This window comes from Lolium rigidum, chromosome 3, assembly GCF_022539505.1.
Source record: "Lolium rigidum isolate FL_2022 chromosome 3, APGP_CSIRO_Lrig_0.1, whole genome shotgun sequence".
NCBI classification, from domain to species: Eukaryota; Viridiplantae; Streptophyta; class Magnoliopsida; order Poales; family Poaceae; genus Lolium; species Lolium rigidum.
The window spans coordinates 277424148-277496236 of record NC_061510.1 but is presented as its reverse complement, the minus strand read 5'-3'; the positions used below and the strand labels follow the sequence as shown (position 1 = coordinate 277496236).

At 44.1% G+C, this 72089-nt stretch overlaps 2 protein-coding genes and 1 pseudogene across 6 annotated transcripts; all 3 read left to right on the top strand.

Moving 5' to 3' along the window:
* Window positions 1–25303: 25303 nt before the first annotated feature.
* LOC124696567 lies at window positions 25304–26248 on the top strand (annotated as a pseudogene).
* Window positions 26249–38129: 11881 nt separating this feature from the next.
* Window positions 38130–43117, top strand: LOC124703459 (splicing factor 3B subunit 1-like). 2 transcript variants are annotated; one of them, XM_047235665.1, is made up of 2 exons: window positions 38130–42002; window positions 42824–43117. In XM_047235665.1, the coding sequence occupies exon 1, from the start codon at window positions 38143–38145 to the stop codon at window positions 41995–41997; it is 3855 nt and encodes a 1284-aa protein (XP_047091621.1). In that variant the 5' UTR covers window positions 38130–38142; the 3' UTR covers window positions 41998–42002; window positions 42824–43117. The 2 variants fall into 2 exon arrangements, with proteins under 2 accessions (XP_047091621.1, XP_047091622.1); XM_047235666.1 differs by lacking the exon at window positions 42824–43117 and adding an exon at window positions 42704–42817.
* An 883-nt stretch (window positions 43118–44000) lies between these two features.
* LOC124703460 (dolichol kinase EVAN-like) lies at window positions 44001–48335 on the top strand. Of its 4 annotated transcripts, none has more exons than XM_047235670.1 (14): window positions 44001–44068; window positions 44892–45004; window positions 45157–45342; window positions 45437–45538; window positions 45838–45908; window positions 45989–46063; window positions 46298–46524; window positions 46692–46881; window positions 46962–47027; window positions 47138–47226; window positions 47317–47431; window positions 47506–47557; window positions 47640–47740; window positions 47833–48335. In XM_047235670.1, the coding sequence occupies exons 2-14, from the start codon at window positions 44944–44946 to the stop codon at window positions 47944–47946; spliced, it is 1449 nt and encodes a 482-aa protein (XP_047091626.1). In that variant the 5' UTR covers window positions 44001–44068; window positions 44892–44943; the 3' UTR covers window positions 47947–48335. The 4 variants fall into 4 exon arrangements, with proteins under 4 accessions (XP_047091626.1, XP_047091627.1, XP_047091623.1 ...); XM_047235669.1 differs by lacking the exon at window positions 44001–44068 and adding an exon at window positions 44349–44796; XM_047235671.1 differs by lacking the exon at window positions 44001–44068 and having other exon boundaries at window positions 44345–45004; window positions 46788–46881.
* The last annotated feature ends 23754 nt before the right edge of the window (window positions 48336–72089 follow it).

Genomic DNA, 72089 nt, shown 5'->3' with positions numbered 1-72089 from the left:
ATGTGATGATCAACTTCAAAGTAAGAACCTCGAGGTTATTGGTATTTGACCAATGGACCTAGAAGTTATTGAAGGTGAAGTGTTTTCTGAGAATGAGGAAAGCTAAAAGAGAAACCACAAAAGATATTTTGGCAAAAAGAAAGAAAAAGACTAGAAAGTCTAGCTCAGGTGTATATAGATGATATACATGTTATGGATGTATTCCTTGTTTGGTCACATAATAAAATTCTTGGGTATTTGTACCAGATTGGTTGGTATGAGATGTCATACAATACAACGCAATACAAGAATACGATGGCCTAAGTGATCGATAAGGAATATGGTAATAATGCACGTCCGGAACATAATAAAGTGTTATTATGTTTGTCGTTGGCATTCTACCTAGCCCTTAGAATTTATAATAAAGAACTTAATAAATTGTTATTTTGCTTCGGTCAAATGAAAACAATGAGTTGTTCAAATTATGACATTGCTCCATGTACGATGGATAAGTTATTATAAATCTTAATGGTGAAACACACATACATAACACTGACGCTAAAATGCCATAAGGCAAATGATTTGAATTCCACTTATTTGTGGAACCGCCATTTAGGTCATGTTAGAAAGGAACGCATGAAGGAACTCCATGCAAATGGATTTTTGGAGTCATTTGATTTTTGAATCGTTTGGCACTTGCAAATCTTTTCTAAAGAGAATGACTGAAATACCGTTCATAGGCCAAGAGTTGAACGGGCAACTAACTTAGTGGAAACATACATAATGATGTATGTGGTTCACTGGACATAGTTGTGTGCGGGAGATTCTTCTACTTCATGAAAACTTCCAACAATGAATTGAGTATATATATGTGGATATATTCGATAAGGAAGAAGTTTGAAACATTTGAATGGATTCAAATAAATTTCAGCATGAAGTGGAAATCATCGTAATAGAAAAGTCAAATATCTATGATTGGATCATGGTGGAAATATTTGAATTACGAGTTTTAGCGAACATCTAAGAGAGTTATGAAATTGTTCTACAACCTCACGTTTCTTGGAGTATCATAGTGATGATGGAGTATCCGAGAGACGTATCCAAACCTTGTTGGATTAATGATGAGATAATATAAAATGACGCCATTATATTTTTGTGGATTATGCTTTAGAGACTACCGCTTTTACACTGAATAGAGCATCATCATGATCCATTGAAATGACACCATACGAGTTATGGCATGGGTATAAACCCTAAATAGTCCTTTCTTAAATTTTGGTATGCATAGCATAAGTAAATGAGTTTACAACCAAAATCGGATGAATGTCTTTGTTGGTTATACCAGAGAATTGATTGGGAATTCTTTCCTCTATGAAGTCAAAGACAAAAGTGTTTGTTAATGTTACTTGCTTATTTCCAAGAAATTGTTTTCTAGCGAAGTTTTTGAGTGGGAGGACAATAGAACTTGATAAGGTTTATGAACCCGAGCATAATGATCGAGTAGCGCAAGCATCGGAAATGGTTCCGGAAGCGGCCACGACGATCATGGCTCCCATGACTACAAAGTGTTTTAGCCATGGAGATCGAAGTACCTATTGAACCTTGTAGGTATGGTTTACTTTGTGATCAAATAAATGATTTGTGGACAAAGGATTGATTTTGAACAATGATAAACCAACTACAAACAAAGAAGTTATGATGGGCCCTGACTCCGTTAAAATGGCTATGCGCCATGAAATCCAAGATAGATGAATACTTTTTGAAAGTAAATGGATCTATAAAATAGATGGACTTGGATGGAATATCCTTAAAGAAGCTTGACTTATCGAAAAGTTGTTTACGACAAAGTTCAAAGAGTTGACTACGATAAGATTAGATCTTCCGTGGCAATGCTTATAGTCTATGTGGATTATTCTAGTAATCGCTACATATTTCTTTTATGAGATATGATAGTAGGATGGCAGAAATACATTCCTTACCAGAAGTGTGTATGAAGGATGTATACTAGATACAACCAAGAGTTTTTGCTAGTCCGTGGAATACTAGATAGGTATACGAACTTCAATTGGATGAAGTGAGTATCGCGGAGTTGGAATCTTCACCGGATGAAATAGTCAAAGAGTTTTTGATTTCATCAGAAACGATGAAGATGCTTGCATTTGCAAGAAATTAAGTGGGAGCGCTGAGACATATTTGTAATACTTTATGTAGATGACATATCGTTGATTATAAATAATGTAATTATATAATTGATTAAAAAGGTTTCATTGAGAATTAACTTCAATGAAAGGATATGGACTGAAACATATTTAGTGTCAAGATCTATGAAGATAGATTGAAACACATAATAAGTTTAAGTCAAAGTACATAGAATGGATATTGAAGTAGTTCAATATAGAAATATTAAGAAGGTGTTCTTTTCATGTGAAGGTTTAACAAGACTTGAGTGTATTTGACACTCGATGAGTAAAAACACATGAGTGATTTTAGATCACGAATAATATGTACAAAATCAGATGTCATGTGCTCTAAAGTGTTACGAGCATATACCAGAATGATTCATGTGATGATCATTGGACAACAGTAAGAATATCCCTGAGTGCTTTAGAAGAACCAAGGATATATATAGTTTTATATGGGGTAATGACAAACAAATCGCTGTAAGGTGTTGCACCGATATTAGTTTGGTCACATATAAAAATAAAATTTCAAATCTCAATTAGGCTAAGTGTTGTTTAAAAAGGTAGCACAATGAGCTAGAATATGTCTATGCTAGATTTAGATGAGTTCTAAATATTGTGACGGATTCTACAAACGAAGGCAGAGTATGTCATTGTTTTGACAATGACTGAGGATGTTAAGTCGAGGAGTTCTTTGAGAACTTGGTGTAGTTCCGATAGTGTCAGAACTTTGAAGCTATATTGTGTATGACAATATTAGTGACTTATTTTCAGACCACGGAATTAAGGTTCCACCGGAGGACTAAGCATATACATTAATGCCGACTCATTTGGAAAATGAGTGATGCGTTGAGACGCAAATGAATTGCAAAATACATACGTTTACGAGCATGTCGGATCCGTTGACTAAAACCTCTCCCGTGAGCAAAACATGATACAGCACCGGAAGGCCAAGGTGTTATATCTTTACAAATGTAAACTAGATTATTGACTCTAGTGCAAGTGGGAGACTCGTTGGAGATATGCCCAAGAGGCAATAATAAATTAGTTATTGTTATATCTTAGTGTTCATGATAAATGTTTACATCCCATGCTATAATTGTATTAACCGAAACATTGGTACATGTGTGTTATGTAAACAACAAGGAGTCCCTAGTAAGCCTCTTGTATAACTAGCTTGTTGATTAATGGATGATCATGGTTTCGTGATCATGAACATTGGATGTTATTAATAACAAGGTTATGTCATTAGGTGAATGATATAATGGACACACACCCAAATGAGCATAGCATAAGATCAAGTCATTAAGTTCAATTTGCTATAAGCTTTCGATACATAGTTGCCTAAGTCCTTCGACCATGAGATCATGTAAATCACTTACACCGGAAGGGTACTTTGATTACATCAAACGCCATTGCGTAAATGGGTGGTTATAAAGATGGGATTAAGTATTTGGAAAGTATGAGTTGAGGCATATGGATCAATAGTGGGATTTGTCCATCCTGATGACGGATAGATATACTCTGGGCCCTCTCGGTGGAATGTCGTCTGATTAGCTTGCAAGCATATGATTGGATCATAAGAGATGACATACCACGGTACGAGTAAAGAGTACTTGTCGGTAACGAGGTTGAACAAGGTATGGAGATACCGATGATTGAACCTCGGACAAGTAAAGTATCGCGTGACAAAGGGAATCGGTATCGTATGTAAATGGTTCAATCGATCACTAAGTTATCGTTGAATATGTGGGAGCCATTATGGATCTCCAGATCCCGCTATTGGTTATTGGTCGGAGATGAGTCTCGACCATGTCTGCATAGTTCACGAACCGTAGGGTGACGCGCTTAAGGTTCGATGTCGCATAAGTAGATTCGGAATATAAGATGGAGACCGAAGTTTGTTTTGTTCGGAGTCTCGGATGGGATCCGGGACATCACGAGGAGGTCCGGAATGGTCCGGAGAATAAGATTCATATATGGGAAGTCATTTTCAGGGTTACCGGAAAAGTTCAGGATTTTTCGGTATTGTACCGGAGGTTCTAGAAGGTTCCGAAGGGTACCATAGTGGGGCCCACCTATCCCGGACGACCAACATGGACCGGAGGGGTCGCATAGGCCCACATGGGCCATGCACACCAGCCCCCCAAGGCCCATGTGGCTGTACCAAGTGGATAAGATCAAATCCCTTGAAAATAGGGACTTAACTTGGGGGGAAGTTCCCCCCTTGTTTTGGCCGACCCAAAGGCTTGGAGGAGGGGCCAAGGCAGCCCCCACGCCTATATAAGAGGGAGGGGAGGGCTGGGGCGCAGCACATCATCCCCCAAGCCCTAGCCGCCCCTCTCTCCCTCCTCCTTCTTCCTGCGCAGGCTTGGCGAAGCCCTGCAGGAATTTCTCCTCCACCTCCACCACCACGCCGTTGTGCTGCTGGGATTCCGAGGGGATCTACCACACCTCCGCTGCCCGCTGGAACGGGGAGAGGACGGGCTTCATCGACACCGTACGCATGACCGAGTACGGAAGTGCTGCCGGATTGCAGCACAGGATGATCGACTACATCAACAACGAGATCTAATCTCGTAGGCTTTGGAAATCTTCGAGGGTTAGTCTCACATGGTCTTCTCGTTGCTTCGATCTTGGTAGATTAGATCTTGGGTGTTCCATAGATTAGATCTTGGATTTATTCGTCTTGCGGTAGGAAAATTTTTGTTTTCTATGCTACGAACCCCATCATTCCTATCATGATCAAGATCATCTATTTGTAATGCTACATGTTGTGTTTGTTGGGATCCGATGAATATTGAATACTATGTCAAGTTGATTATCAATCTATCGTATATGTTTATGTTCTTGCATTCTCTCCGTTGCTAGTAGAGGCTCTGGCCAAGTTGATACTTGTGACTCCAACAGGGAGTATTTATGCTCGATAGTGGGTTCATGCCTCCATTGAATCTGGGATAGTGACAGAAAGTTCTAAGGTTGTGGATGTGCTGTTGCCACTAGGGATAAAAACATCGATGCTTTGTCTAAGGATATTTGTGTTGATTACATTACGCACCATACTTAATGCAATTGTCTGTTGTTTGCAACTTAATACCGGAAGGGGTTAGGATGATAACTTGAAGGTGGACTTTTTAGGCATGCATGCTGGATAGCGGTCTATGTACTTTGTCGTAATGCCCTGATTAAATCTCATAGTACTCATCATGATATATGTATGTGCATTGTTATGCCTTCTTTATTTGTCAATTACCCAATTGTAATTTGTTCACCCAACATCTGTTTATCTTATGGGAGAGACACCACTAGTGAACTGTGGACCCCGGTCCAATTCTTTACATCTGAAATACAATCTACTGCAATTGTTCTTTACTGTTCTTCGCAAACAATCATCTTCCACACAATACGTTTAATCCTTTGTTTACAGCAAGCCGGTGAGATTTACAACCTCACTGTTACGTTGGGGCAAAGTACTTTGATTGTGTTGTGCAGGTTCCACGTTGGCGCCGGAATCCCTGGTGTTGCGCCGCACTACACTCGCCGCCATCAACCTTCAACGTGCTTCTTGGCTCCTACTGGTTCGATAAACCTTGGTTTCTTTCTGAGGGAAAACTTGCTACTGTACGCATCACACCTTCCTCTTGGGTTCCCAACGGACGTGTGTTAACTGCACGCATCATCCCCCGAGATGGGATTGGCGGCGGTGGCGTCACAGTATGTTTTCTCGTATCGTGGCTCTCGGTACTAGGGTTTTCGCGACGGAGAGAATAAATAGGCGAAGGGGCAAAGTCGGGGGATGCTCGAGGGGCCCACCCCATAGGGCGGCGCGCCCAGAGGTGGGGCCGTGCCCCCCTAGGGTGTGGCCGCCTCGTCGCCCCTCTTCGTCTCCTCTTCGGACTTCTAGAAGGCTCCGTGCAAAATAAGACCGTGGGCTTTTGTTTCGTCCAATTCCGAGAATATTTCGTGTAGGATTTCGAAACCAAAAACAGCAGAAAACAGAAGCCGGCGCTTCGGTATCTTGTTAATAGGTTAGTGCCGGAAAATGCATCAAAATGATGTAAAGTGTATATAAAACATGTGAGTATTGTCATATAACTAGCATGGAACATAAGAAATTATAGATACGTTTGAGACATATCAAGCATCCCCAAGCTTAGTTCCTACTCGCCCTCGAGTAGGTAAACGATAACAAGGATAATTTCTGAAGTGACATGCTACCATCATAATCTTGCTCAATACTATTGTAAAGCATATGAGATGAATGAAGTGATTCAAAGCAATGGTAAAGATACTGACTAAACAGCTGAATCATATAGCAAAGACTTTTCATGAATAGTACTTTCAAGACAAGCATCAATAAGTCTTGCATAAGAGTTAACTCATAAAGCAATAGATTCTTAATAGAAGGTTTTGAAGAAACACAAAGGAAGATATAAGTTTCAACAGTTGCTTTCAACTTCAACATGTATATCTCATGGATAATTGTCAACACAAAGTAATATGATGAATGCAAATAAGTAAGTATGTAAGAATCAATGCACACAGTTGACACAAGTGTTTGCTTCTAAGATGGAAAGAAATAGGTAAACTGAATCAACATAAAGTAAAAGAAAGGCCCTTCGCAGAGGGAAACACAATTTTGTCAACGGTAGTAATAATTCATATGTGTTATGCATAAAACATCCTATAAGTTGCAAGCCTCGTGCATCGAATACCAATAGTGCCCGCACCTTGTCCTAGTTAGCTTGGATTTCCATGGATTATCATTGCATTACATATGTTTCAACCAAGTGTCACAAAGGGGTACCTCCATGCCACCTGTACAAAGATCCAAGGAGATAGATCGCATTTGATTTCTCGTTTTTGATAAATCTCAACTTGAGGACATCCATACCGGGACAACATAGAAAACAGATAATGGACTCCTCTTTAATGCTTAAGCATTCAACAACAGATAATATTCTCATAAGAGATTTGAGGATTAATGTCCAAGCTGAAACTTCCACCATGATACATGGCTTTGGTTGGCGGCCCAATGTTGTTCTCTAACAATATGCATACTCAAACCATTTAATCATGACAAATCACCCGTACTTCAGACAAGACGAACATGCATAGCAACTCACATGATATACAACAAAGGTGTAATAGTTCATGGCGTCCCTAGAAACATGGTTACCGCTCAACAAGCAACTTATAAGAAATAAGATAGATAAGCGACATATTCATCACCACAATAGTTTTTAGGTTTAAACTACATGATGCAAGAGCTTAAACATGATCTATTTGAGAGCTCAATACAATTTCCAAGTATCAAATTATTCAAGACCATATACCAATTACCACATGAAGCATTTTCTGTTTCCAACCAAATAGCAATGAACGAAGCGGTTTTCAACCTTCGCCATGAACATTAAAAGTAAAGCTAAGAACACCAGTGTTCGTATGAAATAGCGGAGCGTGTCTTTCTCCCACACAAGGAATGCTAGGATCCGATTTTATTCAAACAAAAACAAAAATAAAAGCATACAGACGCTCCAAGTAAAGCACATAAGATGTGACAGAATAAAAATATAGTTTCACTAGAGGTGACCTGATAAGTAGTCGATGAAGAAGGGGATGCCTTGGGCATCCCCAAGCTTAGATGCTTGAGTCTTCTTGAAATATGCAGGGATGAACCACGGGGGCATCCCCAAGCTTAGACTTTTCACTCTTCTTGATCATATTATATCATCATCCTCTCTTGATCCTTGAAAACTTCCTCCACACCAAACTCAAAACAAACTCATTAGAGGGTTAGTGCATAATCAAAAATCCACATGTTCAGAGAGGTCACAATCATTCCCAACACTTCTGGACATTACCCAAGGCTACTAAAAGTTAATGGAGCAAAGAAATCCACTCAACACAGTAAAAGAGGCAATGTGAAATAAAAGGCAGAATCTATCGAAACAGAACAGTCCGTAAAGACGAATTTTTTAAAGGCACTTAACATGCTCAGATGAAGAATCTCAAATTGAATGAAAGTTACGTACATATCTGAGGATTACTCATGAATTTTCGCAGATTTTTCTGAGTTTCGTACAGAGAGATCTACTCAAATTCGTGACAGCTAGAAATCTGTTTCTGCGCAGAAATCCAAATCTAGTATCAACCTTACTATCAAAGACTTTACTTGGCACAACAATGCAATAAAGTAAAGATAAGGAGAGGTTGCTACAATAATAACAACTTCCAAGACACAAATATAAAACAAAAATTGCAGAAATAAAATAATGGGTTGTCTCCAATAAGCGCTTTTCTTTAACGCCTTTCAGCTAGGCGCAGAAAGTGAAAATCAAGTAACACCAAGAGAAGAAGCATCAACATCATGATTTTCCTTAAAAACACAACTTGTAACAATAGGTATCTTAGATGCTCCATTATCTAAATTTCCCATAGTGGTACTAAGGGCTTTATCAGTTTTAGGCTTATAATAATTCTTTGGCTTAGGCACCTTAGAGACATATGATACGCATGAAGCACACGTCCGTTGGGAACCCCAAGAGGAAGGTGTGATGCGTACAACAGCAAGTTTTCCCTCAGTAAGAAACCAAGGTTATCGAACCAGTAGAAGATGAAGGCCACGTGAAGGTTGTTGGTGAAGGAGTGTAGTGCGACGCAACACCAGGGATTCCGGCGCCAACGTGGAACCTGCACAAAACAATCACAATACTTTGCCCCAACTTAAGAGTGAGGTTGTCAATCTCACCGGCTTGCTGTAAACAAAGGATTAAACGTATGGTGTGGAGAATCATGTTTGTTTGCAAAGAACAGTTGAGAATAGAGATTGCAGTAGATTGTATTTCAGATGTAAAAGAAAGGACCGGGGTCCACAGTTCACTAGTGGTGTCTTTCCAATAAGAAATAGCATGTTGGGTGAACAAATTACAGTTGGGCAATTGATAAATAGAGAGGGCATAACAATGCACATACATATCATGATGACTACTATGAGTTTTACTTAGGGCATTACGACAAAGTACATAGACCGCTATCCAGCATGCATCTATGCCTAAAAAGTCCACCTTCGGGTTAGCATCCGCACCCTTTCCAGTATTAAGTTGCAAACAACAGACAATTGCATTAAGTATGGTGCGTAATGTAATCAACACAAATATCCTTAGACAAAGCATTGATGTTTTATCCCTAGTGGCAACAGCACATCCCCAACCTTAGAACTTTCTGTCACTGTCCCAGATTCAATGGAGGCATGAACCCACTATCGAGCATAAATACCCCCTCTTGGAGTCACAAGTATCAACTTGGCTAGAGCCTCTACTAGCAACGGAGAGCATGCAAGATCATAAGCAACACATATATGATAGATCAATTTATCAACTTGACATAGTATTCCATATTCATCGGATCCCAACAAACACAACATGTAGCATTACAAATAGACAATCTTGATCATAATAGGCAGCTCACAAGATCTAAACATGATAGCACATGAGGAGAAGACAACCATCTAGCTACTGCTATGGACCCATAGTCCAAGGATGAACTACTCACGCATCAATCCGGAGGCGGACATGATGATGTAGAGCCCTCCGGTGATGATTCCCCTCTCCGGCAGGGTGCCGGAGGCGATCTCCAGAATCCCCCGAGATGGGATTGGCGGCGGCGGCGTCTCTGGAACTTTTCTCGTATCGTGGCTCTCTCCCAAAGGGTTTTCGCGACGGAGAGAATAAATAGGCGAAGGGGCAGAGTCGGGAGGCGGCCGAGGGGCCCACCCCACAGGCCGGCGCGCCACCTCCAGGCCGCGCCGCCCTAGGGTGTGGGGCCACCTTGGCCCATCTCCGTCTCTCCTTCGGTGTTCTGGAAAGCTCCGTGGAAAATAAGACCGTGGGCTTTTGTTTCGTCCAATTCCGAGAATATTTCCTGTGTAGGATTTCTGAAACCAAAAACAGCAGAAAACAGGAACTGGCGCTTCGGCATCTTGTTAATAGGTTAGTGCCGTAAAATGCATCAAAATGATATAAAGTGTATATAAAACATGTGAGTATTGTCATATAACTAGCAAGGAACATAAGAAATTATAGATACGTTTGAGACGTATCAACATACATGAACTTTTCCTCCTTACCCACATAAGCTTTCTCCTTAAACTTAAGGGAAGAAAAATTGAACCCAAGGTTCCCATAGCTTCTTCAAGTTCACCAATCCTATGGGTTTGATTATCATGGATAGCACAAGTTTCTAAGACAGCAATTCTTTCATTAATTCCTCCTAGAGATTTATCAAGTTTATCAGTGTTACCAAGTAATATTCCCAATTTAGTCTCAACACTTGGAAGATTTTTCTCTATGGCCTCCATCTTTTTCATGACATCTTCAAGAGAGATTTCAATTTTAGCTTCATTAACAGGTGGTATTCCAACTAGACTATCAATAATGCAACTAGCTTCTAAAGCAGGAGTGCCTAGGAAATTACCTCCCGCAAGTGTATCAAGAACATACCTATTCCAGCTAGAGATACCAACATAAAAGTTCATGTTGACGTCAGAAACCCCCTGGCGGGCAGAGACGGGCAACACCGTAGAGCCGGGAACAACTAGGGTTGCGGCTGGCCCCAGTCCCTCAGAGTGACGGCCCGCAAAGCCTCCTGGTCGCACGCGCCGATGTTTATCACAAGGGCGTGCCACCCGACCTATACCTGGTCGGGAAGGTGTGGATGATGCCTCGCTTAGTTTCCTGCAGGGCACACGGGTAAACATTAAATACGAGCCTCGATCGGCTCTCGGGTTATCTCGTGAATCGGCTCAAAGAGCCGATCCACCCATGATTCGGGCGGGGTGTCCGAATATATGGTGGTCTCGCATGATCAAGGTAAAGCTAATGAGATCTACGACGATTTAGGGTTTTCACCGCATAATCGGATCGTCCTACTCCGAGTTGGGCCTCGCGGCCACGCACGGTGATCGTAAGCCGATCCTAAACAAGGCCTAAAAACCAACACGAGGTTGATCCCGGAACATCCTGCTTAGGGCCAACGAACGACACCCTACGTGCCGCTGGATCCTCCCCCTTTGTAAGGCCTAACTATTGCGAGATATTAAACTAATCCTTGTAGAACAAGGAGCAATCGTAACGGATCAGATCTACTAAACTATGATCAAGCGGGGTGCCGCCCCTACACCTAAGATAGGTGTAAGGGCGGCTAGACATGCAAGGGTTGCACTACGAAAGCATGTAACATGAAGAACAATGCTAACCCTAACATGTCTAAGATAACTACGTTGCTCGCCATCAAAAATGCTTCAGTACGAGCAACGCATGAACAACGTGGGCAGGCTTGTCTTTGCCTAGATCGCAAGATGCGATCTAGGCAACATGGTGCTTACCGGTAGAAACCTTCGAGACGAAGGAGTTGGCGATGCGCCGAGATTTGTTTGTGGTTGAACGTTGGTTGTTGTTTATTCCATAAACCCTAGGTACATATTTATAGTCCAGGGGACTTTCTAATGTGGGCGTGCACTAAACCGTGCACGAGATAAACTCTAACTCTTAATCTAGATACAATCTATTGTAATTAAGGGCAATCTAGCCCAAATTCCCCGAGCAAGGCCGCTTTAGAGATCTTCCACGTGTAATCTTCCAAGCCCATCTTGATCGCGGCCCACCTCCTGATTTAGCCAAAATCTGGTGATAACACATGCCCCCTGGTTTTGGTAATGATAATTTCAAAACCACTCTGTTTCCTCCGAAGGGTCATGTCATGGCGGAAGCGGAACCGTCGCAGTACGCTTCATCATGACGACTTGCCTTCCCAACTTCTCTGCACGATTTGACAGTTTTGGCACCATGTCCTCGAAAACTGCTCGAAAATTAAATCCCCGCCTCCTTTTATTTAACCGCATCGAGCAGTTCTCCTCTTCATCCCCTTCGCATTAGCACTCCCAAAAAACCCTCCTGTGCCACCATGTCTTCTCCTTCCTCTTCGTCCTCTTCGTCTCGCGCGCCGACGCCGGAGCCGAACCCGGCGGAGGTCCACGCGGCCAACATTCGCCGCGCCATTGAGGCCGGGGAGGAGCCTAGCCACGATTTCTCCTTCTGGTCGGAGGACGACAAATCCTCGACGGACGGGGAGAGCGACCTCCGCTTCCTCGCCGACGGGGAAGCGGAGGAGGAGAGCGATGACGACCGCTTCTCCTGGGACGACTTCACCACCTCCGAGGAAATGGAGGAGGAGGAAGAGGAGGATGACGACGACAGCTTCCCCGACGAGCCGCCGGCCAAGCGCCATTGCCCCTGGCCGGGGAATCTGAGCGACTTCGACAGCGACGACGACGACGACGAGGAAGACGAGGACACCGAAGGTCCTGCCGGCGGCCGCTGGAGCAGCGACGACGAGCCAGCCGGGAGCAGCGCCGACAGCGGCGACGGCGACGATGAGGGCAGCAACGGCCCGTAGATAGGGCCCTTAGCATAGGGTTAGTAGCAGTAGACGGGGCAATGTATCCCCTTAGTCCTCCCTTTTGAGAGCAATCAGCTCTTCTATGTAAGAAATCTGGTTTATCAATGAAGAAATTCCCCAATATGATTTTGCCGATTTCCCTTAGGATAATTTAGCCGATTGCCCTTCGTGCTGATTCTGCCGATTGTCGATTTGGTCAAAGCCCAGTGAGCCGACGGCAGCGCATCGGTCCCCCACGATAAATTTCGAGATAGATCCATCCGGACCCAAACTCCTGGTCGGCCAAGCCATAATCGCGCAAATCCTAGGACTTGTACTGCCAATCTCACAGGATAGCATGTTTAAACTTAGCGGCGAACCCCTGAAATAATGTCCAGCCTCCTTATTATTTTTAAATTTCAGACATTCTTCCGCCGCATTATCCCCTCCAAATTTCGCTCGCTCAGCCCCGGCAGTTTCCTTCTGCAATAATTCGCCATCTTTCAAACGAGCCGTGGCGAAGAGTGAGCCGATTTCGACCAAATCGGCTAAACCTCAAGGGCGAGCTGCCCCCCGAGCCTCAGCCAAGGCGAGGGTAAAAAATGGACCAACCTAATGGACCATCACCAGCTTCCCAACTGTGGTGCCGCATCAGCCGATTCCAACAAATCGGTTTCCCAAATCATCAACATATCAGGGCGGGCTCAATCACGTCCCAGAGAGCCATCCTGCAGGGCCACCAGCCGATCACCTTTCTTCCATTGGCAGTCGATACTGTGGATGATTACCCACAGCTCCATGGACAACCTGGCAACTTCGCACACTTGCACTAGGGTCGATGACCGTGCGTCGGCTCTGCATCATGAAACACCTCAAAAGGGACCATTGAACCTGATTATGAATCTGACCAGCCCATCTACCAGGTTGGCAATCTGGCCTCAGGCGGGTGTCCACAACAGAGCCCTGGGCTTGTCACTGAATCAACTGTCCTGCTGAAAAACTGATAACTTTACAATACCAGTAGCATTCTTCAGACAAGTTGTGATGCAGAGTCAGCCGATTCCAACAAAATCGGCTTCCTGTAACAACGGATCCTTCGGGGCAAGCTGCCCCCCGAGCCTCAGTCGGGGCGAGAATAGCAGTGAGCCGACCAAGTCGGTCATCCTCGGTTTCCAACTCGCAGCGCATCAGCCGATTTCAACAGAAATCGGTTCTTTAGAGTGAAGAAACTTCAGGGCGAGCTGCCCCGCCCAACTCACATCTTGCACCTGGCTGATCAGATCGGCTCATCGTCTTTGGCAGGCTGAGGCAACTTCCGATGCCCTCCAAAACTCTGGACGTAACACCCCCTGGAGGCAACAGCTACCAAGTCACCACCTAGAGATATGCTCCCTCCGTTGCTCCATCGATCCTTAAGTCGATGTCTGATGTCTGCTGGCTATGCTCACAAGTTCTGGATTTTTTGAATTTTCGGCCGATTTATGCATCGGCCCCCATGCTTCAATACCCATCACCAAAGGATGAGACACCTCTAATGCATATCCTCGTGTTTTATCCACCTGGGTGCCCCCGAGCCGATTTTGTCAAGAGATTTGATGGTATCGGCTCGTTGGATAACATGTTGAACCCAGGCAGAATGGATGGTGAGGATAATTTTGGCCGATTGCTGGAATCGGCCTCCACATTGCTTGCTCGGTGAAGGTTTTGTGGATGATCCTTCATAAATTTTTTGGGGCCGATCACAAGGATCAGTCTCGCCACGTTTGTTTATTGACATTTGCTTCGTTACACAGTCAGGCCTGTGGATAAAACCAGCCTAACCCCGTTTTTTGTCACATCGATGCGCTCGCAGTCGTCCAGATTGATGCCTGAGAGTGGCTCTTGGCCTGATGTCTCCCAAACGTCCATGCCAGCTGTTGAAACTTCGACTGAATCTTCTGCGTGGACGACTTCTACTTCATCTCCATCCCACTGTATCAGGCATTGGTGCATCGTGGACGGGATGCAACAGTTGGCGTGGATTCAATCCCTCCCTAGTAGGACAGCGTAGGTACTCTTGCTGTCGACGATAAAGAACGTCGTAGGGACAGTCTACCTTCCTACGGTCAGATCCACATTCAGAACACCTTGTGCGTCAGATGCTTGGCCGTTGAAATCGCTCAGTGTTACGTTGGTCTTGATCTGATCCGAGCCGGAGCGTCCCAACCGACGTAGCATGGAGTATGGCATAATGTTGACTGCCGCTCCGGTGTCCACCAACATCTTGTTGACAGGTTGCCCATTGATGTATCCTCGCAAGTACAGGGCCTTCAGATGCCTGTAACTTCTTTCTTTTGGCTTCTCAAAGATGACCGGCCGTGGGCCGCAGTCTAATTGTGCCACAGGTGCTTCATATAATCTCGGAGCGCTAAACTCCGTTGGGAGGATGAAGACCATGTTTGTGCCAGCCGATGTATCATCATCGGCTTTCCTCTGCTTGGGGCGCCACTCTTTTCTTTGTGGCCGACCTTCTTCGTCCAGGGTTCGCCGAATTTTGGCGGCCAGATCGGGCCGTGCCTTCCTTAGCGTGTGCAGGTACAATCTTTCAGCTTCTTCCAACCCACGCAGACGCTGAACCTTTCGCTTTTGTGAACGGCTGAGCCCATCAGGGCACCACCTGGGCCGATGATATTTATCTTCTTCATCATCGTCCACTAGTTCCTCGCGATCTTCCACCCGAGCGGACTCAGCGTGTTTGCTCCGAGGTGGGAGAGGCCCTAGACGCTCGAACACGGACACGTTAGCGGCATCCTTCTTCCTTTGTTTGCATTCTGGGCAGTTCTCGATTGTTGGCAATCGGCTCATTCCTGAGTCCCAGCAATGTTTGAAGAACGGATAGTCCCAGTGCCTATCCATGTTATCCTGCCCCCTTGACCTTCCTTCAGCGCGACGACCGTGCCGTCGTCGCTTCTATCATGTTGACGGTACCTCCTGACCTCTGCATCAGACCGACAATTCCTTTCATCATCTACGTCGTAGTGCCGACGTCGGTCAAGCTGCTGCTCATATTTGTGGAGGAGGTGCTCGGAGAGTGGACGCTGATACCGCACGCGTCTTATTCCCTCCCCTGCCAGGTACCGCCTGTCATCATCTTGGGGCCGGTCGCGTGGATCGGCCTCCTCTTCATCGTTGCCACGGGAGTGGCTGCTTTCTGCTTCGTCTTTGCCGTGGCGGTTTGCAAGCCCTTCCATGTTGACACCAAAGGAGAACTTTGGCTGGCCTATGGAGTGGCTGAGATCCACCATGTTGACGCCGGGCGACGGACTTGATTCTCTATCGAGCTTGATATCGTGCGGCCGGGTCTTCTCAGAGGAGCCGATGAGTTCGGCTTCGAGGGTTGCCTTGATCTCGTCATGTTTCCTTTTGAGCTCCTCGGGCGAGATCCTCGTACTTCAGCGACCTGGTGCGTTCTTCTGACGGGGCGGACAGGTCCACTCCCTCGAGTGCGCCTTCAGGTGTGAAACCCTTCCACCTGACGCCATGGGAGCGGGTTCGGTGGAAGGAGCCGATGAGTTCGGCTTCGAGGACTGCCTTGATTTCGTCGTTTTTCTTCGTGAACTCATCCGGCAGATCCTCGTACTTGACCGGAGTGCTTTCCGCCATCTCGGATGCGGATGGCGATGTTGTCGATGTCGAAGGTTGTCCACCGGGCGTGCCAGAATGTGTTGACGTCAGAAACCCCCTGGCGGGCAGAGACGGGCAACACCGTAGAGCCGGGAACAACTAGGGCTGCGGCTGGCCCTAGTCCCTCTGAGCGACGGCCCGCAAAGCCTCCTGGTCGCACGCGCCGATGTTTATCACAAGGGCGTGCCACCCGACCTATACCTGGTCGGGGAAGGTGTGGATGATGCCTCGCTTAGTTTCTGCCGGGGCACACACGTAAACATTAAATACGAGCCTCGATCGGCTCTCAGGTTATCCTGTGAATCGGCTCAAAGAGCCGATCCACCCATGATTCAGACGGGGTGTCCGAATATATGGTGGTCCTGCTTGATCAAGGTAAAGCTAATGAGATCTACGACGATTTAGGGTTTTCACCGCATAATCGGATCGTCCTACTCCAGGTTGGGCCTCGCGGCCACGCACGGTGATCGTAAGCCGATCCTAAACAAGGCCTAAAAACCAACACGAGGTTGATCCCCGGAACATCCCGCTTAGGGCCAACGAACGACACCCTACGTGCCGCTGGATCCTCCCCCTTTGTAAGGCCTAACTATTGCAGATATTAAACTAATCCTTGTAGAACAAGGAGCAATCGTAACGGATCAGATCTACTAAACTATGATCAAGCGGGGTGCCGCCCCTACACCTAAGATAGGTGTAAGGGCGGCTAGACATGCAAGGGTTGCACTAAGAAAGCATGTAACATGAAGAACAATGCTAACCCTAACATGTCTAAGATAACTACGTTGCTCGCCATCAAAAAGGCTTCAAGTACGAGCAACGCATGAACAACGTGGGCAGGCTTGTGCTGCCTAGATCGCAAGATGCGATCTAGGCAGCATGGTGCTTACCGGTAGAAACCTTCGAGACGAAGGAGTTGGCGATGCGCCGAGATTTGTTTGTGGTTGAACGTTGGTTGTTGTTTATTCCATAAACCCTAGGTACATATTTATAGTCCAGGGGACTTTCTAATGTGGGCGTGCACTAAACCGTGCACGAGATAAACTCTAACTCTTAATCTAGATACAATCTATTGTAATTAAGGGCAATCTAGCCCAAATTCCCCGAGCAAGGCCGCTTTAGAGATCTTCCACGTGTAATCTTCCAAGCCCATCTTGATCGCGGCCCACCTCCTGATTTAGCCAAAATCTGGTGATAACAGTTCCTAAAGAGAATAATAGTGTAGTGTTTCTTAGTGCACCTATGATGAGCATCGCTAATTCTATACCAAGCATCTTTAAAACTCTCTCCCCCTTGTTGCTTAAACGAACGAACTTCAACTTCAGCATTACTCATTTTAGCAATAATAAAAATAAACTAAGCAAAGTAAATTAAATTAAATAAAGTAAAGCAAGTAACTAATTTTTTTGTGTTTTTGATATAAAGAAAGCAAACAAAACAGAAAATAAAGTAAAGTAAAGCAAGACAATAAAAAAAGTAAAGAGATTGGATGTGAGAGACTCCCCTTGCAGCGTGTCTTGATCTCCCCGGCAACGGCGCCAGAAAACAGTCTTGATGGCGCGTGATGCACACGTCCGTTGGGAACCCCATGAGGAAGGTGTGATGCGCACAATAGCAAGTTTTCCCTCAGAAAGAAACCAAGGTTATCGAACCAGTAGGAGATGAAGGCCACGTGAAGGTTGTTGGTGGAGGAGTGTAGTGCGGCGCAACACCAGGGATTCCGGCGCCAACGTGGAACGTGCACAACACAATCAAAATACTTTGCCCCAACTTAACAGTGAGGTTGTCAATCTCACTGGCTTGCTGTAAACAAAGGATTAAACGTATGGTGTGGAGAATGATGTTTGTTTGCAAAGAACAGCAGAGAACAATGATTGCGATAGATTGTATTTCATATGTAAAAGAATGGACCGGGGTCCACAGTTCATTAGTGGTGTCTCTCCAATAAGATAAATAGCATGTTGGGTGAACAAATTACAGTTGGGCAATTGACAAATAGAGAGGGCATAACAATGCACATACATATCATGATGACTAATATGAGATTCACTTAGGGCATTACGACAAAGAATATAGACCGCTATCCAGCATACATCTATGCCTAAAAAGTCCACCTTCGGGTTAGCATCCGCACCCCTTCCAGTATTAAGTTGCAAACAACAGACAATTGCATTAAGTATTGTGCGTAATGTAAACAATACAAATATCCTTAGACAAAGCATTGTTGTTTTATCCCTAGTGGCAACAGCACATCCACAACCTTAGAACTTTCTGTCACTGTCCCAGATTCAATGGAGGCATCAACCCACTATCGAGCATAAATACTCCTTCTTGGAGTCACAAGTATCAACTTGGCCAGAGCCTCTACTAGCAACGGAGAGCATGTAAGATCATAAACAACACATATATGATAGATCAATAATCAACTTGACATAGTATTCCATATTCATCGGATCCCAACAAACACAACATGTAGCATTACAAATAGACGATCTTGATCATGATATGCAGCTCACAAGATCTAAACATGATAGCACAAGAGGAGAAGACAACCATCTAGCTACTGCTATGGACCCATAGTCCAAGGATGAACTACTCACGCATCAATCCGGAGGCGGCATGATGATGTAGAGTCCTCCGGTGATGATTCCCCTCTCCGGCAGGGTGCCGGAGGCGATCTCCTGAATCCCCCGAGATGGGATTGGCGGCGGCGGCGTCACAGTATGTTTTCTCGTATCGTGGCTCTCGGTACTAGGGTTTTCGTGACGGAGAGAATAAATAGGCGAAGGGCCAGAGTCGGGGGACGCTCGAGGGGCCCACCCCATAGGGCGGCGCGCCCAGAGGTGGGGCTGCGCCCCCCTAGGGTGTGGCCGCCTCGTCGCCCCTCTTCGTCTCCTCTTCGGATTTCTGGAAGGCTCCGTGCAAAATAAGACCGTGGGCTTTTGTTTCGTCCAATTTCGAGAATATTTCCTGTGTAGGATTTCTGAAACCAAAAACAGCAGAAAAATGGAACTGGTGCTTCGGCATCTTTTTAATAGGTTAGTGCCGGAAAATGCATCAAAATGATGTAAAGTGTATATAAAACATGTGAGTATTATCATATAACTAGCATGGAACATAAGAAATTATAGATACGTTTGAGACGTATCATAATGTTAATGCTTCACATGTTGCTAAACCTCCTACTATCAATGGTAAAATAATTGGTGTTGGCAATATTTCTACCCCTAATACAAAGCATGTAAAACCGCCTGAAACTGCTGAAACTGTTCGTGATAAAAGTGCTGAAATTTTTCGGAATATTGGGGATAATGATCCCATTGCTTTAGATCATAATGGTTTTGATTTTGATAATTGTCATATCTCTGAAGTTATTAAGTTCTTGCAAAAACTTGCTAGAAGTCCTAATGCTAGCACTATAAACTTGGCCTTTACAAAACATATTTCAAATGCTCTCATTAAAGCTAGAGAAGAGAAATTAAAACTTGAAACTTCTATTCCTAGGAAGTTAGAAGATGGTTGGGAGCCCATCATTAAAATGAAGGTCAATGATTTTGATTGTAATGCTTTATGTGATCTTGGTGCAAGTATTTCTGTTATGCCAAAGAAACTCTATGGTATGCTTGACTTGCCACCATTGAAAAATTGTTATTTGGATGTTAATCTTGCTGATAATTCTATAAAGAAACCTTTGGGGAGGATTGATAATGTTCACATTATGGTTAACAATAACCTTGTCCCCGTTTATTTTGTTGTCTTGGATATTGAATGCAATGCATCTTGTCCTATTATTCTGGGAAGACCCCTTCTTTGAACTGTTGGTGCTATTATTGATATGAAGGAAGGAAATATTAAATATCAATTCCCTCTTAAGAAAGGTATGGAACACTTCCCTAGAAAGAGAATGAAGTTGCCTTTTGATTCTATTATTAGAACAAATTATGATGTTGATACTTCTTCTCTCGATGTTACTTGATTTACACTTCCTGCGCCTAGCTGAAAGGCGTTAAAGAAAAACGCTTATGGGAGACAACCTATTATTTTATTTCTACAATTTTTGTTTTATATTTGAGTCAAGGTGCTTGTTACTACTGTAGCAGTACCTTTGTATCTTTATTTTATTGCATTGTTGTGCCAAGTAAAGTCTTTGATAGTAAGGTTGATACTAGATTTGGATTTCTGCGCAGTAACAGATTTTTAGCTGTCACGAATTTGAGTATATCTCTCTGTAGGAGACTCTAACAATTCTGCCAAAATTCATGCGGGTTCCTCAGATATGTACGCAACTTTCATTCAATTTGAGCTTCTTCATCTGAGCATGTTAAGTGCCTCAAAAAAAATCGTCTTTACGGACTGTTCTGTTTTGACAGATTCTGCCTTTCATTTCACATTGCCTCTTTTACTGTGTTGAGTGGATTTCTTTGCTCCATTAACTTTCAGTAGCCTTGGGTAATGTCCAGAAGTGTTGGGAATGATCGTGTCCTCTCTGAACATGTGAATTTTTGATTATGCACTAACCCTCTAATGAGATTGTTTTGAGTTTGGTGTGGAGGATGTTTTCAAGGGTCAAGAGAGGAGGATGATATAATATGATCAAGAAGAGTGAAAAGTCTAAGCTTGGGGATGCCCCCGTGGTTCATCCCTGCATATTTCAAGAATACTCAAGCATCTAAGCTTGGGGATGCCCAAGGCATCCCCTTCTTCATCAACAACTTATCAGGTCACCTCTAGTGAAACTATATTTTTATTCCGTCACACCTTATGTGCTTTACTTGGAGCGTCTGTGTGTTTTTATTTTTGTTTTTGTTTGAATAAATTCGGATCCTAGCATTCCTTGTGTGGGAGAAAGACACGCTCCGCTTTTTCATATTGAACACTGGTGTTCTTAGTTTTACTTTTAATGTTCATGGTGAAGTTGAAAACCGCTTCATTTATTGCTATTTGGTTGGAAACATAAAATGCTTCATGTGGTAATTGGTATATTGTCTTGAATAATTTGATACTTGGCAATTATTTTGAGCTCTCAAGTAGATCATGTTTAAGCTCTTGCGTCATGTAGTTTAAACCTATTAATAGAGAACTACCGTAGAGCTTGTTGAAATTTGGTTTGCATGATTGGTCTCTCTAAAGTCTAGATATTTTTTCTGGTAAAAGTGTTTGAACAATAAGGAAGACTATGTAGAGTCTTATAATGCTTGCAATATGTTCTTATGTAAGTTTTGCGGTACCGGTTCATACTTTTGTTTGCTTCAAACAACCTTGCTAGCCAGAGCCTTGTACTGAGAGGGAATGCTTCTCGTGCATCCAAAACCTTGAGCCAAAATCTATGCCATTTGTGTCCACCATATCTACCTACTATGTGGTATTTTTCTGCCATTCCAAAGTAAATTGCTTGTGTGCTACCTTTAAATTTTCATTCCTTGTCTTTGCAATACATAGCTCATGGGAAAGTAGCCAAAAAACTATTGTGGTGATGAATATGTCGCTTATGTATCTTATTTCTTATAAGTTGCTTGTTGAGCGGTAACCATGTTTCTGGGGACGCCATCAACCTGTTACACCTTTGTTGAATATCATGTGAGTTGCTATGCATGTTCGTCTTGTCTGAAGTAAGGGAGATTTGCCATGAGTTAAATGGTTTGAGTATGCATATTGTTAGATAAGAACATTGGGCCGCTAACCAAAGCCATGTATCATGGTGGAAGTTTAAGCTTGGACACTAATCCTCAATCTCTTATGAGTATATTATCTGTTGTTGAATGCTTAAGCGTATCTATAATTTCTTACGTTCCATGCTAGTTTTATGACAATACTCACATGTTTTATACACACATTACATCATTATTATGCGTTTTCCGGCACTAACCTATTAACGAGATGCCGAAGCGCCAGTTCCTGTTTTGTGCTGTTTTTGGTTTTAGAAATCCTACATAGGAAATATTCTCGGAATTGGACGAAACAAAAGCCTATGGTCTTATTTTTCACGGAGCCTTCCAGAAGTCCGAAGAGGAGACGAAGAGGGGCGACGAGGTGGTGATGGCGTGTATTTCACACGTTCGTTGGGCAACCCCAAGAGGAAGGTATGATGCGCACAGCAGCAAGTTTTCCCTCAGAAAGAAACCAAGGTTTATTGAACCAGGAGGAGCCAAGAGGCACGTTGAAGGTTGATGGCGGCGGGATGTAGTGCGGCGCAACACCAGGGATTCCGGCGCCAACGTGGAACCTGCACAACACAACCAAAGTACTTTGCCCCAACGAAACGAGTGAGGTTGTCAATCTCACCGGCTTGCTGTAACAAAGGATTAACCGTATTGTGTGGAAGATGATTGTTTGCAGAGAAAACGAGTAAAACAAGTATTGCGAGCAGATTTGTATTTCGAGTATTAAAGAATGGACCGGGGTCCACGAGTTCACTAGAGGTGTCTCTCCCATAAGATAAAAGCATGTTGGGTGAACAAATTACAGTCGGACAATTGACAAATAGAGAGGGCATAACAATGCACATACATGACATGATAAGTATAGTGAGATTTAATTGGGCATTACGACAAAGTAGATAGACCGCCATCCAACTGCATCTATGCCTAAAAAGTCCACCTTCAGATTATCATCCGAACCCCTTCCAGTATTAAGTTGCAAAGCAACAGAAAATTGCATTAAGTATGGTGCGTAATGTAATCAACAACTACATCCTCGGACATAGCGCCAATGTTTTATCCCTAGTGGCAACATCACAACACAACCTTAGAACTTTCTGTCACTATCCCAGGTGTCAATGCAGGCATGAACCCACTATCGAGCATAAATACTCCCTCTTGGAGTTAAAAGCAAAAACTTGGCCAGAGCCTCTACTAGTAACGGAGAGCATGCAAGATCATAAACAACACATATGTAATAACTTGATAATTAACATGACATGGTATTCTCTATCCATCGGATCCCGACAAACACAACATATAGAATTACGGATAGATGATCTTGATCATGTTAGGCAGCTCACAAGATCCGACAATGAAGCACAATGAGGAGAAGACAACCATCTAGCTACTGCTATGGACCCATAGTCCAGGGGTGAACTACTCACTCATCACTCCGGAGGCGACCATGGCGGTGTAGAGTCCTCCGGGAGATGAATCCCCTCTCCGGCGGGGTGCGGGAGGAGATCTCCGGAATCCCCCGAGATGGGATCGGCGGCGGCGTACGAGTAAGGTTTTCCGTATCGTGGTTTTTCGCATCGGGGGTTTCGCGACGGAGGCTTTAAGTAGGCGGAAGGGCGAGTCGGGGGCCCGACGAGGGACCCACACCACGAGGCGGCGCGGGCCCCCTTGGCCGCGCCGCCATGTGGTTTGGCCACCTCGTGGCCCCACTTCGTATGCTCTTCGGTCTTCGGAAGGTTCGTGGCAAAATAGGCCCACGGGTCTTCGTTTCGTCCAATTCGAGAATATTTCGTTACTAGGATTTACGAAACCAAAAACAGCGGAAAACGAGAGCTGGCACTTTGGCATCTTGTTAATAGGTTAGTTCCAGAAAATGCACGAATATGACATAAAGTGTGCATAAAACATGTAGGTATCATCAATAATATGGCATAGAACATAAGAAATTATCGATACGTCGGAGACGTATCAGGTGGCCACACCCTAGGGGGGGCGGCCCCACCCCTGGCCGCGCCGCCCTATGGGGTGGACCCCTCGAGCGTCCCCCGACTCTGCCCCTTCGCCTATATAATCTCTCTGTCGCAAAACCCTATTACCGAGAGCCACGATACAAGAAAAGTTCCAGAGACGCCGCCGCCGCCAATCCCATCTCGGGGGATTCTGGAGATCGCCTCCGGCGCCCTGCCGGAGAGGGGAATCATCACCGGAGGGCTCTACATCACCATGCCCGCCTCCGGACTGATGCGTGAGTAGTTCATCCTTGGACTATGGGTCCATAGCAGTAGCTAGATGGTTGTCTTCTCCTCTTGTGCTATCATGTTTAGATCTTGTGAGCTGCCTATCATGATCAAGATCATCTATTTGTAATGCTACATGTTGTGTTTGTTGGGATCCGATTAATATGGAATACTATGTCAAGTTGATTAATTGATCTATCATATATGTGTTGTTTATGATCTTGCATGCTCTCCGTTGCTAGTAGAGGCTCTGGCCAAGTTGATACTTGTGACTCCAAGAGGGAGTATTTATGCTCGATAGTGGGTTCATGCCTCCATTGAATGCGGGACGGTGACGAGAAAGTTCTAAGGTTGTGGATGTGCTTGTTGCCACTAGGGATAAAACATCAATGCTTTGTCTAAGAATATTTGTATTGTTTACATTACGCACAGTACTTAATGCAATTGTCTGTTGTTTGCAACTTAATACTGGAAGGGGTGCGGATGCTAACCCGAAGGTGGACTTTTTAGGCATAGATGCATGCTGGATAGCGGTCTATCTACTTTGCCGTAATGCCCTAAGTGAAACTCATAGTAGTCATCATGATATGTATGTGCATTGTTATGCCCTCTCTATTTGTCAATTGCCCAACTGTAATTTGTTCACTCAACATGCTATTTATCTTATTGGAGAGACACGACTAGTGAACTGTGGACCCCGGTCCATTCTTTTACATCTGAAATACAACCTACTGCGATCTCTGTTCTCTGTTGTTCTTTGCAAACAAACATCATTCTCCACACCATACGTTTAATCCTTTGTTTACAGCAAGCCGGTGAGATTGACAACCTCACTGTTAAGTTGGAACAAAGTATTTTGATTGTGTTGTGCAGGTTCCACGTTGGCGCCGGAATCCCTGGTGTTGCGCCGCACTACACTCCTTCACCAACAACCTTCACGTGGCCTTCATCTCCTACTGGTTCGATAACCTTGGTTTCTTACTGAGGGAAAACTTGCTGCTGTACGCATCACACTTTCCTCTTGGGGTTCTCAACGGACTTGTGCTTCACTCGTTATCAAGCGCCCGACGCGAAATGCTCCAACCATATTCCGCTCCTCTTCATGGATGCGGGAGCATGCCAAATCGGACGCCAAAGCTCCTCCTCGTGGATGCGAGAGCATGCCAAATTGGAGGCCAAATTAGAAGCAGGTGAGGCCGAATTGGAGCGGACAGGGGCGGCTCGCCCGGGATTCCACGGGTTACCTGCGGCGGACGGGGGAGAAAGGAGGTGGCGGTGGTCGATGAAGTGTCCCCCATCGCCGAGGAGCCCCGATTTGTTCGCCGCGTCGCGCCTGACCTATGCCTCCGCGCCGCGCCCAATCTTCGCCGGATTCCGTCTCCGCACCTCCGCTCCTCTAGTCGCCAGCAAGGTCGAGCGTGTCGAGGGATTCACGCAGACCGAGCGGATGCGCGCGGGGATGGAGGAGGCGCGGCGCCGACACGTCCGGGCGCTGCTGTTAGCATCGGAGCGTGCTGCGGCGGGGCGTCTGCGGGCCGCGGACGCCGCGCTGGAGCTCGCGCGCTGCCACAACGCGACCTTGTCAGAGAGGCTCGCCCAGATCAGCGCGGAGGGGCAGGCGTGGATCGGCGTCACCAAGAGCCACGAGGAGGCCGTGGCCGGACTCCGCGCCACCCTCGACTAGCTCCTGCAATCCCCTTCCGCGGCAGAAGGAGTGGCTGGAGAGGGCGCCGACGCCAAGGACGTGAGGCCCTACTGTTTCGAGACCCCCGCGGGAGACGACGATGCCGTGGATGACGGCGAGGCGGCGTCCAACAAGTCCAGAGAAGCGTGCAAGGCCTGCGGCGAGGGCGAGTCGTGCGTGCTGGCTCTGCCGTGCCGGCACCCGTGTCTCTGTCCCGCCTGCGACGCCGCCGTGGACACAAGCTCCGCCCTACCTCTCCGCCCCTGCCGCGGCCCCTACCTCGCCGCCCCCTGCCCCGGCCTCCCCTACATCGTCATCAATAGGAGCTCGAGGGTCCCCGTGCGCCACCCCTACATCGCCGTCGACAGGATTGGGGTGTTTTTCTTTTTGACTTGGTGTTGGTGGGCGTGATTTAGGGGATAACGACAGCCAGAAAACATATGGACGTCGTTTGGTCGCCGTGAGCCAGGAAGGGAATCTCAACGTTGATCCAACGATAGCTAGACCGTGCTCACGTACCCCCTGATCACAAAATCCACTCTCCAAATCACATATAGGAGGCATATTGTAATCATAATTAATTTTCTCCTCAACAGTAGGTGGACTGAAAATATCATTTTCATAAAAACTAGCTTCCCCAAGTTTAGACTTTTCCATAGCATTAGCAATAATGGTGTTCAAAGAATTTATACTAATAACATTACTATTAACATGCAAATAAAGTTCCATAGGTTTTTAATTTTCTCTTCAAACACATCATGTCCTAACTCAAGATAAATACTATAAAGCTCTCTAATTTTGTTGTTGTTTTCAATTAAGTCAAACTAGCGAAAATAAAAACAAGAATAAAATGATATAATTACAGAATCTAAAGGAAATAACTTCGAGAAATCACCAATAACTAAAAGACTTAGTGATGAGGACATCCCTACCTCACTACTACCTCCGTCATTAACAAATGAAGATGAACCTGCTGTGAAGCTCAAGTCCAATGAAGTTCGGATTGGACCAATTACCAGAGCTCGTGCGAAGCTACTTAATCAACAGGTGAACTTGTTCCTAAACGATATTTTGATTGATGAGAACTTTATACTGCCTAAGTCCTATTACTTATGTATCATCAGGTATCAAGAGGAGACAAGCATCGCACGAGGAGAGGAGCAGCTGGACATGAAGACGGACGTCAAGAAGGCCGTGAAGCTGGACATGGAGCTGGACATGAAGATATCTCATGGACGCGCGAGGGAGGGGCGGGAGGAATGCGCGAGAGGAGAAGAAGAAGTCCAGGCCGGTCCAGAACCCGGTCAGACCGGCCCCCAGACCGGACCGTCCGGTTCCTGGCCCGGTCGACCGGTCGTAAACCGGCCACCAACCGGAGGGAAATTATCGTACCGGGCGAGACCGGAAACTTCGCAGCTTTCCCGGTTTCCGACCGGTTGACCGGACCACCGACCGGACCGCCCGGTCCACAGCCCGGTTGACCGGACCACAAACCGGACAGCCCGGTCCACGGCCCGGTTGACCGGATCCCGGACCGGACCGGTCCGAGTCCGTCTCGACCGGATCTATTGCGGGTCGGTTATTTTTGTATCTTTTCGACCAGAACTCGTCCCGGACACCTATATAAGTGCCCAGGACGCCCCCTAGCTGCTTTAGACCACGTTTAAGATAAACCCTAGTTCTTAGTTGTTTGCTCTGCAAAACTATTGAATTCCCTACACCATATTGCTTGGATATCGTGTAGATCCTGTTTAAGTCTTGTGTGATCTCGTTGTTCCATTGGGAATTAGACGGTTGCAACTTACCGCTTCGTGGTCGGCGGCTACGTGCGCAAGTGTGTGGAGTTGCGAATATCTTGCGGGGTTGAGAGCTGTTGCATTGGCGACGAGGACCAATCGAGAGATCTCGTTGCGTCATACAAGTTATCATCCACTACATCGTCGTGTTTCTCCGCTGCCATCACCCCGTGATCATCATCACCACCGTTGCTTATCGAGAAGATCGGGCCACCCCTTATCATCTTGGTATCAGATTTCCGAGTTTTCCTTGGTAAGCCATCCACAATCCACCCCATAGTTGAGTTGTGAGTGTTTTCCTATCCGAGAAAAGCCATAAAAAGTTAGGGTTAGGGTTTGCCATAGCCTTAGATTGCACTAATTTCGAGTTTTAGTTGCTTTTCGTAGTTGTTTTTGCGTATCTTTCTCTTTCTTCTCGTAGAATTGTTAGGGTTTGCGTTTACCCTATCATCTTGTGTCTAGTTTCTCATAGTGTGTTAGTTTTTGTTACTCCGAGTCCACATAGCGTACAGTGTGCTTGTTCCCAACCATAGACACAGCCTATCGATATAAAGTGACTAGGAACTTCCCCAGAAGAGACTAGTTTTACCGCTCGACAGGCTGCTCGTTAGGGTTTTGGTGCTTTGCAATTTCTGTTGGCCGTGTTATCAAGGAGTTGAGTCAAAAAAAAAGCAAAAAGAGCTACATAGCTGCGTGTGTTATACAAAAAGAAAAATACAAAAAGAAAAGTGTTGTGCTAGTTGAATCAAGTGAAGGCCTAAGTTTACTTTACTGCACCCGTAGTTGAGCAATCTTGTGCCTGTTTCGTTGAGCTTTGCTAGCGTCTCTCTAGTGCATTGCAACCTTTTTCTTCCATATAGTTGCATTGCCCCATTATATCGCCCTGTGTGAGTATCTTTGGTTGTCTACGGTCAGCGCTAGAGCTTGTTATTGGTGCAAATAGGTAGCCTACCTACAGCCCCACATATATCCTGCTTTGTCGTGTGATTGTTCTTATACCCTTGATATTCGCTTCGCTACATCCGTGCACTAGTTGTTCCTACAAGTGGTAAGCAACACTAATTTACTTTGGAACGGTAAGATTTCCTTTTCTTATCAGTTTTGAGTGAGTTGTGAGAGTACCACCATATATTTTGATTTAGTGCACTAACCTACTAATCATGTCTGCTAGTGATAATAAGATTGTTAACCAGGAAAACAAGAATTCGGCAGATATCGTCACATGGAGGGAGTATGAAGCTCTTCGTAACGAGATGCGACGTGAATTCCGCACTAAGGATGATGAGCTTAAGGATACGGTTGACGAGATCAAACGGACGCTGGATGCTACTAATATCACCGTCAACTGGATTGGCTGATCAAATGACCGATATACGGCGCACTCTTGCCGATATGCGCCTTACTATTGAGAATTTGACTACACAACAACAACAAGACGATGATGAAGATCCTGAGCTTGAAGATGACGCACACAATGCTCGTGGTGCGCCTCATGGTCATCGTCCGCGTGGTCGGGCTCCACTTGGCCGTAATGGTCGTGGGCAAGATGAAGAAGATGGATTGGGTAAGCCCAAGTTTTCCATACCCAAGTTTGAAGGGGGAGCTGATGTTGAAGAATATCTCACTTGGGAGCTCAAGATTGAAAAGTTATGGAGCTTACATCCCAACTACTCTGAAGATAAGAAGATCAAGCTTGCTTCTTCTGAATTTGATGGTTATGCATTACGTTGGTGGGATTCTTTGATTCGTAACCGCGACGAAGATGGTGCACAGCCTATCCGTACATGGCGTGCTATGAAGGAGGTTATGACTTCTCGTTTTGTGCCTACAAATTACATGCGGAATATATTTGATAAGCTAACACTATTGAGGCAAGGTGTGAAGACTGTTGATGAGTACTACATGGAGATGGAGATGCTTATGCGGCGTGGTCGTGTCCGTGAGTCTCTAGAGATGACAATGCAGCGTTTTCTCAATGGATTGAAGTATGATGTTAAAGGCATTGTTCGTCATTACACCTACACCGATATGAATCAATTGTTACATCATGCAAGAGAAGCTGAATCACGGTTGGTTGAAGAAGCAAAGGTTAAAGGACGTGCTACGGGAGCTGGGCGTTTATACCCCGCGCGCCCTCTACGGCGCCGGCACCGTCGACGCGCTCCGTTCCTTACTCTACTCCGCCTAGCAAACCGGTCTCCAATGTATCTAATGCAAAGAAGTCCGAATCTGCGGCAAGTACGAGTGGTTCCGGTGTGTCTACAACGCGCAACCGCGATATGCTTTGCCATACATGTGGTGGCAAGGGTCACTTCAAGAGAGATTGTCCTAACCGCAAAGTCATGTTTATCAATGAGGACAATGAGTATGAGACTGGAGATGATGTTGATCTAAATGCTCCAGAAGATGATGAATATGACACCGATGGTGAAGATGCATATCCTTCGATGCTCGTACCATTGTTGTGTCGCGACGTGCTCTTAATGTGTTGCCTAGCGCATCTACTCGGCGCTGCAATTTGTTCCAAACCAAAGCTTTGGTTGGTCCTGACAAGGCTTGCAAGGTCATTATTGATGGCGGGAGTTGCCGCAATTTAGCAAGCAAGGAGTTATGTACCAAGCTGAAGTTGAAGTACCTACCGCACCCGCATCCATATTATATTCGGTGGTTGAGCGACAATGGTGAGATGAAGGTAAACCATATGGTGCGTGTTGAGTTTGAGATTGGACCGTATAAGGATTGCATTGATTTTGATGTGGTTCCTATGACGGTTTGTCACCTCTTATTGGGTCGGCCTTGGCTCTATGACCGTTACTGTGCAACACAATGGCCGCGCCAATACATATCACTTGGAGTACAAGGGCAAGAAAATTAACTTACGGACCTATGTCACCACAACAGATTGTCAATGAGTCTCGTCAGAAGATTGAAGTGAATTTGGAGGATGCATCTCTAGATAGGCGAGAGAATTGTAATGTCGTGAGTGATATAACGAAAAGTGAGAGAGTGAATTCCTTAGTTTCATTAGCCACCAAAGAAGACATGAGAGAATTTAGTGAGGATCCTACGGCCATGCCTCTTGTGCTTTTGTACGAGGGTACGGTTTTGGTTTCTAACGACATGACCCCTCTTCCTATTGGTGTTTCTAGTGTTTTGCGGGAATTCGGCGACGTGTTTCCGGAGGAGGTACCCGCGAGGATTACCACCATTGCGAGGTATTGAGCATCAAATTGACTTGATTCCCGGAGCATCGCTGCCCAATAGGGCGCCATATCGCACTAATCCCGAAGAGACGAAGGAGATACGAAGCAAGTACAAGCGCTACTCGACAAAGGTTATATCCGCATAAGCCTTAGTCCTTGTGCTTGTTCCTGTTATTCTAGTTCCTAAGAAAGATGGTACTTGGCGTATGTGCGTAGATTGTAGAGCTATAAACAACATTACTATTCGATATCGTCATCCTATTCCCCGTTTAGAGGATATGCTAGATGAATTGAGTGGTGCTGCTTGTGTTCTCTAAAATTGATTTGCGTAGTGGTTATCATCAAATTAGGATGAAAGAAGGGGATGAGTGGAAAACCGCCTTTAAAACAAAATTTGGTTTATATGAGTGGTTAGTAATGCCTTTTGGGTTAACTAATGCACCTAGCACTTTCATGAGACTAATGAACCATGTTTTGCGTGAATTTATTGGCAAATTTGTGGTTGTATACTTTGATGACATATTAATCTACAGCCGCAATGAATCCGATCATACTATACATATTCGACATGTTTTGCAAGTGTTGCGTGATAATCAACTCTATGGTAATCTTGAGAAGTGCACATTTTGCAAAGATAGGGTCATATTTACGGGTTATGTTGTCTCTAAGCATGGAGTAGAAGTAGATGTGTCTAAAATTGAAGCTATTCAAAATTGGCCTACTCCCATGAATGTGAGTCAAGTTAGAAGTTTTCATGGTCTAGGCTGGGTTTTATCGCCGTTTTGTGCCCAATTTTTCTACTATTGCTTGCACCTTTGAATGAATTGACTAAAAAGGGTGTTGTCTTTGAGTGGGGCGTTGCCCAAGATCATGCTTTTGATGAACTGAAACGATTGTTAACTTCGCACCGTTGCTTGCACTTCCTGATTTCAATAAGCAATTTGAGATTGAATGTGATGCTAGTGGTATTGGAATTGGTGGTGTGTTGATGCAAGAGGGTCGCCCAATTGCATATTTCTCGAGAAACTATCCGGTGCTAAGTTGAACTATCCTATATATGATAAAGAATTGTATGCTTTAATTAGAGTTCTTGAGGTTTGGCAACATTATTCGTGGCCAAAAGAATTTATCATACATTCGATCATGAAGCTTTAAAATACTCGAAAGCCCAATCTACTTTGCATAAGCGTCTAGCTAAGTGGGTTGAGTTCATTGAGTCTTTTCCATACATCATTAAACATAAGAAGGGAAAAGATAATATTGTTGCTGATGCTCTATCTAGGAAGAATATGCTATTAACTCAACTTGATGTTAAAATTCCTGGTTTAGAGATACTATGTGATTTGTATGCTACTGATCATGATTTTGCTGAACCATATCGCTTATGTGCTCTTGGTAAAGCATGGGAAAAATATCACATACATGATGGGTTCTTGTTTAGAGCTAACAAATTATGTGTTCCAGAATCGTCTGTGCGTTTGCTCTTATTGCAGGAATCACATGCTGGAGGTTTGATGGCTTACTTTGGGCGTGAGAAGACGCTACTCATGCTCGCTGATCATTTTTATTGGCCAAAGATGAGGAGGGACGTGGACAGGTATGTGAAGAGGTGCATTACTTGCAACAAGTCCAAGTCCAAGCTGAAGCCTCACGGTTTGTATACTCCGTTACCGGCACCTACTACACCTTGGGAAGATATTAGTATGGATTTTGTGTTAGGTTTGCCGCGTACTAAAAGGGGCCATGATTCTATATTTGTGGTAGTGGACAGATTTTCTAAAATGTCACACTTTATTGCCTGCCACAAAAGCGACGATGCGTCGCATATTGCTAACCTGTTTTTCAGGGAGATTGTTCGACTACATGGAGTCCCGAAGACTATTGTTTCGATCGTGATGTGAAGTTCATGAGCTACTTCGGAAGACACTTTGGGGAAAGCTCGGGACAAAGCTACTGTTCAGTACTACTTGTCATCCTCAAACCGATGGTCAAACTGAGGTGGTGAATCGAACCTTGTCACAACCGTTGAGATCCATGATCAAGAAGAACCTCGAAGGAGTGGGAAGAGTGTTTGCCGCATGTGGAGTTTGCTTACAACAGGGCGGTACATTCTACCACGGAGTTGTGTCCTTTTGAGGTGGTGTATGGTTTCAAACCCATTACTCCACTTGACTTGTTGCCTTTGCCCATACATGAGAGAGTTAATATGGAGGCATCCAAGATGGCAGATTTTGTGCGTAAGATCCATGTGAAGACTAAAGAGTTAATCGAGAAGAAAGGCAAGAGCAATGCTGCAAGGATGAACAAGAAGCGCAAAGAGATGTTGTTCAAGCACTGGTGATTTGGTCCGGGTACATTTTCGCAAGGATAGGTTCCCGAAGCCGCGGAAGTCTAAGTTGAAGCCGCGTGGTGCTCGGTCCTTACAAAGTGCTTGCCAAGATCAATGATAATGCATACTCGATAGATCTTCCGAGTTGATGAGTTTGGTGTCGATAATTCTTTCAATGTTGCTGATTTGACACCATATGACGGAGAAGACCTTGGAGCGTCGGGGTCGACGCCTTTTGAAGGGGGGGGGGAGATGATGAGGACATCCCTACCTCACTACTACCTCTGTCATTAACAAATGAAGATGAACCTGCTGTGAAGCTCAAGTCCAATGAAGTTCGGATTGGACCAATTACCAGAGCTCGTGCGAAGCTACTTAATCAACGAGTGAACTTGTTCCTAAACGATATTTTGATTGATGAGAACTTTATACTGCCTAAGTCCTATTACTTATGTATCATCAGGTATCAAGAGGAGACAAGCATCGCACGAGGAGAGGAGCAGCTGGACATGAAGACGGACGTCAAGAAGGCCGTGAAGCTGGACATGGAGCTGGACATGAAGATATCTCATGGACGCGCGAGGGAGGAGCGGGAGGAATGCGCGAGAGGAGAAGAAGAAGTCCAGGCCGGTCCAAAACCCGGTCAGACCGGCCCCCAGACCGGACCGTCCGGTTCCTGGCCCGGTCGACCGGTCGTAAACCGGCCACCAACCGGAGGGAAATTATCGTACCGGGGCGAGACCGGAAACTCGCAGCTTTTCCCGGTTTCCGACCGGTTGACCGGACCACCGACCGGACCGCCCGGTCCACAGCCCGGTTGACCGGACCACAAACCGGACAGCCCGGTCCACAGCCCGGTTGACCGGATCCCGCAGCCGGACCAGTCCGAGTCTGTCTCGACCGCGATCTATTCCGGGTCGGTTATTTTTGTATCTTTTCGACCGGAACTCGTCCCGGACACCTATATAAGTGCCCAGGACGCCCCCTAGCTGCTTTAGACCACGTTTAAGATAAACCCTAGTTCTTAGTTGTTTGCTTCGCAAAACTATTGAATTCCCTACACCATATTGCTTGGATATCGTGTAGATCCCGTTTTAAGTCTTGTGTGATCTCGCTGTTCCATTGGGAATTAGACGGTTGCAACTTACCGCTTCGTGGTCGGCGGCTACGTGCGCAAGTGTGTGGAGTTGCGAATATCTTGCGGGGTTGAGAGCTGTTGCATTGGAGACGAGGGACCAATCGAGAGATCTCGTTGCGTCATACAAGTTATCATCCACTACATCGTCGTGTTTCTCCGCTGCCATCACCCCGTGATCATCATCACCACCGTTGCTTACTGAGAAGATCGGGCCACCCCTTATCACTTAGTAACTAGAGGATGTGAGTACCTTTTATCTTACCTCCTGGCAACGACACCAGAAAATATCTTGATGTCTACGCACGCTTCTATTCTTGTAAACAGTGTTGGGCCTCCAAGTGCAGAAATTTTCTAGCACAACAACAAGTTTTCCTTAAGTGTATCACCCAAGGTTTATCGAGCTCATGGAGGTAGAGGTCAAAGATATCCCTATCAGGCAACCCTGAAATTACGATACAAGAAGTCTCTTGTGTCCCCAACACACCCAATACACTTGTCAGGTGTATAGCTGCACTAGTTCGGTGAAGAGATAGTGAAATACAAGTAATATGGATGATTGTAAGTGGTAATTGCAATCTAAAATAAAAATGGCAGCAATTAAACATGTAGCAGAATTGGCTGTAAACGGTGTTTCAATGCTTGAAAATAAGGCCTAGGGATCATACTTTCACTAGTGGACACTCTGAACAATGATATCATAATTGAATACATAGATATTATCGCTTCACTATGCTACTGTGAACCACTCTTCGGTTGGTTAACAAACACAAATTCACTGTGTATGTCTGCGTAAGCACTCCTTAAAGTTCGTATTCCCAATCTATGGAAGCCCCAAGCTATCACTTTGAGCATACACAGATGGTACTAACTAGACACGACAATTCATAAGTATTTCTGTAAATTAAGCTTAAGAAACAAACACGGTGTGCACACCTTCACTTTGTGGGACAAGGTGTCCCCGGAGATCACATAATAAAACCACTTGAGTAGCACAATAGTTGAAGAATAACATCTACTTGTTCAACTAGATTACAAAGCTCATGATCACAAAAAGATCACACATGGAGAGATAGATAGACCACACAGCTACCGGTAAAGCCCTCATCCTCGGGGGAGAACTACTCACTCCTCATCATGGGAGTCAGCAACGGCGATGAAGATGGCGATAGAGTTGATGGAGATGGCTCCTGGGGCAATTCCCTGTCCCGGCAGGGAGCTAGAACAGAGACTTCTGTCCTCCGAAACTTGTCTACGATGGCGGCGGAGCTACGGAACTTTTCGTGGATGGAGGCTGGATGATTTAGGGTTTTCACGTCGGGAGGCTTCTTATATGCGGAAGGGAGAGGTCGGTGGATGCCAGGGGGGCCACACTAGGTCCTGGCGCAGCCAGGGCCTGGGCTGCGCCAAGGCATGGTGTGGCCCCTCTCTGACCCTCCTTCGTCTCTGCTCTGGACTCCGTCTTTGTGCCGAGAAAAATAGAAAATTTGGTTTTGTTTCGTCCAATTCTGAGAATATTTCCTATACAACTTTTCTGAAATACAAAATAACAGAAAACATGAAACTGGCACTGTGGCATCTTGTCAGTAGGTTAGTGCCGAAAAATGTATAAAGTGCAACGAAGTCTCTCCGGGCATAATTCCCAAATCCTGGATCCTGAACCTGAAATTCCCGATCCCGAACCCGAAAAACCTGAGCACTTATTCAGGAGTGTGTTTCGATTTCCCGACATTAATTTAGGAAACTCGGGTGTGTAGTCCTGGCACCTAAATCTCCCAAAACTCCCGAAGAGCCCATCAACAACTATACAAAGGCTAGATTTCATCCAGCCCAGCCTAGCCCAGGTGGCCCGAGAGTAAACCCTAGACTACTAGTATAGCTCTTCCACCACTCGATGTATGCAGCCTCTGCCCTCTCCTTACTCCCCGACGGCCAGACCCCCCACACCCCACCCCGCCGCCGCCACAACCTCCCCAGAGCCGCCGCTCGCCACGGCCTACCGCCTCCTCGTCGACACCTCCCCGTCGCAGCGCCGCTCGCCACGACCCACTGCTGACTGCCATCGCTTGCTAGTCGCCACGGTGCGCAGTCACCGCTCTCCACGACCCATCGCCTCCTCGTCGATACCTCCCCATCGTCCTCCGTCCTCCATCCTCCTCGACTCCTCATCGTGGAGACCGGCAAGCTGCTCTCCGGTGCGTCATGGAGACATGTAGAAACAATGATGAAAGCCTGAACCGCCCTTTCTTGTTTTGTTCAGTATATAAATCGGGATGTTCAGGATTTCCCAATCCCGAACCCGAAGTCGAACTATCGGGTACCCAAATTGTCGGGAGACAAAAAAAATTGATGAATTTTCGGGTGTCATTTTTCAGGTCCCGATTTTTTTATCCTGAATTTCCTGTCCCGAATTTTTGGGATTTCCCGAACGCCCAGAGTGACAACGAAGTGTAAGCAAAACATATATAAATTTATGTAAAATAAGCATGGAACATCAAAAATTATAGATACATTCGCAACGTATCAGTGGCCGTTGGCGTCAGCAAGTGTAGAAAATTCTAAGGTTCGTTCTGTATTTTCCTATCCTTTAGAGTTTTGCCTGCAAAGTTTTCAGGACAACTATTTTTCTCCTAGTACTTTTTTTTAGTTTTTAAGTTGGTATGTCCATATAACTTGATTTTCATTTAATACTAGTTTATTTAAAATTCTACTCATAGATCACTTCTCCACTCCTCCCGATGCGGAGGTGGAGGCGGCAATTTTTTTTTTGACAATCAATATCATTATATTTATAGTAACAAATATTACATAGTAGAGATACATGAGCTGTCTCCACCGATTATAAAAATAAAGTCTAAAAGATAGTAGCAAATCTTCGAGGTATTCAAACCCTTTCTTCTTCCAAAACATAATCTTGTACATTTCTGAAGATATATAATAAATACCAAAAAAGGTTCTCCTATAATTGTAATTCGAGCCGCAATGCCAATGCTGAGTGCACGCGCGCAACCATTAAATTAGTCAATCAGCATCAGCAAGAGTATCAACACCAGTATGTCAGAGAATAACAACCGACCAGCCTTGTTGATGTCGTTGGAGAGATGAGAGTACGAATCGTCATTGTCGAGGAAGTAGTAGCCGAGACAAGAACTCCGAGGATAATCCTCCTCCCGGCAACCATGAGAAAAGATCCAAAATCGATCTGGCGAAGCAAAATCTGAAGGCCCATACCTAGAGAATTATAACCTTTCAACATCACCATTGACATTGAGAAGGAGATCTCTTCGTCGAACGGAAGGTCGAATATCACTTATTGCAGATAATGCCATCTCCATTAAAGGGAAACCGACAAAAAAATAGCTAACAAACCCTAACATAATCTATCAAAAACACTAATTTTATTGAAAACTTCACGCATAGATTGGGTTCTCCACTCCTGGTGATGCCAGCAAAGCAGGTCCGAGGAGGGAAACCGATCCATCGAAAAGGCTAAGGTGGAGGCGGCGGCTGTTGGAAATGGTAGAGTTACAAGGCGGTGTATTTATTTTTCTGCAGCCGGCGCCTATCTTTGAGAGGAAACCGGGCAAATCACCGACTTTGGCGTTTGATTTAACTCTTGATCCGTCCGTGAAAAAAGGTGGCTCCTGATTTTGTCCCAAGGGAGCCCCGTTCAGATGATTCCCTGACCGAACCAACGGCCACGATATTTCGTAAAGAAACTTTTTCCTTGGCCTCATCATATCATAAATGCTAGCTAGGTGTGGTTCGCCCGATCCGAAGTCCAAACCCTTCTTCCTCCCCACCCAAATCTCGCTCGCGACGCCCTACCCCGCGCCGCCGCCATGGACGGGATCGACGCGGAGCTCGCGCATGCACAGGACGAGCGCCGGAAGCTGGAGGAGGCCCTGGCGGCCGGCGCGCCCATGGCCGTCTCCTCCGTCACCTTCGACAAGGACCTCTACGGCGGGGGCAGCTCGGGCCCCGACCGCTTCGCCGGCTACGACACCTCCATCCCGGCCTCCGAGGACGACGCGCCCGACGACGAGCCCGCCGCCGCCGCCAACCCCGCCGCGCGCCGCCTGGCCTCCTACACGGGCCACGCCCTCGCCGCCGCCGACATCCCCCGCTCGGCCGACGACGACGACGGGGCCGCCGCCAAGAAGTCGCAGCGCATCATCGACCGCGAGGACGACTACCGCCGCCGCCGCCTCGACCGCATCATCTCGCCCGCGCGCCACGACCCCTTCGCCGCCGGGGAGGCCACCCCGGACCCCTCCGTCCGGACCTACGGCGACGCCATGCGCGAGAGCAAGGTGCAGCAGGAGAAGGAGCACGTGCTGCGCGAGATCGCCAAGAAGAAGAAGGAGGAGGAGGAGAGAGCCAAGGACAAGAAGCCTGCGCCCGACCTGCCTCCAGCGGCAGCCACCAAGCGGCGCAACAGGTGGGATCAGTCGCAGGATGCCGATGCTGCTGCTGCTGCTGCTGGAGCCAAGAAGGCCAAGACTGCCTCCGACTGGGATGCCCCTGACGCAACTCCTGGGATCGGACGCTGGGACGCCACCCCTGGCCGTGTCGGAGATGCCACGCCCTCTGTGAGGCGGAACAGATGGGACGAGACGCCAACTCCAGGGAGGATGGCTGATGCAGATGCAACTCCGGCAGCCGGTGGCATTACTCCAGGAGCCACCCCTTCCGGGGCGTGGGATGCTACTCCTAAGCTGCCTGGTGGGCTTGTCACACCAACGCCCAAGAAGCAGAGGTCGCGGTGGGACGAGACGCCGGCGAGCATGGGGAGTGCAACACCTGGTGGCACCGCAGCGACGCCTGCGTCTTACACTCCTGGGCCGACGCCGTTTGGGGCAGAAAACCTTGCGACGCCAACACCTGGCCATATCGCTCGTGGCGCTGTGACTCCGGAGCAGTGGCAGCTGATGAAGTGGGAGCGGGACATTGAGGAGCGCAACAGGCCTCTCACCGATGAGGAGCTTGACGCCATGCTCCCGCAGGAGGGGTACAAGATTCTTGAACCTCCAGCTTCATACCAGCCCATACGCACACCGGCAAGGAAGCTGCTTGCCACGCCAACGCCTCTGACCACACCACTTTATAATATTCCAGAGGAGAATCGTGGACAGCAGTATGACGTGCCCAAGGAGATGAGCGGTGGCTTGCCAGACATGAAGCCGGAAGATTACCAGTACTTTGGACCATTGCTGGATGAGGACGGCGAGGAGCAGCTAACACCGGAGGAGCAGAAGGAGAGGAAGATCATGAAACTTCTCTTTAAGGTTAAGAATGGCACGCCCCCGCAGCGAAAGACAGCACTTCGGCAGCTCACTGACAAAGCGCGGGAGTTTGGTGCTGGTCCTCTGTTCAACAAAATCCTGCCATTGCTCATGCAGCCGACGCTCGAGGACCAGGAGCGGCATCTCCTGGTGAAGGTCATTGATAGGGTGCTCTATAAACTGGATGAGCTGGTCCGTCCATTTGTGCACAAGATTCTGGTGGTTATTGAACCACTTCTGATTGATGAGGATTACTATGCTCGTGTTGAGGGCAGGGAGATTATCTCAAACCTGAGCAAAGCTGCTGGTCTTGCTACAATGATTGCCGCCATGAGACCAGATATTGATAACATTGACGAGTATGTGAGGAATACAACTGCTAGGGCCTTCAGTGTGGTGGCTTCTGCTTTGGGTATCCCTGCCCTCCTCCCATTTTTGAAGGCTGTCTGTCAGAGTAAGAAGTCGTGGCAAGCTCGGCACACTGGTATCAAGATTTGTCAGCAGATTGCTATTCTCATGGGCTGCGCTGTTCTGCCTCACCTTAAGAGCCTAGTTGAGATCATTGAGCATGGTCTAAGTGATGAGAACCAGAAAGTACGGACGATCACTGCCCTCTCTCTTGCGGCACTTGCTGAAGCTGCTGCGCCCTATGGCATAGAAAGTTTTGACAGTGTGTTGAAGCCTCTCTGGAAGGGTATCAGATCTCACCGTGGAAAGGTCCTTGCTGCCTTCTTGAAGGCTATTGGTTTCATCATCCCTCTTATGGATGCTCTGTATGCCAGTTACTACACGAAGGAGGTGATGCAAGTCCTAATTAGGGAATTCCAGTCACCAGACGAAGAGATGAAGAAGATTGTCCTGAAGGTTGTTAAACAGTGTGTCAGTACAGAGGGTGTAGAGGCTGATTATATCCGGACCGACATCCTTCCAGAATTCTTCAAACACTTCTGGGTTAGGAGGATGGCTCTAGATCGTAGGAACTATAAGCAACTCGTGGAAACAACTGTGGAGATGGCAAACAAGGTGGGAGTTACTGGTATTGTTGGTAAGATTGTGGAGGATCTGAAAGATGAGAGTGAGCCTTACAGGAGAATGGTGATGGAAACAATTGAGAAGGTGGTGGCTAATTTGGGTGCCTCAGATATCGATCCTCGTCTAGAGGAGCTGCTTATTGATGGCATCCTGTATGCTTTCCAAGAGCAGACAAGTGATGATGCAAATGTCATGCTTAATGGTTTTGGAGCTGTTGTGAATGCACTCGGCCAGAGGGTCAAGCCTTACCTTCCTCAGATATGTGGTACCATCAAGTGGCGGTTGAACAATAAGAGTGCAAAAGTTAGGCAGCAAGCTGCTGATTTGATCTCAAGGATTGCCATTGTGATGAAGCAGTGCCAGGAGGAGCAGCTTATGGGTCACCTGGGTGTTGTGCTGTATGAGTACTTGGGAGAGGAGTATCCTGAGGTCCTGGGTTCAATTCTTGGAGCTTTGAAGGCTATCGTGAACGTTATTGGTATGACCAAGATGACACCGCCTATCAAGGATCTTCTTCCTCGGCTGACCCCCATCTTGAAGAATAGGCACGAGAAGGTCCAAGAGAACTGCATCGATCTAGTTGGTAGGATTGCTGACCGTGGAGCAGAATTTGTACCAGCTAGGGAGTGGATGAGGATTTGTTTTGAGCTGCTGGAAATGTTGAAGGCTCACAAGAAGGGCATCAGAAGAGCCACTGTGAACACATTTGGTTATATTGCGAAGGCGATTGGGCCACAGGATGTGTTGGCCACTCTGTTGAATAACTTGAAGGTGCAGGAGAGACAGAACCGTGTTTGCACTACCGTGGCAATTGCTATTGTTGCTGAAACTTGCTCGCCTTTCACAGTTTTACCTGCCCTCATGAATGAGTACCGGGTTCCAGAGCTCAATGTCCAGAATGGTGTTTTGAAATCTCTCTCATTCCTCTTTGAGTATATTGGCGAGATGGGGAAAGATTACATATATGCTGTCACTCCCTTGCTTGAAGATGCTTTAATGGACAGGGATCTAGTTCACAGACAGACTGCTGCATCTGCTGTTAAACATATGGCTCTAGGAGTTGCTGGCTTGGGCTGTGAGGATGCTCTTGTCCATTTGCTTAACTTTGTCTGGCCCAATATATTTGAGACATCTCCCCATGTCATAAATGCTGTCATGGAGGCCATTGAGGGGATGAGAGTTGCTCTAGGTGCAGCTGTGGTTCTGAATTATTGTCTCCAAGGACTTTTCCACCCAGCAAGGAAAGTACGTGAAGTATATTGGAAGATCTACAACTCACTGTATATTGGTGCACAAGATGCACTTGTTGCTTCTTACCCTGCACTGGGCGATGACGGGGACAATATCTTCAGCCGTCCAGAGCTAGCCATGTTCGTGTGATCAACGTGAGTCATTCTTATTTCTCAATTCTTAATGATAAGTCTGTAATGTTGGATCATGCATTAATGTTTTCTAGTTTTGGGTGCCCAGTTCCGCTTTATGTGTCAATTTCCTTTTTGTTCACTGTGCTTTTCCATAAATTTGTGATCTTCCTGAATAAATTCACATCCTGATCCAGGCTATGTCAGTAGGCCTTAGAGCAGGTTATCCTCCTGTTGGAGGGATGCTTACTTAAATACAAACAACAATTTTTGGAGCCATAGTTCTTAAACGTTAATCGATTTTCTGTTAGCACTTCATGATATCATATGCTTTTGTAATATCTTTCTTCAGAATGATATTGGGTCAAGTGTTTAGGTATGGATACATAATTGCACCACTAGGAGACTGGAAGTCCTTGCCCCTTGTTATTGAATCAGGGCACATGTCATTTTAGCATTTGAGCACTAGCAAGTGGTGTACAACTTGTGTTTTCATTTTCCTGTTGCAATTTTGTTGTATTATTTTTTCCACAAAAGCAAGAATCTGATATCCAAACGCATTGGCAGGATGTGCATATCCATGTATCGACATTCACATATGCATCGATCAATGTGACACATGAACTGGGGGTGGTATTTGAATTAGAGCTCACATTTGATAATTACTTAGTGTTGCTTGTTGTGATGTCTGTTTTTATTGAAGCTGCAATTTTTTCTATTTGCAGGCGTGTTCCTTCCTGAAGGGGATGCAATCTTTAAGAAATGCTCTTTTATTACCTGGCTACTACTAAACCGTTTCCGTAATCCGAGGCACTAACCGTTTTCGAAACTGTTGTGCTTTTCAGGTGATGCTGAAGAGTGTTTTCTGTATTGGAGACCCGCGTCAGAGTAGCTGAAGGATAGTACTGTTTTGGAGAGTGAAGATCATCAATACCGTCTTATGTCCACGTAATATTGGTAGCAGCAGCAAGTACCGTTATCAAAACTTTGTGTTAGCGATGTCTTGTGTAACAGTGTAAATCATCGAGGTGTGTACTGTTACGGTGCCGCAACATGCTATTTATGTTTTGAACGGTTGCCTAGGTTGTGTTTTCAGTTGACTGCCTATAATTTTATATCTCCGTTATGCTGTGATTATATATATATTTCTCCAAGAGTGTTTGAAGCGTGTGATGTTGCACAGCGGTTTGCTTGAACTATGGCCAGCCAGAATTTGCCTCCTAATCAGAAAATATTGGAACATTTCTTGGCTTGTTTTGTACTCGTAGAATACTATCTCATAAAAATAGCGCACACGCATTTAGACTAACTTTCATAAAATTGAGCAATAAAATCTTGATTATATTATATGTAATTAGTATCGTTGGATTTGTATTGAAAAGCACTTTCTAATAATGCTAATTTCATATAAACAATCTTTACATATTTGAAATAGTTGTTGGTCAAATGAAAAGCACGTAAAACGAGGGCGCCTTATTCCTTGAATCGGAGGTAGTATGTGTCTAAAGTTTATCTAGATGCGGATGTTGGAACATTTCTTGGCTTGTTGTGTAGTACTCCTATTTTACTACTACACATAATTATCGTTCAATCGCTTCAATTCAAAGCCTAGGTGGCACGCTATAGGAAGAATGTGTCTCGTGCTCTGAGACAGGAGTGGATATGCCCTCCTATGATATGATGATGATGTAATCTCGTTCAAATAAACTGGAAAAAGCATCAGCCGGAGTAGTGAACGAATCGCCAAACAACATTCGACTTGACGAAACTCATCTGCAATCTGGTCTCGCCGACCGCCAACTCCTGGACCCCAGGCGAGCGCAACCAAGCAGAAGCAGGCAGCCCATTACCGGCCGGTTCTTCGCGCCACCTCCCTACCTGGATCGGCCTCGGCCATGGCGTCTTCCTCGGCGCTGGTAACCGGGGAGCGGCTCGTCGTCTTCCTCTTCACCGCGCGCGTCGCGGTCGCCGCCCCGGCCCACCTTGCGGCCCCGCTCGCGCTCCTCGCCGCGGCCGCCCTCGCGGTCGAGCTCGCCGTCGACCGCTCTGCCTCCGACTCCTTCCTCCCCGCTCCGACGGTTCAGGACCAGGTTCGTCGGTTCTCCCCCCCACGGTTTGAATTTGGACACGGGATTAGGCTGGCAAAAAATGCTCGCGATTTGCTTGCGGGATTTTCTTTCCGCGGTTTGAATTTGGTCGAACAACGCGTGTAGATGAGCTCCACTTGCACGGATGGTGCGGTTCTTTTCTCTCACAAAAATCTCTCGTACCAGTTGGTCAGAACGATGCTCGTTAGCTGCCTCCTTCCGTGGCTTGCCAATACAATTGAGCAATAGTTGTTGGTAGTACAATTATTGCTACATTACAATTTTCATAATATCACTACATGCACTACAATTTTCCAAAGTTGCTCAACATATATATATATATTTTTGACTTAGGACAATAATTGGAAATACACTTATTTGTGGACGGAGGGAGTAATCTCTTAGTCGTTAACATAGTATTATTTTCTCCATGGCACAAAGTTAATGAGGAGAGAGGAGGAAACTATTTTGTCCATGTAAGATACTACAACTCATTGGGATTGTTGTCTCTAAAAACCTACCATCTCCTAGGAGAACACACTAATAGAACGCAGTGGGAGTGGCTTCAGGGCTAGTCAATTTTGCATGTAGTTTGGTTTACGTCGTTGCTTAGTTAACTCTTGTGGAATGGGACAATAAGATGTGATTTGGTCATACTCATTTCAGATACACTTAGATTCTATGATCCGCTAAGTCAATTATACAGCATTTACTCCTGAAGATACACTGTTGTAAGTGTGTAGTTACTTAAATATTATCTTCTTTTTTGTGAGCTGCAAATTTTTTTTGCACCTAGTGCTTGCTGTCTGATGTATATGCGCTCCAGGCCAGGTGCTTCGTCAGGCATTCTTCTTGGCGCCACTACTCTGCCCTGTGTCATGCTTGCGCGGTTAATCCAACTTTTGAGAATCTTACCGACAGATCCTAATGGACCACAAGGTATATTTATACTTTATCATCTTTATCATCTTCATCAACAATTCACGAGTCAGCCATCTTGTGAATTGTATTTATTGTCTTATATGTGCTACTGATCTGTTCTGTGATGCATACACTTTACTAACTCCACATCTTTCTCTTTATGTGGCCAGAATTTGCATACCTCGAAATGCAGTACTGGGCGGTATCTATCAGTTGCCTCAGTGTGCTAGTTTTCTTCCTTTGGCATCTACGCCAGTCTGCCAACAATGGAGTTTCTAAAACTTTGAAATGTGGTTCATTGATCGTAGTTTTATATGTCGTGACATTATTGTTTTCCATACTGAAGACTGATGGAGGTAACATGCAACTACACGTTCTGTTTGTTAACCTAATTCGAGTACACTGATAACAAGAGATTGGCAAATTCATCTATGTTGCATGTTACTGTAGGTCTGTTGATGGCAAAAAATGGGTATTTACTCGTTCATGGTGTGGCTGCTGTGATCTTAATGAAGCACATCCTAGAGAAGTTCCCTTCATGTTCATCTTTTGGTTTGTACCTGAAGTTTAAAGATGTAATTAGTTCTTTATTTCTCTTACTTTGGTCATATGTGATTGCATATGCTGACAGGGATTTATACATTTTCGTGCATATCTTACAGATAAATTCCATTGCAGAAATACATATGCATATAAGAACGATTATAATTGCCCCACTCTGTTTAGTATCTCTTGCAGTCATTTCGAGGGGTTCTTGTTACGCGGTGCAGTATATTAGTATATCTCTCCTTCATTGACTTGGAAGTGGCACTTCTTTTTCCTATTTACTTATACTCTGTTGTGTATTCCAGGGGAGGCACTTTTGGTATCAAGTGGCCTCGCCCTTTACTTTGGTGATATGCTGGCCCATACTCTTTCAAAGGTATGATTTAATCCTAACTATATGTTTGATATAAAAGGAGAAAATCTCATGCATTTCTTTTCATCGTAATTGTATGGCAGATGGAGTTTTCTGCATCATCAGAAGCACTCATTCACACGCCTAGGACTCGAAGCGAGATAGCCACAGTTATTCAGGTAGAGTTTCTCTTATTTTGAAAGTTCTGGCTTGAGCTGTTAGTGCGTTTTAGGAACTGAGACTAGCTAATTTTGTGGGAGTTGTGCGTGTACACCCAACCCACCACTCATTTTGAATCCTCTTCAACTCGAATCTGGGTGCCTAGTTTTTCTATCAGTGAAAGTTGCCCAGTTCCTCCTAGTTAATCTAAAGGAAACTTTATTGTGTGTTATATATCTTCCTTCTTTTGGCAGGGCATTTTGCTTGGACTTTTTCTACTTCCTTTGTTGTGCAAATGTTCTCTTCAAGTTTGGGTTTACTTTAAAACACTGGGGAAGCAAAGGACACAAGCAGTTGAGAAGCATGCAGAAAAAATAATAGGTTCTGTTGTATTTTATGTCTCATTGTTGGTGGTATTGCTGATGTTAGTGCCATCATGGACACACCTTGTTCAGGGTCTCGAAGTGCATCCGTTTGTCTGGTAAGCATCAGCATTTGACATTCATGGGAAGATAAAAATGGTGTCTGTTATCATCAGTATATTGAATTTATTACTTTAAATTAGCAATTTTCTCTTAAAAGTTTAGATATCCTCTGTATATTGTCGATACTTATTTCCCTTTTTCTTAATGGCTCATTATTTCACAGGGTTCTTAACTATATGTTCACCAATTCACATGAACGTCTCGCATTATGTGCATATTGGATATGTGTGATATTTGTATCTGTTAAAAAATTCTACAGTATATCAAAGCGAAGCAAAACAGAAAGGATTCTTTTGCGCAAGTACTATCATCTTGTTGCTGTCCTGATTTTCTCTCCTGCTGTTATATTTCAGGTAATGTACATCTTTCTTACTTTTAAATCCTATCAGAACATTCAGAGATTATTTTGATCAATTTGTTATATGTTTTGAAGCCTGCTTTCTTGGACTTGGCATTTGGTGCAGCGTTTGCAGTTTTCTTAATACTAGAGATGATTCGTGTAAGAATCTTTTGATTTCCTCATGTTCTTCCCCATTCCCTTCCCTTTTTTCTTCAACCGTATCTATTATGCCAAGCTTGCTTATTTCTCCCACAAAATTGTGCTCTCAGGTTTGGGAAGTATATCCTCTTGGGCATACTGTACATCAATTCATGAACGCCTTCACTGACCATCGTGATTCTGAGATTCTCATTATTAGGTAAGTGCGCTTTATCTTTATTTCCACATTTATACCTCCTTTGATATTCCATTGTAGGATAAAACTTGTCTTTTATTGTTTTGTTTTCAGTCATTTCTCACTCTTGCTGGGCTGTGCGCTTCCTAAATGGATGTCATCTGGATTCAATGACCGGCCACTTGCCCCTTTTGCTGGAATTCTCAGCTTGGGAATAGGTGATACCATGGTATGTTCAATAGTCTGTTGACATCCTCTACTGTTAGTCTGTTTTCTCTGATGAATTCTCCTATTTGTACCTAGGCATCAATGATAGGGTACAAGTATGGTGTCCTAAGATGGAGCAAGACAGGAAGTGAGTCTGGTCATAATTATTTCTTGGTCCTCTTTCCACACTTGCTCTCTGCTCATTTGTGCATTTTTCCCTGGAATGTTAGAGAAAACAATTGAAGGCACGGCAGCAGGCATAACCTCTGTACTGGCAGCCTGCTCAATTCTGGTATCACTCTTAGCTTCAAGTGGATACATTCTTTCACAGGTTTGGTCCCTTAATTTCTTTCACCAGTCACTGAAGCTCTCGCTGGAACACGCAGACTAAGTCTAATAACCAATTTTCTCATGTTGACACAGCACTGGGTGTCACTTTCGGTAGCCGTGATATTAAGCTTATTATTGGAAGCATATACGACACAGCTCGATAATGCTTTCATACCCCTCGTGTTCTACAGTCTTCTCTGTCTATAAATTAAGAGTAACATATTGTACATATAACTGACCGTAAGGTCCTCTTTTTTGCTTACTAATATAGAGCGCAGCAAGGCAATAGGTATAGTCATCTGGCCTATGTGCTTCTTTGTACCATCTCCGGCTAGAAATAGCTGGTTTAGTTATAGGATATGTTTTTTTTTTTGAATTAGCGAATACTCCCTCCGGTCTGAAATAATCGACGTGTCACAGTACCTGCCCCCTGTGTATTTCCTGTCTGAGGGCGCGTCAATTTAATGCGACCAGAGGGAGTATTTCAGTACATGGCATCTTTTTTTTTTTGAGATGCAGTACATGGCATCTTTGATATACTTGATTGTGACTTCTAAGGTGTAATTGTGACAAATTATTTCAAAGTGGTTCCATTCCATCACCAAGCAGAATCAACGATGAGCTAGAAGGAAAAGGATTGCCTAAAGATGTTCTAGCCGAGGAGAGCATGCTGGCAAGATGGCAATATCTTGACTAAATCTTGTCTAACATTAATTCAAATGCAGCAACGCTCGCTAAAAGTCTAGTTTCAAGAAAGGTGATCTTTGGTTTCAAGGGAAACATCTTCCCAAATGCAACATAATCTATTGTTACTAGTTCAGAAGCTTTTCGTTCGGAGGTCCTTCGTATTTACTCGACCATTAGCTAGGAGCCTAGGAGCTAGAAGAAAGATTCGATCTTTGGAGTGCAGCTAGATTTCTTGATCCACCTAGAGAAGCTATGGGTCTCAATATGCTCAAAATGGAGGTTGTAGACTTCAGATGCAAAAAAGAAAGGCCCCTCTTGTACGCCCAAACTTCGTGGTCATTCATATTGAGGCCAACTTGAGCTTGAAGAACTAGTTGCCTAAACTCATGGATTTCATTGAAAGCTTGGGTAGGTAGAGGAAGGTGGAAGGCATCGATGGGGTCAACTCGGTTGTCTCCGACTTGAGGCCAGTTTATCGACTACAATGGATTGGAGTGTGGGAAATTTGTTGAAGAGAATCTCTGTGTCCAATTGTCTCTACAAACAAGGGCCGATTACTAGACGATTTGGAAGGTAGCGAGCCTTTTGGACATTGAGCCTTAAGAATGTCTTTCCACCCAAAGGAGCAAGAGATCATAGAGCCTGAGGAGTAGAATTGGAGGAATTCTGCGTGCATCCCGAAAGATTCTGACAACTTGTGGAACTCGGACAAAACTTCCTTTGACGGTGATGACTCCATTAGGTCCTGGCATCTTCAAAAGAAGGTATGGGTGATGAGAGACCGCCATGAACCGAGAGTATGCAGGTCTGCCTAGTATCACATGATACTATGATGGCCAATCCACAACTTCGAACTCGAGCTTTTCTCTTCTGAAGTTTTCCCTTGACCCGAAGACTAAGTGATGAGGACATCCCTACCTCACTACTACCTCCGTCATTACAAGAAAATGATCCTGCTGTGAAGCTGAAGTCCAATGAAGTCAGGATTGGACCAATGACACGAGCTCGTGCGAAGCTACTTAAACAACATGTCAACTTGTTCCTAAACGATACTTTGATTGATGAGAACTTTATATTGCCTAAGTGCTATTACTTATGTATGATCAGGTATGAAGAGGGAGCAAGCATCGCACGAGGGGAGCAGCTGGACCAGGAGATGGACGTGAAGCTGGACATGGAGCTGGACATGAAGACATCCCATGGACGCGCGAGGGAGGAGCGGGAGGCATGCGCGAGAGGAGAAGATGCTGTCCAGGCTGGTGCAAGATCCGGTCCGACCGACCATGCCGCCGGACCATTCGGTCCCAGGTCCGGTCCGACCGGATCCCGCGCCGGGTCCGTCCGGTCCAAACCGGCTGTGGCGCTTGTGCCAACCGGGCTCTATCCAGTATGCCCGGAAGCCTCGCCCGGTCACCACCCGGTGCCAGGTCCGGTTTGAACCGGACCGGCCGGTCCCAGACCCGGTCGACCGCCCCCCAGACCGGCCGTGTCCGAGTCTGTCTCGACCAGATCTATTCTGGGTCGGTTATTTTCGTACTTTTTCGACCCGAGGTCGTCCCGGACGCCTATATAAGTGCCCAGGATGCCCCCCAAAGTTTCTTTAGACCATGTTTAAGATAAACCCTAGTTCTTAGTTGTTTGCTCTGCAAAACTATTGAATCCTTACACCATATTGCTTGATTTGGTGTAGATCTGAAAGTCTTGTGTGATCTGTTGTTCCATTGGGAATTAGTAGATTGCAACTTACCGCTTCGTGGTCGGCGGCTACGTGCGCAAGTGTGTGGAGTTGCGAATATCTTGCAGGGTTGAGAGCTGTTGCATTGGCGACAGGGACCAATCGAGAGATCTCGTTGCGTCATACAAGTTACCAACCACCTCATCCAGTTATCTCCGCTGCTATCACCCCGTGATCATCATCACCACCGTTGCTTACTGAGAAGATCGGGCCACCCCTTACCATCTTGGTATCAGGTTTCAGCGTTCCCTCGGTAAGCCATCCACAAACCACCCCATAGTTGAGTTGTGAGTGTTTCCTATCCAGAAAAAGCCATAAAAAGTTAGGGTTAGGGTTTGCCATAGCCTTAGATTTTACTAATTTCGAGTTTTAGTTGCTTTTCGTAGTTGTTTTTGCGTATCTTTTTCTTCCATCTAGTTGTTAGGGTTTGAGTCTCTACTATCATCTAGTTTTAGTTTTAGTTACTCCGAGTCTACATAGCATACAGTGTGTTTGTCCAAACCATAGCCACAGCCTTTCGATATACGTGGCTAGGAACTTCCCCAGAAGAGACTAGTTTTACCGCTTGACAGGCTGCTCATTAGGGTTTTGGTGCTTTGCATTATCTGTTGGCCATGTTATCAAGGAGTTGGGTCATAAAATAAATAAAAAAAACAGAAAATAGAAAATAGAAAAGAAGCAAAAAGAGCTACATAGCTGCGTGTGTTCCAAAAAGAAAATCCAAAAAGAAGAAGTGTCAAGTGCTAGTAAGATCAAGTGAAGGCCTAGTTTACTTTTCTGGACCTGTAGTTGACCAATCTTGTGCCTGTTTCGTTGAGCTTTGCTAGTATCTCTCGAGTGCATTGCAACCTTTCCGCCATATAGTTGCATTGCCATATTTATCGCCTTGTGTGAGTATCATTGGTTGTCTACGGTCAGCGCTAGAGCTTGCTATTGGTGCAAATAGGTAGCCTACCTACAACTCCACATATATCCTGCTTTGCCGTGCGATTTGTTCTTATACCCTTGATATTCGCTTCGCTACATCCGTGCACTAGTTGTTACTACAAGTGGTAAGCAACACTAATTTACTTTGGAACGGTAAGATCTCCTTTTCTTATCAGTTTTTGAGTGAGTTGTGAGAGTACCACCATATATTTTTGATTTAGTGCACTAACCTACTAATCATGTCTGCTAGTGATCAAAAAATTGTTAACCAGGATTCTGCAGATATCATCACATGGAGGGGGATATCATCACATCAGCTCTTCGTAATGAGATGCGACGTGAATTCGGCGCTCAAGGTGATGAGCTTAGGGGAACGGTCCAAGGGATCTCCCAGAAGCTGGATGCTACTAATGAGACCGTCACTACAATGAAAGATCAAATGACGGATATCCAACGCGCTCTTCAAACTTTGCAAATGTATGTTGAAAATCTTACAAACCAATAGCAACAAGAGGATGAAGACCTTGATCCACAGGATGCAGCACCTGGTCGTGGTGTTGGACGTGGTAACCGTCCTCGTGGTTGGGTTGAACTTGGACGCCATGGTCGTGGACTTGATGAGGACGATGGATTGGGTAAGCCTAAGTTCTCCATACCCAAGTTTGAAGGAGGGGCTGATGTTGAGGAATACCTTACTTGGGAGCTCAAGATTGAGAAGTTGTGGAACTTACATCCGAATTACACCGAAGATAGGAAGATTAAGCTTGCTTCTTCCGAATTTGATGGCTATGCTTTGCGTTGGTGGGATGCACTTGTTCGTAATCGACATGAGGATGGTGAGCAACCTATTATCACATGGCGTGCTATGAAGGAGGCGATGAATTCTCGTTTTGTGCCACTAATTATTTGCGTACAATATATGATAAGTTGACCCTATTGAGGTAAGGTGTGAAGACTGTGGATGAATACTACATGGAGATGGAGATGCTTATGCAGCGTGGCCGTATCCGTGAGTCTCTAGAGATGACAATGCAGCGTTTTCTCAACGGATTGAAGTATGATATCAAAGGCATTGTTTGTCACTACAGTTACACCAATATGAATCAATTGTTATATCATGCAAGAGAAGCTGAATCACAAATGGCTGAAGAAGCAAAGGTTAAAGTTCATGCTACGGGAGCTGGGCGCTTCACACCTCGTGCGCCCCCACCTACGGCACCGGTGCCATCGACGCGCTCCGCACCTTACTCTACTCCGTCTAGCAAACCGGTCTCCAATTTGTCTAACGCAAAGAAGTCCGAATCTGCTGCAAGTACAAGTGGTTCTAGCATGTCTACTGCGCGCAACCGTAATATGGCTTGTCATACATGTGGTGGCAAGGGTCACTTCAAGAGAGATTATCCTAACCGCAAAGTCATGATTATCAATGAGGACAATGAGTATGAGACTGGAGATGATGTTGATCCTAATGCTCCAGAAGATGATGACTATGACACTGATGGTGAAGATGCATATCCGTCTGATGCTTGCACCATTGTTGTGTCGCAGCGTGCTCTTAATGTGTTGCCTAGTGCATCTACTCAGCGCTGCAATTTGTTCCAAACGAAGGCTTTAGTTGGTCCTGACAAGGCTTGCAAGGTTATTATTGATGGCGGGAGTTGTCGCAATTTAGCAAGCAAGGAGTTGCGTACCAAGCTGAAGTTGAAGTATCTACCGCACCCGCATCCATACTATATTCAGTGGTTGAGCGACAATGGTGAGATGAAGGTAAACCACATGGTGCATGTTGAGTTTGAGATTGGACCGTATAAGGATTGCATTGATTTTGATGTGGTTCCTATGACGGTTTGTCACCTACTATTGGGTCGGCCTTGGCTCTATGACCGTTCTGTGCAACACAATGGCCGTGCCAATACATATCAATTGGAGTACAAGGGCAAGAAAATCAACTTACAGCCTATGTCACCACAACAGATTGTCAATGAATCTCGTCAGAAAGTTGAAGTAAACTTGGAGGATGCACCTTTAGATAGGCGAGATAATTGTAATATTGTGAGTGATATAACGAAAAGTGAGCGAGTGAATTCCTTAGTTTCATTAGCCACCAAAGAAGACATGAGAGAATTTAGTGAGGATCCTACGACCATGCCTCTTGTGCTCTTGTACAGGGGTACGGTTTTGGTTTCTAACGACATGACCCCTCTTCCTCTTGGTGTTTTTAATGTTTTGCAGGAATTCGACGACGTGTTTCCGGAGGAGGTATCCGCAGGACTACCACCATTGCGAGGTATTGAGCATCAAATTGACTTGATTCCCGGAGCTTCGCTACCCAATAGGGCGCCATATAGAACGAACCCCGAAGAGACAAAGGAGATACATAAACAAGTACAAGCGCTACTCGACAAAGGTTATATCCGCATAAGCCTTAGTCCTTGTGATGTTCTTGTTATTCTAGTTCCTAAGAAAGATGGTACATGGCGTATGTGCGTAGATTGTAGAGCTATAAACAACATTACTATTCGATATCGTCACCCTATTCCCCGTTTAGAGGATATGCTAGATGAATTGAGTGATGCTGCTGTGTTCTCTAAAATTGATTTGCGTAGTGGTTATCATCAAATTAGGATGAAAGAAGGGGATGAATGGAAAACAGCCTTTAAAACAAAATTTGGTTTATATGAGTGGTTAGTAATGCCTTTTGGTTTGACTAATGCACCTAGCACTTTCATGAGACTGATGAACCATGTTTTGCGTGAATTTATTGGCAAGTTTGTGGTTGTGTACTTTGATGATATATTAATTTACATCCGCAATGAATCTGATCATACTATACATATTTGACATGTTTTGCAAGTGTTGCGTGATAATAAACTATATGGTAATCTTGAAAAGTGCACATTTTGCAAAGATAAGGTCATATTTCTGGGTTATGTTGTCTCTAAGCATGGAGTAGAAGTAGATGTGTCTAAAATTGAAGCTATTCAAAATTGGCCTACTCCCATGAATGTGAGTCAAGTAAGAAGTTTTCATGGTCTAGTTGGGTTTTATAGAAGATTTGTGCCCAACTTTAGTACTATTGCTGCACCTTTGAATGATTTGACTAAAAAGGGTGTTGTCTTTGAGTGGGGCGCAGCCCAAGATCATGCATTTGATGAACTGAAAAGATTGTTAACTTCTGCACCGTTGCTTGCACTTCCTGATTTCAATAAGCAATTTGAGATTGAATATGATGCTAGTGGTATTGGAATTGGTGGTGTGTTGATGCAAGAGGGTCGCCCAATTGCATATTTTTCTGAAAAACTTTCTGGTGCTAAGTTGAACTATCCTATATATGATAAAGAATTGTATGCTTTAATTAGAGTTCTTGAGGTTTGGCAACATTACTTGTGGCCAAAAGAATTTATCATACATTCCGATCATGAAGCTTTGAAATATCTCGAAAGCCCAATCTACTTTGCATAAGCGTCTAGCTAAGTGGGTTGAGTTCATTGAGTCTTTTCCATACATTATTAAGCATAAGAAGGGAAAAGATAATATTGTTGCTGATGCTCTATCTAGGAAGAATATGCTATTAACTCAACTTGATGTTAAAATTCCTGGTTTAGAGATACTCTGTGATTTGTATGCCACTGATCATGATTTTGCTGAATCATATCGTTTATGTGCTCTTGGTAAAGCATGGGAAAAATATCACATACATGATGGGTTCTTGTTTAGAGCTAACAAACTATGTGTTCCAGAATCGTCTGTGCGTTTGCTCTTATTGCAAGAATCACATGCTGGAGGTTTGATGGGTCACTTTGGGCGTGAGAAGACACTACTCATGCTAGCTGACCACTTTTATTGGCCAAATATGAGGCGGGATGTGGACAGGTATGTGAAGAGATGCATTACTTGCAACAAGTCCAAGTCCAAGCTGAAATCTCACGGTTTGTATACTCCTTTACCGGCACCTACCACACCTTGGGAGGATATTAGTATGGACTTTATGTTGGGTTTGCCGCGTACTAAGAGAGGCCATGATTCTATATTTGTGGTGGTGGATAGATTCTCTAAGATGTCACACTTTATTGCCTGCCACAAGAGCGACGATGCGTCGCATATTGCTAACCTGTTTTTCAGGGAAATTGTACGTCTACATGGAATCCCGAAGACTATTGTTTCTGATCGTGACGTGAAGTTTATGAGCTACTTCTGGAAGACGCTTTGGAGAAAGCTGGGGACAAAGCTGCTTTTCAGCACTACTTGTCATCCCCAAGCTGATGGTCAAACTGAAGTGGTGAATAGGACATTGTCACAACTGTTGAGATCCATGATCAAGAAGAACCTGAAGGAGTGGGAAGAGTGTTTACCGCATGTGGAGTTTGCTTACAACAGAGTGGTCCATTCTACCACAGAGTTGTGTCCTTTTGAGGTGGTGTATGGTTTCAAACCCATTACGCCGCTTGATTTGTTGCCTCTACCCATACATGAGAGAGTCAATATGGAGGCATCCAAGAGGGCAGATTTTGTGAGAAAGATACATGTGAAGACTAAAGAGTTGATAGAGAAGAAAGGCAAGAGCAATGCTGCACAGATGAATAAGAAGCGTAAGGAGATATTGTTCAAGCCTGGTGATATGGTCTGGGTACATTTTCGCAAGGATAGGTTCCCGAAGTTGCGGAAGTCCAAGTTGCTTCCCCGTGGTGCTGGTTCTTACAAAGTGCTGGCCAAGATCAACGATAATGCATACTCGATAGATCTTCCACTTGATGAGTTTGGTGTCAGTAATTCTTTCAATGTTGCTGGTTTGACACCATATGACGGAGAAGACCTTGGAGCGTCGAGGTCGACGCCTTTTGAAGGGGGGGAGATGATGAGGACATCCCTACCTCACTAATACCTCCGTCATTACAAGAAGATGATCCTGCTGTGAAGCTCAAGTCCAATGAAGTCAGGACTGGACCAATGACACGAGCTCGTGCGAAGCTACTTAAACAACATGTGAACTTGTTCCTAAACGATACTTTGATTGATGAGAACTTTACTACCTAAGTGCTATTACTTATGTATGATCAGGTATGAAGAGGGAGCAAGCATCGCACGAGGAGGAGAGGAGCAGCTGGACCAGAAGATGGACGTGAAGCTGGACATGGAGCTAGACATGAAGACATCCCATGGACGCGCGAGGGAGGAGCGGGAGGCATGCGCGAGAGGAGAAGATGTTGTCCAGGCCGATGCCAGATCCGGTCCGACCGACCATGCCGCCGGAGCATCCGGTCCTAGGCCCGGTCCGACCGGATCCCTCGCCGGGTCCGTCCGGTCCAAACCGGCTGTGGCGCTTGTGCCAACCGGGCGCTATCCAGTATGCCCGGAAGCCTCGCCCGGTCACCACCCGGTGCCAGGTCCGGTTTGAACCGGACCGGCCGGTCCTAGAGCCGGTCGATCGGCCCCCAGGCCGGCCGTGTCCGAGTCTGTCTCGACCAGATCTATTATGGGTCGGTTATTTTCGTACTTTTTGACCTGAGGTCGTCCCGGACGCCTATATAAGTGCCCAGGACGCCCCCAAAGTTGCTTTAGACCACGTTTAAGATAAACCCTAGTTCTTAGTTGTTTGCTCTGCAAAACTATTGAATCCCTACACCATATTGCTTGATTTGGTGTAGATCTGAAAGTCTTGTGTGATCTGTTGTTCCATTGGGAATTAGTAGATTGCAACTTACCGCTTCGTGGTCAGCGGCTACGTGCGCAAGTGTGTGGAGTTGTGAATATCTTGCAGGGTTGAGAGCTGTTGCATTGGCGACAGGGACCAATCGAGAGATCTCGTTGCGTCATACAAGTTACCAACCATCTCATCCAGTTATCTCCGCTGCTATCACCCCGTGATCATCATCACCACCGTTGCTTACTGAGAAGATCGGGCCACCCCTTATCACTAAGTCAAGCAAAATCTTCCCCAAAGGCATCTCTGGTTTTCCTGGAACTACGCCATGGAACCCAACATCCGAGGGTTTCTTGTTTGTGAGAGATATGTTCATTGCTCGCAAGGTCTTGGCGTAAATCAAATTGATGGCACTTCCTACGTCAAGGAAAACCATGCTGCAATCGTACCCGCTGATCTTAGTATCGAGGACCAAAGGTGAGTGACTTGGTGGAGGGATTTTGTAAGGGTGATCCTCCTACCAAACCCGATGTATTGATCGGACCAGTCGAGGTATTCAGGCGTGGGAGGTGGTGCCTGGATCGCCAAGTTTACTTGTCGCGTGATTATCTCTAGTAATCTGTTGGGTGGTCTCATCTTCTGGATCATATTGACAGCTCCCCTGGGCCTGGGATATCCACCCGATGGATTACTATTGTTTGATGGTGCTGCTTGTATCGCTAGTACTGGATTCTCTGTGGAGGCCAGCAAACCCTTGCCTTGATGCATTTTGATGTGCTCTTTCGAATAATGGGAGCATCCGCTAGGAAGTTCTGCAATCCTTCGGCAGATTATTCGACTGCCTGTGCCCTTTAGAGTCAAAGTAGAAGTGCATGGTACATGGTGCGTTAAGCATATGTTCATCTGTTCATCGTGGCCTAGATTTGTACATCTGCCTGCTGGAGCTTGGTTTGTCTCGATTGCAGCCTCAAAATCCGCTGTTGCGATAGTCATCCTTCCTACCATCCTTGCTTGTGAAGCTAGCCGCAACTTGCACAGATCGATCATAGTCATCGTAGTTTCGAGGCCGTCTCTTGCGATCGTTTCCACACCTTGGTTGATCCTCTTCGGGTGATCTTGCTCGTTTATTACTTGCTGCATCCTCACCATTAGCCCATTTGTTTGCCAAATCCATTAACTCTCCTATTTTTTTTTTGGTCTAGCTCTTCCCAACTCCTCAACAAAGTCCGTGCGGCGCAACCCATTGTTAAATGCATCGATTTCCCGTTCATCGGACATGTTTTCGCCTATTTTTTTATCATGCTCCACCTCTGATGCATGAGCGCATTGAATCTCCTCATTTCTAGGTACACTTCCGCAACTCTTCGATTGATGATGGGCGGTTAAAAGTTGACCGAAGATTTCGGATGAAATCGCGCAAATCCTTCTAGTGTTCGATTGATCCTTCTGGCAGCTTCCGAAGCCAAGACCTCACGAGTCCACTCAAGAAAAGCTGCAGACTCTGCTAAGCGGTAGCCATGGTACCTCCATGTACCCTTATAGTTTGAAGATAATCATCTAACCATGCTTCAGGTTCCTGAATCCCTTCGTACTTTATTTTGTCCATAGGAAGCTTGAATCCCTTTGGAGTAGCTATTTTACGAACCCGATGTGAAAAACAAACGGCTCCGCTAAGCTCTTTATCGTCTTCATCTTCATAGTCATCATCGTAATCGTCTTCATCATCTCTACGTCGACCTCCCCGCTCGTCGCGAGCTCTGTCAATTCTACCATGCGTGATATCGTTCCTGGCATCGCCATGGATTCGGGCGGTTGCTCGAGGTTGGCACAGAGATCTTGATCGTCGGGGCTCCACCTCTTGCCAAGAACTATTGTGACGGCATGGTGGTGCTACCACTTGTCGTGAGGGGTTGTTTGGTGGCACCATTTCTTGCTACGCGGCGTTATTTCGACCTGGTGGTACTACTTCCTGCCGAGGACATCCGTGATGGCGTGGGGTACCCTCCAGATGCTGCCCGACATCATTCAAACCTGCGATCAAGGTTTTGTGCATCTGTGCTCGCGGACCATGCTCGGGTTGAGTTGTCATCAAATACGTTTGAGCCGCTACAGTCGCTGCTTGCGGCGTTGTAGGGTGCATGTTTCCTCTTGAATCGTAAGTCATGAATGATAAGTCGAGATCACTAGTCATCTCTCGCCATCCATCTTCTGGTATCTTGTTCAACCGAGATGAAGATCTTTGGTTGCAATTTCCTGTTCCTCCTGATGCTGCTCCTGCTCTTGCTCCCACACTTTCGTTTCCTATGGAACTCAGTGCTGCACATCGATGCTAGACTCGTCGGCTCTTGCCCTCTCCCCCTTTCTCTTCTTAACTTTTTCTTCTGCATCTGTAGCATATAGTGGTACGCCATGAGCTCATCTCGGGTGGCATAAGTTCCAAAAAAGCTCGTACCCTCAAAAACATCTTTCGCCTTATCCCACGTCTCACGAGATAACTCCAATAATGGCCTCTGTCGTGTTCGTGCTCCATTAAATTGGTGTGCCTGTATTGATACCTCCATCGACGCCACCGAGGCCAGCTCCAGGTGTACTCGGGGTGGCAGTAGTTCCGGCGTTAGCGGTGCCCGCAACATCTCACACTGACCTCCGCTGATGCCGCTCGAATCGATCCACGTTTATTTTGACAGTGCCGTTTTCATCATATGATTCCTCTTCCTCATTTGAGCAGACGTCTACTTGCCCATCTTCCCTAGTTTGTCAAGTTATATCGACCATGCACACCTGATGACGCGCTAAGTAGGCTTTGTTAGTATAGAAATCTGGGTATGATTTGACTTTCCTGATTCCGGAGTTGGCACTGTCCTCATCACCCTCCTTGTCAATATTCTCCGTCTTCGAGTGCTGGGGCACCCGATCAGATGCGTTGCTGCTGGTTGTCGATACCGACCCGAAAGATACTGTAATATCCCAGGTACTGGGGTTACAAAAATAGAGGAAACAGATGTGTGCATTGCATTCATGCATAGAAAATCTGGGGAATTTTCGCGCTTTAAAGTAAAACAGATCACGATGACTCGAAGTTTCACTTGACCTTGATGGAATTGAAGTAGATCATCAAGCCAAGTGCTATAAACCTCAATGTGACTTTGTTAAAACCTTGTTTTGGGAAAAGATGATTTGATCTAAGGGGTTAGATCAAATGGAACTAATAATCAACACAACAACACTTTAATCAATGATCAATTGCTTGATCTCATAACAGATCATAATATGGTAATCATTGCCATAACATAAGAACATCTCGTTCAATTACAAACCAAGTAACAATAAAATGGAGAAACCATTCTTGACTTATCTTTTGCATGTCTTAAACCAATCTATGATCCTACCATGAAACCTCATGGTATTCATTCCACTTCCACATTGGAATTATAACAAGGAGATCCACTCAAGAAGTATAAATTCCTCTCTATAACAAATAGCTTTACATCAACCCTAAATGGCGAGAGTCCTATTTTAATTAGGGAAGCAATGGCAGACCTTGAGGCAAACCTTGGATATAAATATCCATATGATTAAAACATTATCTTCAAGAGGAACCCTAGAGTACTTTTCAAGTCATTCCCAAGTGAGAGAGACCATTCATACTAACCCTAGCTTTATCTATTTAAGAATAAAGGAAAACCATTGAACTAGAGTATTAGGAGTACACCATAACCTAGAATAATCCATTCTTATATAAGAGAGCTCAAGCTATGGTGTTACACTCAAGTTAGTTGAGGCAACACTTGAATTTGAGGGAGAGAACTATCCATATACCCAGATGATAATATCAACATTGTTTAAGTAGAACCCTAACAGAATATCTCAGGCATTCTCCGTGGATATAATCTATTAAGACAACCATAGCCATGTCCCAACCAAGAAAACTATAAGAGTGGTATTATACCCTAGTTGATCAAGACAATACTTGATCTTAGAAGTGAGAAACCTAACTTAAGGAGAAATACCTTAGGAAGCCAAACCTTGATCATTATAAATTGAGTAATGATCATAAACCTAAGAACTTGAGATAAAGATATTAAGAACAAGTTGATCATGTCTAATCCATGATCATGTTCTTGAGGTATTGAGGATAAAACCTAATAGGATAAGTAGATATCATTCACCACATGAAATCATAGGGAGGTAACTAGTAAGCAACCATAGGCTTATATCCTAACATTTACTTGTGAACCACTTGGTGATCACAATTAGAATCCTACCATATTTATATTTCACAAATTAAAAGAACCTAAGAAAACTTAAGAATAAAACTCCATACTTTATATGGTGAGAACCCATCCATCCATATGACCAAAGTTAACTATAAAAGAACTATAACAACTTTAGTTACTTTAACAATAGATTAAGGATATAATAGAAATCTATTGGTAGAAGATAAAACTAATTCTCAAGTCCTTAGTAATTAAAGGAGAACAAAAACAACTAAGCAAGTAACCATATTACCATGGTTAGGGGAGATTAAACCCTAGCCAATGCACTATGGTGTCATCCCATATCTACAACCAAGAATAATATCTCAACCCTAGTTTATACATCACTATGGTAATCATAATATAAAACCAGGCCATAATTGAGATTCAACCCAGGTGTCATTAGGTAATTAGCATTTGAACCCTAATGGTTCATCAATCAAATCCTATGCTTCAATTATAAAATAAAAGAACCACCTAATGCTAAGTCCTATAACTAAACCCATGTGTGGTTAACAACCATTTAACTTTGTAACCAAGAGAAACCATGATGGAAACAATACCTACTTAAAAACTTTCAAATATAATGATAGTACTAACCTTAATCAGAGGGGTTAGGATAGAAACTATAAAACCCTAATACATTGGAGCTCACATAATATCATATGTAAGTGACTAAATCAAGACCCTAGAAATATTTAGGTACATAAAGCCCTGTCTTTTGGTCATCTCCTTAAATCATAAATATATATGGAATTTCAAAAGAAAGAGAATGGAAGATTATTATTACTAACATACATATTTGAAATATTGTGTATGTTGAACCTATCATTATATTAAAAAAATCAAAATAGTAAGTCTCAAGTAGAATTATTACTTAAGAGGTAGTTGTCAAGTTAAAAGTATTTGCAAATATCTGCAAGGCAGAATTGAATTCAAATTTGAATTCAACAAATAGAATTGAAAACAGAAAATATAAAACAGAAAATGGAAAAATAGAAAATGAGATAAAAACTCACCTGAACTTACCTGGCCGCAGCAGCCCAACTGGGGAGCCCAGCAGCAGCCCATAACCAGCCCACATAGCAGCCCAAGTACCCCTTCGTTAAAATAACGAGGAGGAGGTCATCCTCATCCCCTTCCTCACGCATGGAGGCCAGCGAGACGCCGTGCTCCTCTTCTCCTCGCCGCTGGCAAGCTCTCCTTCCTCGACGACGTGACGAGGCATGTTCTGGCGCCTATAAAAGCTCCCGCACGAACTCTAGCTTCGGTTTGCTTCCTCCTCTGCTCAATTTCCCCCATGCCCGAAACCCTAACCGACCCTGCCTCCGACCATCGCCGTCGATGGGGACCTCCCCGTGCCTCGCTGAGGACGCCATCTTCATCGCCATCCTCTCCTTGCTCTTCTGGCACAAGGAATTGAACTAGGGTGCCCCAGAGCATCTCCGTCGACCTCATTCCTCTGACGGCCGGAGCCATGAAATCCGGCGATACACGCCCCCATCCACCTCGCTGTCATGCTCATCGTGCTCAGGGTGAGTCACCGGTGCTCAAGCACCTCTTATCCTTCCCTAATACGCGCTCGAGCATGCCCAGCACCGATGGTCCGTGAGCTCTGCCGCTCGGCCTCGCCGGCGAGCGAGCTCCGGCGACCATTTAGGAGCGGCACTGGTACCAGTCGGTTCACCGTGGCGTACTGAGTCGAATAGAGTGAGTTCTCCGTCCACGCGAGCCCAGGATCGGCGGCGCCGTTGCCGTCTGATCGCCGGCAGTGAGCCCATGGCCACGCCAGCGATTTTGACCTCGGTCAATGGCGCGTGGCAGCTGACGTGGACCACTGGCCCACTAGTCAGTGGCCATGGGTAGCTCTAGCCCGGGTAGATTTAGGAATTTCGTGTAAACTTCAAATTTCATTAATACCTGAAACTTTGTCAAATTATATAAAATTCAATATAGCTCAGAAAAATATAAATAAGACATCAAAATTCTTAGAAAAGTAAACTCTATCCAATAAAAATATAATATGAAATTTTTATTTTTAATAAAAATTTAATTATTTTAAACTCATTAATTAAGTCTTTTCTTTTATACTTGATTGAATTAAAATTCAATAATTAGGAAAACCTTCTAAAATAAATAAAAACCAGTAAGAAAATAAAGAAAACATTAAAATTAATTTTCTTTATTTGTTATTTTATTAAATCCTTATTAGAGGGATTTAACACTTAATTAATAATTACCTAATTATTAATTCTTGAAAATTAATAAAATACCAAATCCAATATTATTATTTCAAAGTTATTAATAACTTCAACTTTATTAATGAAGTTATTAACTTATGAACTAAATAGTAATTATGCAACCCTAGTTCCATAAGGAAGAAAATTAGGAACTCATCATTTCATGTGTAAACCCAAAATCCTAATTCAACTAAAAACCTAGTCCAATTATTACATGTGAACCCTAAATTGCTTCTAACCTAAACCCTAGGTTAGAACATGTGATCATGATATTTTCCTTTTGATCCATAGAACCATAATTGGCAATTAAATACTTTCCATGTCCACATCAAATGTAGGAGCCCTATTATCCATAATTCAGTATTCCATGTATGCACACCTATCTTACCTAGATGATCAAATAGGATCAACCTTAGTCCGTATTACCAAGAAACTTATCCTTACTCATCCTGATTTAGCATCACACCATTGTGATGAACCCTAGTAGCAACCATACCAATTATTTACCATTACATCACTATAGTCCACTAAACCCTACTAGTGTTGAATACTTATGAACCATCCTATATAGAAACTAATTATTACTTACCTAAGGGAGTCAAATAGCAAAACCTTGTACCTATAAACCCTAATTGCAATACCTCTTATTATTTAAAATGTATGTTCTTCAAAAGTTATTCTTTTGAAGAAGATAAGGAATCATCATCAATCCTGCCTAATAGGACCTAAAGCCAATAACCAGCTATCACCAGCAAGGTATACCAACCTTGATAGCAACTATTTATAATAAATTGCTCAAGATGCTTAGGCCCAACTCAACCCTACAAGTTATAGCTATTGATGAATCCAACCTTATTGGGATCCATTTAATCCTTACTCTTGAAACCAATTGGAACCATAGAACACCATAGGAACCACAAACCTAATTATCATACTTGTTCTTTATTAAAGAACATGTTCTTCAAAAGTTATTCTTTTGAAGTATATAATAAATAACCATTAACCATGCCATAGAGTACTAAAACCAACAACTGTTCATTACATGTTAGGATTATAACAGTTCTCATTGATGTGTGCTTGTAATATTATGGCTGTGATATATTGCATTGCTTATTTATAATACCAAGTAATCAACCCTAATAAGAACCTTGTTTGTGAATCACTCTAAAAGTGCAACACACCTTGAACTAATCATTACAACTCACTAATCCTAAATAATCGGGTTTAGGTCACGCTTAGAGCGATTGCATCTCATACTTATGCATTACTGCATCCTTGCCAATCTTTTAAACATCGTCCTTACCGGACGATGATGCTATTTCTGAATTTGGAGTTATTGCGTATCGAAAACCTTGCCTGCATAATCTTGCAGTCAAGAAAGGCAAGTTCATCGCTTGCTCATGTCATTTGAGTATTTTTACCAAATTACTTGCAAAGTACTATGTTTATCACTATTGCATAAAAAGCAAAACCACTATTTTCATAACTATGAATATGACTATGTGGTGGGCAATGGAACCATGGATTGTGTTGATATGGTGGAGGTTCCATTGCAAGGGTTTATATCCATCTAGGATTAAACAAAAAATGTCGTCCGGTGATTCTTGTGCCAGTAATACCCGTGTTAACCATAAGATCCGGAGTGGGACGGAGTAGTCAAAAGTGTTTCCACCTCTCGTTCATCAACGGATGCGCATTACTCGTAGGCACTTGATCTCGAGAGACAAGATGCGAGGGTGGGGAACCCGTAGAAGTCCCCACGGTAATGTGGTCTATGATGGGTTGCAACCGCCGGCGAAGGAATGTATGATAGAGCTCGCATTGTCGTCGTGGTCGGGGTCCATCCTTAATTGGTGTAAGAGGACCGACGAGGACCCAGGGTCGGAGATTGCAACAAAGGGTGGGTGTTCGAGGTAGCGGAGGAACATGATTGGCTAGACCTTATACCGGGCCTCACACCAAAGGAAGTGTGGACGGGAAACTCGAGCCCGGTTGGCACCAAGGTTAAGACCTCTTATGGGTAAAGCAACACACCTCTGCAGAGTGTAATAAATCGTGACCAGTCACTCCCTGTTCCGGGATATGGAACTGCGAACGAGGCCGGAAAGGAGCTCCATGAAGTTCTAGTAAACCGGTGAAGGCTGACGGACATAGTTCTTCTGAATAAAAGCAACCTTTTGAAGAAATGATTATGAAAACCTGCATTGGTATTAGACTTTCTGGTCTAATGCCGTAGCTAGTGCATTAAACACCTCTTTCCTATAATGAACTTGTTGAGTACGCTCGTACTCATCCCACTCTTAAATCCCCTGCTTAGATATGGAGGCATCGAAGGAGGATCTAAAGTGCAACTCGAAGATCGAGGAGTCAACAACTACTTCAAGGGTCAGGAACCTGTCAGAAGAGATAAACACCACATCCAACAAGGATAAAACCTTGCTTAGCAATAGAAAGGAACTTGTTTCCTAAACCTAGCTCCTATTTAGCTAGAATCTATTCTTAGCCTCTATAGCTAGTTAAATACTCTACAAATAGAGTTCGTGATAAGACTAGACTACGAGTCGTTCTTCTGGAGTTATTTGCAGTTTTACCTCATTGTAAAGTAGGATGCTATGATGATCTTATGTAACAGAGTCAATGTTGTAATTCTATAGACATGCCTTGGACCCGCATATGTTTCTATTGTACCACTCTGAGCGATATAATACTAGTGGAACGGTGTTTCATTGGTGTTATATCAGACTTGCATACTACACCATGCAGTGGTATGCCGGGTCACCACAGTTGGTATCAGAGCAAATGCTTTGACCCTAGGATTAAAAAACCTCTAAAGGAGACCTATAGGATTGGTAGTGTCTATAGGAAGTTGTCTTAGGTAAACCAAATATTCTTATGACTTGAGATGGATATTCACTTGAGAATAATCCTGACACACTCAAGTCAAACTTTCCTACCTATCTTTCTTAAGTGAAGTTAGTTAACTAATCCCAAACATATAGTACACCATGATGTCCTTAAACAATAGATGAGTAGACCCCAGTTGGTATACAATACATGATAGTCCAAAGAGAGGATACAACCATAAGGAAGATATCCTATTGGAAGATGTGTACTAACACCTGTTATGATTAAGTAAGAGTTATCCAGACCTGTAATAGGAGTAATATCAAGTGATGAAGATAATTAAGATATCCTAATAGAAAATGTAGACCAAGTTAAGTAATGAGTAAGTAAATTATCTAAACTTGTAAAACAACTGATAGTAAGTGATACAAACAAGTGATATGAGGTAGTATAGACCATGATGAGTCAATCATGGGAAATAAGGAAGAGTGATAGGAATAATATATATCTACTTACCTGGTAGAGTTATTAATCATATATGATTCACCTGAGAATAGTTATGTGGTGGACTAGAACATCATAAATACTTAGGAGAGTACAAGAAGAAGTCAGGCGTTCAATAATAGTGCAAGATTTGTGTTCCAAAACCATGGGAAGTGTGCCAAGCACATCATGACCATAGTCTTATGATAATATAAACACTTGGAAGTATAGGAGCTATATTTCCATAGTGTGTGTTTAGAGTAGCAATGTTAGAACCTAGACATATCATGTGAGATAGTCCTCAACAAAATGGAAGTTAAGTATTACTTCCAGAAAAAATTAGATTAACTTTAACTATCATAGCCTACTTTGTTTCAAGTTTATCTCATTGCAAATGTGCAATTAAGGTAAAGGTTGAGACAAATAGTAGAATCCCATATATCGTGCTAAGTATCACGAAATAAACCTATCTTATGTGGTGTTATATACTACACATCAGAGCCCGATGTTTAGAGATGTCTTACTCAACTATTTTATTCAGGCTTATGATGATGTGTACTATAAACACAAAGCTGAATCTTCTTGGATTTTATTGGATTTTCATTGTTTGACTAGATCCATACATGAAGTTTGACGTTGATATGCAAATGCATGTTGCAATATCAAGTCCTTACTTGATGCTATAGATTTAGAGGGTAATGGTATTCGTGTGAGGAAGTGACGAATTCTGAATATTTTGAAGACAAGATGAAGGTTCATCAAAAGAAGGAAGCCAAATTGTGGGAAGCAACTACAATACTCTAAAGGAAGTGCCAATCAAAATTCATGCTTTGCCTCAACAGAGGAGTACTTTAGTACATAAGAAGCATGAAGGTGAGAAATATGATGATTATGGAGAAGTAGAAGTAGAACCATAGTCATTATGGAAAAGGGAATGCATGGGAAATCACTTTGGATACTATATTCATAGTGGTTTTCTTGCAAAATAAACCCTGAAGAGAGGAAGATGACCTATGAAACCATAGCAGATATAAGAAGACCATAGTTGATATCAGAAGACCACAGTTGTGGTATAGGATCAATACTGCGAGATAAAGTAGAAGATGTCTCGTCCAGTTGATCAGAACATATAATAGAATCCATTTTTATCTAATAAATAGCCACAATTGGTATCAAGTAGTCCACCATGGGATTATTTGTACCAAGAAGTTGTGAAAAAATAAAATTTTGTCGGCCAAATAACCATTTAGTCGAAGGATTCACATTGGATGTCCACAATTGAGTGGATACACCACAAACATTCTTCGTAAGACTTTTAGAAAAGTATAAATCATAAGTTAGACCCAGACCAATATTCTAACCATAAGTCCAATGGTTGGAAGAAAAGGAGTTGAAGACCATAAGAAAACTCTAAGGGGTAGAGTAAAGATTGAGTTGAATGTACAATAACTCAATATTTTGAGCAAGAAAGATGATGAAGGTCTGAACTGAGAGGAAGTTCAATCTTATTTTCATAAGATTGTTGAACACTACTTTCAGAAGGATGTCAGACCAGAAGCCGAGGTTCATACCTCGAGGAAGTAAGAAGTGGACTATAACTTGAGAAAGTGAGAAATATTTACTCAGAAGTACGAGAGCTCAAGTCAGGTGATGTTAATGAAGTTGGACAAAGGAAATACCATAGACAAAATATAGCTCAAGAATGCCAAAGACCGATGGAGATTGGCTATACCAAAACTAAAGTCCATTTGAAAGATTCCTTTCATGGAACCTAAAGAAACTAAAATAGTGATAGGTATCAACTTTAATCCATGATTGGATGGACTAAGTGAGTTTAACCCATTCCCAGGGAAATAAACCATTAAGACCATTCCATGTGAAGTACCTTACTAAGTACCATTATTGCAGTTTTGGTAGTAAGGGAAAACAAAGACCTATTTACCATTAGGAGTATGTTGTTAAACTAGTCTTCAGTTAAGACTAGCAGCACCAGAAGAAGTCCCAGTCATTGGATCTTCAAGGAGAAAGGAAACAAGATTATAGTATTGAAAGAAATAATGGAATTGAAGAAAGAAGTCACTGTTCAGAGACATACACTAGTGGATTCCAGGAAGAATCTGGACAAGGGATATATTCAATGATATCCAGTGAGATCAATACGGAGTACGAGAAAAGTCGCAGTCTGCACAAGTCAGATCCACACTCCGGAAACGTGAGAGAGTTCAAACTTCGAGGACGAAGTTTAGTTTAAGGGGTAGAGACTGTAATATCCCAGGTATTGGGGTTACAAAAATAGAGGAAACAGATGTGTGCATTGCATTCATGCATAGAAAATGCAGGGAATTTTCGCGCTTTAAAGTAAAACGATCCACGATGGCGAAGTTTCACTTGACCTTGATGGAATTGAAGTAGATCATCAAGCCAAGTGCTATAAACCTCAATGTGACTTTGTTAAAACCTTGTTTTGGGAAAAGATGATTTGATCTAAGGGGTTAGATCAAATGGAACTAATAATCAACACAACAACACTTTAATCAATGATCAATTGCTTGATCTCATAACAGATCATAATATGGTAATCATTGCCATAACATAAGAACATCTGTTCAATTACAAACCAAGTAACAATAAAATGGAGAAACCATTCTTGACTTATCTTTTGCATGTCTTAAACCAATCTATGATCCTACCATGAAACCTCATGGTATTCATTCCACTTCCACATTGGAATTATAACAAGGAGATCCACTCAAGAAGTATAAATTCCTCTCTATAACAAATAGCTTTACATCAACCCTAAATGGTGAGAGTCCTATTTTAATTAGGGAAGCAATGGCAGACCTTGAGGCAAACCTTGGATATAAATATCCATATGATTAAAACATTATCTTCAAGAGGAACCCTAGAGTACTTTTCAAGTCATTCCCAAGTGAGAGAGACCATTCATACTAACCCTAGCTTTATCTATTTAAGAATAAAGGAAAACCATTGAACTAGTGTATTAGGAGTACACCATAACCTAGAATAATCCATTCTTATATAAGAGAGCTAAAGCTATGGTGTTACACTCAAGTTAGTTGAGGCAACACTTGAATTTGAGGGAGAGAACTATCCATATACCCAGATGATAATATCAACATTGTTTAAGTAGAACCCTAACAGAATATCTCAGGCATTCTCCGTGGATATAATCTACTGAGACAACCATAGCCATGTCCCAACCAAGAAAACTATAAGAGTGGTATTATACCCTAGTTGATCAAGACAATACTTGATCTTAGAAGTGAGAAACCTAACTTAAGGAGAAATACCTTAGGAAGCCAAACCTTGATCATTATAAATTGAGTAATGATCATAAACCTAAGAACTTGAGATAAAGATATCAAGAACAAGTTGATCATGTCTAATCCATGATCATGTTCTTGAGGTATTGAGGATAAAACCTAATAGGATAAGTAGATATCATTCACCACATGAAATCATAGGGAGGTAACTAGTAAGCAACCATAGGCTTATATCCTAACCTTTACTTGTGAACCACTTGGTGATCACAATTAGAATCCTACCATATTTATATTTCACAAATTAAAAGAACCTAAGAAAACTTAAGAATAAAACTCCATACTTTATATGGTGAGAACCCATCCATCCATATGACCAAAGTTAACTATAAAAGAACTATAACAACTTTAGTTACTTTAACAATAGATTAAGGATATAATAGAAATCTATTGGTAGAAGATAAAACTAATTCTCAAGTCCTTAGTAATTAAAGGAGAACAAAAACAACTAAGCAAGTAACCATATTACCATGGTTAGGGGAGATTAAACCCTAGCCAATGCACTATGGTGTCATCCCATATCTACAACCAAGAATAATATCTCAACCCTAGTTTATACATCACTATGGTAATCATAATATAAAACCAGGCCATAATTGAGATTCAACCCAGGTGTCATTAGGTAATTAGCATTTGAACCCTAATGGTTCATCAATCAAATCCTATGCTTCAATTATAAAATAAAAGAACCACCTAATGCTAAGTCCTATAACTAAACCCATGTGTGGTTAACAACCATTTAACTTTGTAACCAAGAGAAACCATGATGGAAACAATACCTACTTAAAAACTTTCAAATATAATGATAGTACTAACCTTAATCAGAGGGGTTAGGATAGAAACTATAAAACCCTAGTACATTGGAGCTCACATAAAATCATATGTAAGTGACTAAATCAAGACCCTAGACATATTTAGGTACATAAAGCCCTGTCTTTTGGTCATCTCCTTAAATCATAAAAATATATGGAATTTCAAAAGAAAGAGAATGGAAGATAATTATTATTAACATACATATTTGAAATATTGTGTATGTTGAACCTATCATTATATTAAAAAAATCAAAATAGTAAGTCTCAAGTAGAATTATTACTTAAGAGGTAGTTGTCAAGTTTAAAGTATTTGCAAATATCTGCAAGGCAGAATTGAATTCAAATTTGAATTCAACAAATAGAATTGAAAACAGAAAATATAAAACAGAAAATGGAAAAATAGAAAATGAGAGAAAAACTCATCTGAACTTACCTGGCCGCAGCAGCCCAACTGGGGAGCCCAGCAGCAGCCCATAACCAGCCCACCTAGCAGCCCAAGTACCCCTTCGTTAAAATAACGAGGAGGAGGTCATCCTCATCCCCTTCCTCACGCATGGAGGCCAGCGAGACGCCGTGCTCCTCTTCTCCTCGCCGCTGGCAAGCTCTCCTTCCTCGACGACGTGACGAGGCATGTTCTGGCACCTATAAAAGCTCCCGCACGAACTCTAGCTTCGGTTTGCTTCCTCCTCTGCTCAATTTCCCCCATGCCCGAAACCCTAACCGACCCTGCCTCCGACCATCGCCATCGATGGGGACCTCCCCGTGCCTCGCTGAGGACGCCATCTTCATCGCCATCCTCTCCTTGCTCTTCTGGCACAAGGAATTGCACTAGGGTGCCCCAGAGCATCTCCGTCGACCTCATTCCTCCGACGGTCGGAGCCATGAAATCCGGCGATACACGCCCCCATCCACCTCGTCGTCATGCTCATCGTGCTCAGGGTGAGTCACCGGTGCTTAAGCACCTCTTATCCTTCCCTAATACGCCCTCGAGCATGCCCAGCACCGTTGGTCCGTGAGCTCTGCCGCTCGGCCTCGCCGGCTAGCGAGCTCCGGCGACCATTTAGGAGCGGCACTGGTACCAGTCGGTTCACCGTGGCGTACTGAGTCGAATAGAGTGAGTTCTCCGTCCACGCGAGCCCGGGATCGGCGGCGCCGTTGCCGTCCCGATCGCCGGCGGTGAGCCCATGGCCACGCCGGCGATTTTGACCGCGGTCAATGGCGCGTGGCAGTGACGTGGACCAGCGGCCCACTAGTCGGTGGCCATGGGTAGCTCTAGCCCGGGTAGATTTAGGAATTTCGTGTAAACTTCAAATTTCATTAATACCTGAAACTTTGTCAAATTATATAAAATTCAATATAGCTCAGAAAAATATAAATAAGACAT

Excerpts from the sequence above, each read along its gene's own strand:
- LOC124703459 (XM_047235665.1), top strand. The coding sequence starts at position 38,143 with ATGGACGGGATCGACGCGGAGCTCGCGCATGCACAGGACGAGCGCCGG.
- LOC124703460 (XM_047235667.1), top strand. The coding sequence starts at position 44,875 with ATGTATATGCGCTCCAGGCCAGGTGCTTCGTCAGGCATTCTTCTTGGC. Across the intron at positions 47,432-47,505 it reads TGGGAATAGGTGATACCATG|GCATCAATGATAGGGTACAA; the intron begins GTATGTTCAATA and ends ATTTGTACCTAG. Across the intron at positions 47,741-47,832 it reads GTGGATACATTCTTTCACAG|CACTGGGTGTCACTTTCGGT; the intron begins GTTTGGTCCCTT and ends ATGTTGACACAG.